At 45.9% G+C, this 72,089-nt stretch overlaps 3 protein-coding genes across 3 annotated transcripts in view; all 3 read left to right on the plus strand.

Annotated features, from left to right (window-relative positions):
• The first annotated feature begins 3,998 nt into the window (after window positions 1–3,998).
• Window positions 3,999–12,604, plus strand: LOC129380556 (uncharacterized). The gene is made up of 2 exons (XM_055061887.2): window positions 3,999–4,099; window positions 10,544–12,604. The coding sequence occupies exon 2, from the start codon at window positions 10,577–10,579 to the stop codon at window positions 12,578–12,580; it is 2,004 nt and encodes a 667-aa protein (XP_054917862.1). The 5' UTR covers window positions 3,999–4,099; window positions 10,544–10,576; the 3' UTR covers window positions 12,581–12,604.
• A 63-nt stretch (window positions 12,605–12,667) lies between these two features.
• On the plus strand, window positions 12,668–41,320 carry LOC126543306 (uncharacterized). The gene is made up of 20 exons (XM_055077922.1): window positions 12,668–12,749; window positions 13,028–13,161; window positions 13,352–13,451; window positions 13,921–14,022; window positions 14,440–14,649; window positions 16,005–16,092; window positions 16,451–16,656; window positions 16,738–16,822; window positions 17,164–17,364; window positions 27,414–27,567; window positions 29,378–29,464; window positions 29,634–29,712; window positions 30,271–30,407; window positions 30,548–30,647; window positions 31,230–31,331; window positions 32,746–32,961; window positions 37,051–37,141; window positions 37,254–37,456; window positions 38,639–38,723; window positions 39,709–41,320. Exons 1-20 carry the CDS (start codon window positions 12,744–12,746, stop codon window positions 39,906–39,908), a joined length of 2,586 nt encoding a protein of 861 aa, XP_054933897.1. The 5' UTR covers window positions 12,668–12,743; the 3' UTR covers window positions 39,909–41,320.
• A 12,723-nt stretch (window positions 41,321–54,043) lies between these two features.
• LOC126545598 (cysteine-rich secretory protein 2-like) overlaps window positions 54,044–72,089 on the plus strand; it is a 22,034-nt gene continuing 3,988 nt past the window's right edge. The window contains exons 1-4 of the mRNA XM_050193519.3: window positions 54,044–54,158; window positions 65,219–65,338; window positions 69,992–70,128; window positions 71,395–71,488. Of these exons, the coding sequence (XP_050049476.1) occupies window positions 65,254–65,338; window positions 69,992–70,128; window positions 71,395–71,488 (316 nt within the window). The 5' untranslated portion in view covers window positions 54,044–54,158; window positions 65,219–65,253. The remainder of the gene's footprint in view (window positions 54,159–65,218; window positions 65,339–69,991; window positions 70,129–71,394; window positions 71,489–72,089) is intronic.

The following is a 72,089-nucleotide window of genomic DNA, read 5'->3' on the forward strand; positions in this document are numbered from 1 at the left end:
CATTCGCGTCACGCGATGAAATCAGATAACGCAAGGTTCGGCGACAACAGACAGCTGATAGAAGCATCGATACTTTTCCAGAAACATCGGATACATGCAGGCGCGTCCCGCGCTGTGCGATAACATTTGTTAGGCGGTGAAACGTCGTCGCCCGATAAAGATAAGTACACGTGTCAATATATATATATATATATATATATATATATATATATATATATATATATATATACATGCGGTTCGGAAGGCGGGTCGGGAAAGCTGGACGGTATGGGTCAAGCGGACGGACAGAGCAACTGCTCCATGTTTCGAGCTTTCAACTGCTGTCGCTGGAAAACCTGGATGATGGCCAAAATTCCCTAATTTACGGGAAAAAAAGCAATAGCAACGAAGGAAATCCAAAGTAATAGCGACAGCTAATTAGACTAGGAGTATATAAACAAACAGGTTAACTGAATGAAGCACTTCGCAGTGAGGACTGAAAGTACACTTCTAGGTCAGTAATGAACCCTCGCTGCAAATGGATTGAACATACCTCCACATGTATGTCTTTTAAAACCTTTTAACTCTTTAAAAAAATGGTTGAAATTTTGTTTTCACTAAATTACACGTCAGGATGACAGTCATAGGTAACGGCAACGTTAGGGTTGTCGTAAGATGAATGTTTGCTTTGAGGGGGAAAAAAATACGGATTATTCGTACAGCAACCCCCCCCCCCCCCCCCCAATCCCCCAGAACTCCTTCTTTTTCTTTATTTTTTATGGATAGCTCGCAAACATCCTGACATCTCCAGAATGTGAGCTTAAGCTGTACATTTGAATTCTTGGCTCCGCACATGCCTAACCACGAAGTTGGCTTTTCATGACACTCTGTCATTTTCAATCCCAAGGTGCCACTTGAGAAGATTAAACATCTGAATAATGTACTACATAAGCCTGGTAATTTGAAAAGTATACAATATATAGGCTCGCAGCCGCCAGTCGATGGTAATTACGATGGTCATATTATTAGTGAAGGCGGCCGACCAATGGCAAGCAGGACTTACGAAGTAAGCCTTCGTGAATTCGGCCGCTAGCCCCGTATACTCACGAAAAGCTCTTACGCTAGAATTATCCTAATGTGATCCAATCCTGAAGTTGAACACGTTATTAGCGAAGGCAGCCGGCCAATGACAAATGGCTCTTACGAACGAAAAGCTTTGTGAATTTGTGTGCGCTGTGTTATCGCGCGCCTAGTTCGCGTTCAGGAGAGAGGTGGCACGAAGGGAAATTCGCTCGCCGCCGCTGCCGCTGTATGTACATCACGCCAGCGTTCTGGCAGCGAGTGTCCGTGGTCATCCAGTGAGATATTCGCTTGTTTGCCTGTGTATGCGTGAGAACACGCTTGTTAGTTTAGTTAGTAAGCGAATGTTTATAGCAGTGTATGCAGTTGATAAAACAAATAACCTACTTTGTAAGCTAATAATTTGCTATCGCAATCTATGCTTCGCCTGTCGGGCGAAACTGTGACTTTCTTTTCTATCTGAGTGTACTGCTTATGCCACTTAAACTAGTTCTTTATTCTATGGTCAGTTCGAGCAGCTAGTAGAGTCAGGACAAGAGTGTTTTGTGCACACAGCCAGCTGCGGCGGAATGGTCCCAGCGTGGTAGATGCGACGATGCCGCTTGGTTTCTTTACAGCCCTTTCAAACTCCGTGATTTTTTTCTTGTTTCTTAGGAGCGGAGAGGTGTAATTCACTGACGAGCAGGTTGAAAAACAGAGTTGTCAAGTGTCAAGTGTGAAAATATAAATATAGAAATAGCTGAAGGGAAAAAAATCAACACACAGCAATCCCAACAAATATGCGATTGAGTAAATCGTTGGTTCGGGCTATTTGGTAATCCATGCTTATTAATGTTTTAGCACAGGATCTACAAAAAGCACCCAGCCCGTTCGTGTCTCTGTGTGCTATTTGTAGATTCTGCGCCAAAACATTGATAAGTATGCGATCGTTTCCCCAAGAATGGGCACTTGTTCGAATCTGGGGATGCAAATTTTTAGGCGTGCAAATTACTGCGTTCACGGCTAATAATAACAGCGCACTGAAAACTGAAAGCGTATTGACGTAACATAAGCGTTACGCCTAGTTTTCTATCCTCTTCACTGCGTTCATCCATTAACGAGGGCAGCCGGTTAGCAACTTGGCCATGTGGCCATGTATATAAGTATGACGAACTTCTTGTTTTTGTCCTGTTGCGATATCACTTTGATAGTTTGCGTTCATTTCAAAACTGACCGAAATCTGCACATGTGAGGGAAACGGTTGTCCTGCCATGTGTAGCTGCAATTATACATGCTTCTTCCCTTCAGAACTTGCGTGTCAGGTGACTGCAATGACATGCTGACACTCATATATAACATGATTCAAGTATGCAGTGGAAAACGGAGAAGACATGCGGCTTGAGTGCAAACTAAGTTTGTTTCATTTGTGGGCTAACAACCAGGAGCGAATCATGTTTGCTGAAACTCTGCGAAGGGGTATATGAGAACTTGGCTGAAGCCTACATGACGCCGCCTATGAACACTTTCTGTGTATCTGCTGAAGAGCTACAATTATCCGAAAGAATTGAGCGCGCGTGGTAGCATAATGAGAAATTGCGTTGAATATAACACTACGTTAAACAAGACATTGCAGTAACGGAAGATGCACAAGAATGCTAAGAGTAAGACTTCGAAATGCAAGACTCCGTCGAAAACAAGCATCGCGGAAGAATGTGGTACACAAAACCTGCATTAATAAACAGCTGTCTATTTCCCGCCTCCAGCGCCTTCTGAAAGCTTTCCCGTTTTATAACGGGAGCAGCCTTAAAAAAAATAAGAAGAAGAAAAAGGTAGATTATTGCTGGTATTTTTATACTACTGGGCCCGAATTCACAATGCGTTCTTACGCTGAAAGCGTTCGTACCAGCGAATTCTGATGTAGGACATATTATTAGTGAAGGCGATCAGCCAATGAAAAACAGCGCTTACGAATGAAAACCTTTGTGAATTCGGCCCCTGGAGCGGTGACACTATCACCTTCACTGGAGACCAACACGGAAGACTTTGGCGTTTTTAAGGTGAAACGGAGAAGAAGGAAGGGGGCTTTCACCTTCTCCGTCCCGCTCCCAAGCTATACCTTCACCTACCAAGAGAGGACAGCGTCCGGTTTTCGCGCAGCAGACAATTTATGGTGGCGTGTATGCTGCGTGATTCACTGCGCACAACTCGGCAGAGGTGCACGCAGACTGGGGGCGATACTTCCGGTAGACAACGACAGACGTCGGTCGTCGCATTCGACCTATGCGTGGTCACGGCCAAGGTCAAATGGTGCGGGGTTCGAGGTGCTGCAGCCTCGAGAAAGCCCGGGCAGGCTCGATGTGCGTGTCTGGCGCAGAAAACGACCCCTTTCCCGCGGTGCCGACCCCACGGAGAAACGACGTCGCGTGAGCAGTCGGCTGAGCATATATTGCAAACCTGTCCCGGGGTTTGTTCACACCGGGTTGCGCTGCTTTTGCCATATATTGCATTCTGGGCGACACCGGACGCACGAGGAATACACGGCAGCAGACCAGTGTGATTCTTCACGCAGCATGACGTTGCGCCAGCCTGCAAACAGCCGCGCGGGTCCGCGACGTCCAAAAATCTCGCCGGACTTCCAAACCAGTTCTCTTGTACGCGGGCTGTTTAATTCCGCTCTTTTCTGCTTGTTTAGATCTCCGGCGCGCACTGGGCATAAGTGCGTGCCTGTGTTCGTGCGTTTACGCACTTAGTGTGTCCGCCCGGGCTACTCTATACAAAGACTCGTTTCTCCTCGAGCTTCGGTTACGAGAGTGATAAACTCTTTCCTAAGCCGCATCTCTCTTTCGTTTAATCCCTCGGAGTTTCTTCTTCTTCGCCTTTTTTTTTCGCCTTTCCACCTAGCTTGCTCCTCGGGCGAGGCAACAGAGCATTGACCCAGCATACCGGAACAGCACCACTAGGGCCACCTAGGACACCACCAGATAACAGAGGTGCTGACCAGGAGCAGCGTGGCTCAGAACGCTGGAAGAGCGTCGAGCGCACTGGACGTGTTTCCTGGCCGGTAAGGACTTGCTCGTTCCCGGGCTCCATGCCCACGTTGCCTCTGCGCATCGCGGTGAAAAGGCGTCAGTGTTGTCGTGCGTCAAGACACAGTGATAGTTACTAACACTCACGCAATCAGGTTAGCGCACTAATTGCGAAAAAAAATTATTGTGTTGGACAGTCATCGAACGCTTACTACTCCGTGGGCGTTGTCGAAGTGGTTCTCTTGAAGATAATCCGTCTTTGGCTCTCACTCGCTGCGTTGATCGTGCTGTGCTGGTCATAAGGCAGCTTGAATCAGTCGCTGGGGCGAATGAAAGTCAAAAAAACATGCACGGTTCGTGAAGAGAGCTACTTAAAAATCACCGATTGCTGTTGAACACACTGCGCTTACTGGTGCCCGCGAATGAGTTACCTTATTTGAGGAAGTCATGGCACGAAGTGGAACTGTCATCATGCTGTCGTACGATGCATTTGCAATTTGCATAGTTCATTGTTCTTTCGTGAATCCTACATAGTTCATTGCGGAATATATTAGGCTGGACAAGTAACATGTAGTGTCCTGTCTGCAGGCTTTTCTGACAGTTGGTGAGAAGGTGAGTGGAGGCCATTAGCCCGTACTTGGTTGTTCACTGAATGAACTGATGGTTTGAGCCTATGATCTCCTCATGTCTTTAAGATACGCTTGCCCGAAATGATAATGTGGCTAGCCTTAACCCAGCTTCGCTGACGGCTTAGTTGACTTCTTCGCTTCAGTCTCACTATGGTTTTGTGTACGCCACTACTAGCGCAGGTGGCATAGGTTAAGGTCGTGAGCTTACTGACCTATGATCTACAGGGTATGCTTAAGTGCACGGCTGTGTTGTGATGCTTCTTTGGCCATGGAGCTCAAAATAATGAGTGTGGTTCGCCCGTCAGTATAGAACTTCAGGGCGCTACAAAAGCTACGGGATTCCCACGGGAGCACACAGCCTGAAGGCAGCATCCGTCACACGGAAAGTGGCCCGCTTACCTTTCGTAAGAACGTACTGGTGAAAGGCTTCAGTTTAGAGATCCCAATAGATATGTTTCTTCTCTCATTCCTTTTTGTCGCGACGCCAACATCCATGCCCCACCCCAACTTTGCTGCTTCTATCTGAATGTAAGCTTCGAACGCATTTCCATGACAACCTTTTTCTTTTAGAAGTTTCGACGACGCAGAGAAGAGATTGATACTGCATGCGTTGGACTCTGAAGTGAAATTAAAATTTTCTGTTATTTTAGCGAGTAACTTGGAAACTTTGTTTCATCTATTACGGCTAGCTGCGACCTTCACCAACCATTTCCCACTTAAAATTGGGCACACTGAATCCTCATGTTGTGCTCGTGGTTAACGAGATGCTCACATGCGCTGTTAACTTGTAATTTTCGTGCCCAACAGAGGCGAGAACTCTGCGTCAAGCTTAGGGCTATGGGGACTCATGCGCTCTCCTTTTGAATTATTCTCGGACCGTGGCCTTCTCCGGACATTGTAAAGAGGGCATGGTGTTTTTTGCAGAATTATCTTGTTACGTGCGACCTGTATAGCCTCGAAGTACTGACAGCGTGTATGCGTTTCAAAACTTCTAATTCTTTTCTTTTTTTTAATCTCACGCTTAAGCGTCACATTCCTTTCTCCTTTATTTGTTTCTATTTCATTCCTTTCATGTTCATCAGTAGGATGTTTCTTTTATTTGAGATAAGTTTCATCCCTCATAATGCCTTAGACCCTATAGAAGTAAAAAAGAGCAGCAGGAAGGAAATGCTTCCAATCTTTCCACCCGATCTCGCAGACAAACCAGCCTGTCTGTTTTTTTAAACAAAATTTGGCATTTGTGTAAGAAAAAAGAATACATTTGAAAACAATATATATATATATATATATATATATATATATTCCTGGGAACATTGCATGAGAGACTAGCAGCATGCACAAATTGTTGTTACATGCATGAAGAACGGCTCTCCCGCACGCTCTTTCCATTCGGGCCCGTACCATTTCGCGGTGATCGAGCCTAGTTGTACTCGTGCGTAGAACTCGCTGCGAGCCACCAGTGACAAATATTGCTTCAGCTCGCTAAGCTGAATGACGAGTTCCCGTGCTCTTTTTGATTAAAATGTCCCGCACGTCACACGACATGGTACTGTCAGCCGAGGCTACGCTGCACAGTCCGCAGCTGCCAAAAGCCTCTAGTTTGACACAGTTCGATATTTTTTATTTGCTTTTTGCTTGCATACTACGTCACCTTCCGCACTTCGTAGGCAATTGAGCTCTCAGGCTGTATCGCCCATCGAAAACATTCACCGAGCTTGAGCTCGCGCCTACGCTAGCTGCTCCGCTTATCTCGCGAAATGTCCTTATCTTCAAATTTACGCTATAGTATATTTTCACGAACTTACCACAGCCACCTTTTATTTTTCTAGAGGGAGAAATTTAAAAAAAAAAAGGGGGGGGGGGTTTGCCCACGACAGAAATATGGCATCAATGGGGCCGAGATCTATACCTGATCACTCAAGTTTTCAATGGACAGAATCGACATACAAGACCAAATGAGGGGTGGTTAAACTGCGAAGTAGAGTTGAACAAAGGTTAATGCGCCCAAGAAAGTCAGGCGGACGTATTGACTGATTGATCGATCGATCGATTGAGTGGAACGTCCCAAGTCAACGTAGGGGCTATGAGAGACGCCGTATTGGAGGGCTCAGGGTTAAGTTTGGCCACCTGGGGATCTTTAAACACACAGCCAAAGTGCGCAACTGAAGAGTTTTAGCACTGTGCCATAGCCGGAAAGTGACTGCCACTGCTGAGAGTTGAGCCCGCGTTGTATCAGTGGGTGGATCTGCTCTCGCCAAGGAATTCCTGTAATCCGTATCTCGCTGGTTTCATATGGCACGTCGCTAACTTTTGGTGATGCCACTGGCGTTGTTGGCTGCGGCGGAGGTCTGTATGAGAAAAACCAAGACGCCTGTATAATCGTGTAAGTGTTTAATATGCGTACAAGTCGTAGCCACTGACGTCATCGCACTATATTACCTTAAGAAATGAACACCCCGTCGATGACAACGGCGCCTTCACAAGAGCAGGTTTGTCCGCCGGAACAGTGACCCGCCTTATACGTGTTAACCTAATTACGCTCCACTTCCAGCCTTCAAAGGATTACGCGGTAAGGAACAGCAATGTGATAGCTATTAGATTCGGCGCCATTCGACGCGCGGAACGCTTCCATACGAAGTCGCAGACGTGAAAATCCGCAAGTTGTTAAGATTAACGGGACGCCATACTGCATATAAATCAATGTGGTGTGTTTGGAGTACGGTTCTTTCATCGTGCCGTCATTGACGTGTTAAACGTGCAGCGAAGCCTGAACGCACAAGTCAGACTGCCGTCGCCGTAGTGACGGAGTCGGAACGCGGACCTTACGATAGTGCAGTCACCTCTGCGCCGTTTTTTTTTTTTTTTTTTGTGTGTGTGTGTGTGTGAACGCCCCTTTGTCGCCAGTGATAAGGGAGATCTCGCAATGTCGTAAAAGTGACTCTCCGGGAGGGTTCGGAGCTGCCAGCGGAACATGAGAGACTGCGTCAACAAGGCATGTTGTTGGGCGAATCGGTTCGTTAAACTAGTACGAAATTATAAAAGAGCGCCCATCAGCACGTGTAAGGGCTGCACTAGTGTTGTCCGTCTTGTCCGTTTTTTTTTCTCCGTTATGAAATTAAGAAATCACAGTTGTTGCTGGTAATGTTGAATGGCAAGTCTTACCTTAAAGCATACACATGAACACACGCACACGCACACACACACACACACACACACACACACACACACACACACACACACACACACACACACACACACACACACACACACACACACACACGCACGCACACACACACACACGCACGCACACACACACACACACACACACACGCACACACGCACACACAAGTAACTTCGATTAAAGAAATGGCGTCAAAGTAGGGCAGGTAGTCTGCAGTTTAAAGCAAAGCTCCTGGGTACTCAAGGTGGCATCGTATGTGCGCGAGAAAACATGTTTATACATACGGCGTATAGCGTAGCAACGCCTGAACATAAAAGAGAAAACAAGTAAGAAAGGCGAGAAGCGCAAAACAAGTAAATCAATGCTCTGTGGTGCACTTTATGAGAAAGCTTGTGCCGCAATGTTGACAGCCGTTTATAGGAAGTAAAATTATTCATTAACCGGGTAAGGAAACAAATAATCTTAGACTCACTCCGAAAGTCTTGTTGCATGCACTAAAGTACACAAGGAAGTTCCTAAATTATTTAGCATGAGTGGCTAATTTAGACGCCTGAACGTCATCAATCTATTGCTGATAGTATATTGAGCAGTGAGAAATAGGAAAAGTATGCAAAAAAATATACAGGGTGTCCCAACTAACTTTAGCCAGAGCTTTAAATTATGCAAATGCCACGTAGCTGGACACAACAAAGTTATAGTTGTTTGCAGTCGCTTGGAGATACTCAACCTATTTCTTTATTCACCTAATTTAATAAAAAGTCTTAATTAATTAATCAACTTCCCAAATATTATAATTAGATGAAAAGTGTCAATGAGAAAATTGTGCAGCGACATGAAAGACTCCCTATACAACTTTCTGCTGCTCAATACGTGCTACATAAAAACATTTTTGCGAGCATGAAAGCAGCCCGCAAATGTACACAAAATTGCCGCGCGAATGGCCGCTCGAGGCAATTTGCATGTATTCGCGGGCATCTTTCACACTCGGAAAAACACTTTTATGAAGCACGCATTGAGCAACAGAAAGCTGTATCGGGATTTTTTCATGTCGCCGCAGAATTTTCTCGTTGACACTTTTAATCTAACTATAAGATTTTAGAAGTTGATTAATCATTTTAGACTAGTTATCCAATTAGGCGGAATGAAAAAAAAAATAGTTTGGGTATCTCCAAGTGACTGCAAACACTACCACCTTTGTTCTGTCCAGCTACGTGGCATTTCCATATTTTTAATCTCTGGCTAAAGTCAGCTGGGACACCCTGTATATGCCAGAGAAAGAATGGTTTTGTGCACCTGTCTCATTTCGCTTTTAATTCGTCTCATTCATCTTTTAATTGAATAACTCGTGCCCATACTTAGCGACTCCCGTTGCCGTTGTTTTCCCGATCTCGCGCAGCCGCAGCTGGGCACGACTAACGGAAGTCTTGCGCAACTGCACGCCTCCTTCGACGCTTCTCGCGACATGTTTGCGGCGTTAACGGTATTTTGTCAAAAAAGTAGGGCTTCTATAGGCATCTCAGTTGGCATTAATATAATTAAATTCTGGGCCTTTTACCTGAAAAAAACCACAATATTATTATGAGGCACGCCGTATTTGGGGACTCCGGATTAATTTTGACCACCTGGGGTTCATTAACGTGCACCGAATGCACGATACACGGGCGTTTTCTTGCATTTCGCCCCCATGGAAATGCGGCCGCCGTTTCCGGGATTTGATCCCCCGGCCACGAGCTTGCCAGCGCAATGCCAAAGCCAGTACGCCGCCACGGCGGGTTTCGGAATTGTCCTCTCTACATTGAGTAAATAAAGCAGCAAATACGTTGTTATGTTTATGAAACGACACATTTCGTAGTAGTGTACTCGTATACCCAGATATTTGCACAGCGTCTCGTTACTCCTTCGTTAATCTGGTCTTAGTTACGGCACCTATAAAAACATTTGTGTGCACAAAGATGTAGTCTCTGTCTCCAGTATTCTTCTTAAATTAAATTATGGTCATGGCAGTTATGTCTGAACAGTGCAAGACTCAATATTTACCTCATCTCGGGCATTTAACGCGAGGCCTGTAATGCTCTTTAACGCGCACCCCGCGATTCATCCCGAATCGTGTGCGTCTGAGCGTTAAGAATGCTCCCGATGACTGACACAAGCATTGAGACGCATGTTGCATACCTTAATATTGGCACAACGTTTATTATATAAAACAGGCAAATAGCACTCGTGACTCCGCTAAACTGTGAAGAAATTGAGTGCCGATGAACGTGCGCACCGTAATAATACCTTGATCATGTCAAATCAAGTGTACAGTGAATGCTTGAACAACTGTTTGAACAATCACGCGAGACGAGAAGGAAGGCGCTTTCAAAAGACCCATGCAGGAGTCGTGGTCTCCATCTCAGACGGGCACCGGTTTTGCTGCAATTCATACCTCTACTGCGTACCACTCAGCACGTTTTACTATGCAGCGATGTTCATCTGAACATGTGCTTCGACTATGTACTTGGCACCCCAATAATTTCGCTCTAGACTGTGTTGTGGTTTACTGCACGATTATCAAAGAATGCTGAGAACATTAACAAGTGAACTGGCATTGTGGTCACGAATGAGCGAATATTTATGTGCCGGACATAAAATGAGAATAAACAACAGCGCTTCCTGGTCTCTTTAAGGTAAACCCGGTCCTGCGGTGCCAAGAAAAGAAGATGGGAACCTTTAAGATCCTCCTCACGCTGGCGATGGTGACAACGGCGCTCTCGCTGCCGACGCTGCCGACCCCACTGAAGCCGGAAGAAGCCCCGGACCGGCTGGCGCAGCCCGTCACCCACGCAAGTCCTGATGTCACTGTCTCTGTCGAACCCAAGTCTTCTGGTGAATCGAAACAGGGAGAACGACTAGAAGGCGTCCGGTCAGTGAGCAATGACCCATCTCTGACGACCAAGAAACAGAGTGCGAGCGACGGCTCTGCTGTTCAAGCCACTCAGCACGTCGACACTCATGACACAGCGGGCAAGGACTCCGTTGTTCAGCTTAAAAAGTCAGTAAAGCTGAATAATGATGAAAAGCCCGCGTTAGTCGAAGACGAGGCTAAAAGCGAGACGAAAGACGCTGTTTCCCAGGACAAGCCTCTCGAGAGCCCAAATGTTGAACTCGGCAACGACGCCACTACTGCCAGTCCTTCAGCTGTCACGCCACAAGAGCCTGCAAAGCCGTTGAAGGGAATAATAGAGGATGTGAAAGATTTTGGAACTCTGAATGACGCTGTTGAACTGCCCAAGGACGTCACCTTGTCTGATGACAACAGCAATACTCATGTAACCACTACTGACGATGGACACAAATCTACCGACAAGGTTGAATCGACGCCTGTGGTAGATGATGTATCAAACACTGAGCTTACGCCAGGGCACCTAGAATCTACGAACACCAACGCCGATGTTACAGGGCAAGGAGAATACGCCGTTACTGAAGATGGCAAAAAGTCGAGCGAGGCTTCTGCTGTGACCCTACATGAGGTCACTACAGTGATATCAGCAACAAATGAAAACCGTCCAGAAAATTACCACAAAATTAGCAAACGCGAGGACACTAAGCACGAGTATGAAAAAGACACTATAGCTCATGCTATGAGTAACACTGGCAGTCCTAAAACCAAGGCATCCAAGTCAGATGTATCAAAGCCCGCACACGTCAAGATGGACGCGCACAAGTCCACTAAAGCACACAGCAAAACTATACAGGAAACTGCTGACGAAATGAAGCCTACAGGCTTTAAGACCTCCAGGGAAATTGCCAGCCCAGATACACCTGAAATAAATGCTCAGGAATTAGACATTGCTGAGGCCAAACAGACACCCGACACTGTCGCGAGCGGTTCCAGCCAAGTGGACCCTTCGACACAAGTTTCACCTGTAGTTTCGCCAGCCTCCGCACCTCAAGCCGCCGTTCCAACATCTGACGCAGAAACACCGTCAACGTCGACCGATAACACCACCAAAAATCAAACGGCGACTGCAACTGAAAGTGGCGGCGGCTTTAATCCTTTTGGACCGATCAGAAGTGTCTTTCAGCCCATCATTGACGCTGCAGCTTCCGTGAGGGATCAGATACGACCAGTAATCGGAGCTGCACTCTCACCTGTTTTAGGTCCCCTCAGTCCGGGAAAAGGTGGAGCGACTCAAAATGTCTCCGCTACTACAGTGGCGCAACCGTCAACGTCGGAAGGTAGTGCGACGTCTCCGGCAAACCCCACAGGTGATGAAGAGCCACACAGGGAAACGCAAACTGTTGTCCCTGCTGAGACAGCTTCATCGACGACTGTTCAGGATAGCGTAGCTCCCGAGGTCAGAACACACGAGACTGGCGCTGAGACGGACGCCAAAACAGTGGCTCTCCCAGCCCTGGAAGCCAATCGCAACGAATCTCAGACCCCATTGAGCCCATTCCCGGTGCTTTTCGATCCGGTTACCGCGATCAACCGCTTCACCAAGCCAGCAGTGGACGCTGCTACCAACGTACGCGACCAAGTGCGACCCGCCTTCGAAGCCGCCGTGGCGCCCATCGTTGACGCGCTGAACCCGACCAAGGAAGCGGCAGACTCCAACACCACAGTCGTTTCTTCTGAGCCGCAGCTGCGGGCATCGGACGACATGCCCGAGATCGCGGCCGAAGAGCCGATGCAGCCGCACAAGCGTCGCTACACCAAGTAAGGAAAATAAAGCGGAAAAAAGGAAGATCACTTCTCTCTTGTGTGTTGATGAAACATTTCCAGACGCTAACAGTGACATTTCGTTTGACAGTTACAAGCTGTTTACCGTTTACATCGGTAATGACACTACAACCTTGGATGTCATCAGCGCACTCAGAGAAAATATGGAGGTAAGTCGTAACTGCTTGTGTCCGGGTGAAAACAAACAAACAAACATAAAAAGACACGCCGATTATGTCGATGGCTGCTAGAAATGCCGTATTATTAAACAAGTGGCCGCATGTGCCAGTTATGCCTGGCATCACAGTCGCTCCTTACACTCAGCTTTTTTTGACGCTTTATTATTACGCGCGTCTAAGGCGCGTGGATTGCTGCGAAAGGAAGCGTGCTCCTTCAAATATCAAACAACCAAAACTCATTCAGGGTCGACGCTCTGGCTTTTTCGCAGGTTGACTTTTGGAGTGCGCCCACACTGAATCGCAATGTGAGCATCCTGATTCCTCCGGGACTGATTGAAAAAGTACAAAATATACTCAAGAATGCTGGCATAGAGTACCACATCATCACGGACGACATACAACGGTACCACTTCTAGCATACTGATTGAAAACAAACAAAAAGACGTCTGCTAGTTGTTCTATTTCTTTGTTTCACGTAAGGTTCATACTAATCTACACATATACAACTCAATAACGCGAGCACAATTCTACTAAGCACAATCTATATACATCCATCCACCAGATACCAACTAAACCGGACTTTTCTCCCCTAGGTGGATAGACAGAGAAGAGGAAGAAAATCAACCTGGTGTTTTTTTAGAACAGAGAGATATAACACACTACGCTTTTGACAAATATCACCGTGTCGAAGAGGTATGTCCAACCTACGATTTACGATGTTTTCAACACAGTTGTTTTCGAAACAACGGATGAGCCAACATCTATAAGCATCCATTCATCTCGCAGCTCACGTTCGCGAATTCGACTGAGTGCCAAAAGGCACAAAGGGATATAACCACATATCGGTTACATAGTTCTGAGTGCTTTGAAGGGAAAAAAACTGCTAAAGCGGCAAAAAGGTGCTGGTCTTTAAGTGCCAGCTTCCGTCGCCCGTAGAACATCATGTTCGTTTGCGAAAATTAAGCTGTTTTTGTTAGTGTCACAACTGAATATAGTGCAATCAATTAATAAAATTAATAGCGTTAATCCAAAAAATATACCATTGCTTTCTCTAACTGACCCGTCGCAAAGAGCAAATGTGTCTACTAGTGAACATCCATGACAAATGGTTAAGTTTACGATAAAAAGAACACAAACATACACAATATATTTTTTACTTTAGATAACAGGGTACTTGGACCTCTTGGCACAAAAGCACAGCCACATTGCCACAGTGAGAAATATCGGAATGACCCAGGAAGGAAGGCCGATCAAAGGAGTGATTGTAAGAATACATTTTGTACTATCATTTATAGATCTGGTTTGGTAGAGTTTCACGGCACTCGTGAGACATATTATTATTCTAGATAACTGCAAGTTGAGTCACCGATCAAATAACAAAAGTACGTTTCCACAGTTCAGATAGCCTACGGGACCAGAGAGTTATTCTGAATGGACCTCCTTACCCCGATGTTCATTTTATTACCATCAGTAACCAATATCAGTTTATTTGACTTAGTTGTTGGGTTCCCATTGTTATTTTCAGGGTGTTAAGAGCAGTGAGTTTGTGTGGTGCTTCGTAAATAATTGATTACAAACTTATTAACGTGCCAAGTAACATATTACCTTCGCACTGTCAAGCATGTGCACATGTCACGCTTGGCGATGGCTGATTCACCGTTTCGGTGCCCTTCTCTGGCAGCTGAGCACCGGAAGTAACCGGCCGGTCCTTTGGTTCGACGGTGGAATCCACGCGCGCGAATGGGTATCACCGGCGTCGCTGCTTTACTTTCTGCACAAAATGACAACGGGCTATGGTTCAGACAGCACCATCACGACGATTTTGCAGACCTTCGACTTCTACATCTTCCCCGTCGTTAATCCCGACGGATATGCGTATACTTTCACGTCGGTAAGGCCTTGTCTCTTACTCAGTTATGTCGCTCCCTCTCCCGCATTCCTCTCACTTCCTCTCACCAAGCATTCCGCTCACGCGTAGTGATTGTGTATGTGCTGGAAATGATCCTCTAGAACACGCCTTTGGTTCCGGCTGCTGCAGCAGCACGTCTGCAACTGTTTCTATGACCTCAAAAATGTTAGATTTTGCCCACCCAAACGGCTTTGTGTACAAAAAGGAACATTTGCGTGCCCAAAGAGCCATGCCCTGTTTGCGTTCTTTTATACCCGTTTTACTTTCTTTTGCCTACCTATTTGCATTTTTTATTAACCAGAATATGTGCGTCCCCAAACTTTGGATGCGCAAAATCTAAAATTCCCTCTTATGCAACGCTCTGTAACGCGCTCTCCTGGGCCTGGTGTGTTTTACTTTTGTTGATATGACGTTAAGGTTTGTCTAGAAATTGGTATTTTAAAGATTTTAGGTGTAATTTATATTTGCAGTTTTGCCGCATTGTAAGGTCAATTTCTTTGACAGCTTCAAAATCAATCTGTTACATCTGTTACGATCTGTTACAACAAAATCGAAATTCTTAGTACAAGTTAGGGGTGTCGAAAAGATTTTCTATACCTAGGGCGGCAGCTTACAAGCTAGTTTTGTTATGAACCACCAAAAAAGGCAGTAGATTACAAGTTTCCCGCATTGTGAAACCAGCAAGTAGTCCTTGTAGAAGGCTTCGTCTACATCAATCTTGCCACATCGGAGGTCAGAGTGAGGAGCACAGTTTCTCTCAACCTCTGGGACTTTAGAAAAACGAAAGTTCTGCAGAGGAGAAAATGTGACTGCCGACATGTCTGGCCGCATCCACTGTGGCTTTGAAACTTCTGACAAGGACCATACGCCACCCACAGTACGACAGTGAAGGTGGGTTGTCACATGCTCCCTCGTGCTCCTTCGCACTGATGTGACCATAGATGTAGACGCCGTGCTCCAATCGTCCAAAGCTCTATAGGTTCGGAACTTAGAAAACACGAGTTTGAGAAATGCGAACGTTTTTAAAATGTTCGTGTATCCATCCAATAGTGAATACAACAGCAAATAGAACTACTGTATGAAAATAGCCAAAATGTAACTGACTTCCTAGAAAGAGGTTGCATTCTGTTTCTGGGGGGCCAACACAAGTGGATTCGTATTTTCCATGCAAAAAAGTATGCGCTTTGGTTTTGATTCACGGTGTTGCTTTCGCCTGCGCGCTTATAGGTTATTTGAAGTGTAGGCTTATTCGATCATATTCACCCTCGTACACATCGCTAATCGCTAGCACGCCATTTCTTGCTAGCATTCCAGTTTGCTGCGCTGTACGCTTTCAGGATCGCCTTTGGAGAAAAAACAGATCTGGTGGTAGGCGAGGATGCAGAGGTGTCGATCCGAACAGGAACTTTGCTTCAGCTTTCGGAGGTGAGTTGTAATAAGTAATGTGACTCATAAGTTTAATTAAAGCTCAACGCGGTTCCAATCGCATATCTCGGAAAAGATAGCACGTCTACTCCAATTCACCAGAGTGAAATCTTGATAAGCTCTGCCGGAAATTGCTTCGAGCAGATTGTAGATGTATGTGCGTTCCATCTCATATACGTGATGTGCACTTTCGCTGTGGTTCCTATCCGTAGGGTCTTTCTTTTTCGCCAGAGGAGCTATCCTTTGTTTCATGTTGTTTCTCGCAAAATATTTTTGCTGAAATTAAGAGTTTTTTATTTGCTTTCTCATTTATGCTATTCATATTTAGTCATACCAATTTTACCCCGGTTCGTTCTAGGGGCTGGAACAAGCGGTCATCCGTGCTCAGATATCTATCGAGGCGGGCAGGCATTTTCTGAGGCTGAAAGTCGTGCCATACGTGACGCCATTCTCGAGCTAGGATCTCGAATCAAAGGGTATGTCACAGTCCACTCGTACAGTCAACTCATCATGGTGCCGTATGGGCACGGCCGTGGCACCTATACCAGGGATTACGCCGACCAGGTACGTCCGCATGCAAACTACTCTTTTCACCTTCTGCCTGTTCCGAACATATAACAGAATGATGCAACATATTTCTTCTAGATGTCAGCAGCACGCGCTGTCTCCAGAGCTATACAGGTCCGTTCTGGTGTATATTACCAAGTGGGAACCATTTCAAGCCTTCTAGGTGAGAAGGAAATTGTAGCGCATTCTGAATAATGGGCTACGACAGGAGCGCGAGAAGGAATTTGAATGAAACCAGTATACCCGTTTACTTAAAGTCTGTGCTGAACGAAAGTGACTGTTCGCACGCCTCCGTGGTTCATGCTGACGAACAACTAGAACACGAAGAGTAATTGCAAAATTTTGCGACGTGTGAATGACAATGCATTTCCGGTGTTTGGTTCTATACTTCTAGTTCTTCCAAGCTTTCACGTTCCCGCCTTTGTTGTGTGTGCCATGGATTTTCATCTCACTTTTATTCGTGTGCGCCAATTACCATTCGGCCGTTTTTTTTTTCTTTTCCAGGCTCTGCAGCTGGGTCGTCTAGCGATTGGGTCTACGACGGCGCAAAAATCAAATACTCCATAGCTGTCGAATTGAGAGACAAGGGACGCTACGGCTTTTTATTGCCGAATTTCCTCATTGTGCCAACAGCAGACGAAGCATCGGAGGGCTTCAAAGCTTTCGCCAAGTTCATCGCAAGAAGGGAGCTCAACAAGTCCATTCATTAAGTCCAGCGGTCTCAATGCACCCCAGCCTTTTGCTGATACCCGAACTCTACGATGATCGCCGGTTTTTACATCAACAGATCAGGGAAAACGTCCTATCACTTGCGCGGCTGCCCACATTACCTTACAACTTTCATTGTTGCGGCTGTGATCGCATACTGTTGTAGTTTTTTACCAAACAATAACTTTTCTCCAGGGCTGGTCGATTAATCGAATAACCTTCAAACTGATCAATTAGCGTTTTAATGAAATTAGTTCTTTCTGTAACTTTCTTTTTGGCTAATAGGTTGAAGTAACTTAAATAATGCAAGAATGCCTTCTAAAAAGTATGTGTGCATTTGTGTTGTGATATCTTCAGATGTTAATGTAACCAGTTCTTCTTCGCTAACAGGAAGATTGGCGCAATGCACGCAGCTGACATTGTGCATGAAAACTGCAATCCTGACCTGCCAGGAGTGTAGACACTTGGGGGAGTTTCTAATCATGGAAAAATTATGCGCGTTGCGCTCAGCGTTACCTCACGCTCCTGGAAATGAAGCCACGCATGTTTAGTGCGTTTCCTTAAACGGCTGACAGGAAGAAAAACTGTCCCAGAGAAAATGTATTTTTTGTCATAATTCCATGTCACGTATTTAAACCGACACAACCGATCAGTCGCTCAATTAATCATTCAAGTGCCGCTGAATATATAAATGAAATATGCTCATCGACGCGATATTTTATAACATATCATATTTAAAGAGGATTTCCCGGGAATATGGCAAGGAATGAGAGAAATGACTAGACGTCGCCATTGTCATCACGCACCGTTCCCCTGCATATGGGCCTAGATGGGTTTTCTTACTGTTTTCCTACCACCCTGTACTTTCAGGTCTCTTTTCTACTGTGCGGATCATATGTTTTCACGACTCCTCAAGTTCGACTTATATATATATATATATATATATATATATATATATATATATATATATATATATATATATATATATATACATATATACATATAAACATATATATATATATATTTATATATATATATATAGGGAAGCATATGTATCATGCAAACATATGGAAACATATATATATCATGGAAACAAAAACTCTCGTGGTTATTGTTTCTTACTACGGTATCCCAAGCTGTTTGACAGCTCGAAAACATCGCTTCGCTGCAATAAATGTTGCATGTGCGCACGCCATGGTACTTATTTTGACGGTTTTCTTGTTTGTTTCTGCCTGTTGCGAAACAGGCCGTGCAGTTCTGTGCGGACACCATTGGACTTTACACTATCGCGTATTAACCGATACGAGCGGCCTCGTTTAAAAGGACACTACATAGAAGCTCGGAGATGGTTTAGAATAATTTATTAATACTTCTCAACTCTATTTAAGGCATCTTACGCAGGACGGTTGGCTATAGAAGAAGAAATGAAAGAAAACATATATTTTTAAACGCGATGTCCAAGCAATGGCGCGGATTACGCCACTGTGACGTCACGAAATGAGGCCTTCTTGACTTGCACAAGAAAATTTTAAAATTAAATTCTAGGTTTATACGTACCGAAAACCCAATCTGATTATGAGGCACGCCGTTGTGGGGATTAATTTTCGAATTAAGTTGGGCCACCTGGGGTTCTTTAACGTGCCCGTAAATTTAAGTACAGTAGTGTTTTTGCATTTGGCCCACACTGAAATACGGCCGCCGCGACCAGTATCGAAGCCGCGACTTCGAACTCAGCAGTACAACGTCATAACCGCAGGACTACCTCCACGGGTCACGATAAGTTAACAAAACTTGTTAGGCTGAGTCACTGCTTACTTTTAAGCGCACTGTCATCCTTTTTCTATTACTAACAGCTAGAGCCGCGAAAGCGCTGCCAAAATCGGTGACATCACGATGAATTGGCGCGGGAATGTCATGGTGGGGCATAGCCACCCGCATTTCGTTGATGCATCCGTTTTAAACCCTTTACCAAGTCTTTGCCCACAGTAAGACTGTCATCTTTGCAATTCCAGAAGTGTAGTCCACCAGTCTAGCTTAACCTAATATTTCTACTTAGTGCCCATTTAAAGAATATAGCTGTGCAGAGCAAACGCTGGTAGCTTTGGGAACACGAGAACACAGGCCATTGCACTTGCAAGACATTATGATTAGACTGCTTTAGCTCTGCCTGCAGAAGAAACGAAAACGTGCCTGAAGTGTGTTCGGGTTAGTCTAAGGGCGGATGTGTGGGCGGGGAGCCAGAAAATGTTGCTAATTAACGAGTCATATCCTTATTCTACATGAATTCAATAAACCGCAAGCAGTAACGTGCGTGAAAAAAATGTTGGATAGATGGTGTGTACAAAAAGCGCCGTGCGCGAAATTCGCTTCCGTTCATTCATTCATTCATTTTAATTCTGCGTTCCGCACAAAAGAAATGCAGGGGGCATAGACAAAAAGCTTGTCATACGGCAGTTTGACGGGCTCCATGTGCCCAGGCAGATGCTAGCAGACAGTTTTAAATAAATTTTGAATTTATGACATAAATGACAAAATATGATATGCGTAGATTGAGTAAAAACAGAGGTAACACAATGGATTGACAGTGATCACCACAGCTAGTTCCCAAAAATTCACTGAAAATAATAAATACTGCAACGAACAATAACACAAATTGAAACACCTTGTTAAAAAAAGAATTAAGAAAATACAGTTTTAAGATTTATTTTTGTAATACAAGATATCTCAGTTCCTCATGATATCGTCTTTTAATAGCCTTCTTATCCGATTTTCAATACTGTTGCATCAATAGTTTTTTGCTCTACAGAGGGGGACCAGCTACGTGGTCTTGCAGCGTGAACTACAACTGTATGAGCTTTCAGGTGCATTAATTAAGTTACAAAGGGACACAAATTCAGCGTTGTTGAACTGTAGACTAATTTCGTATTGAACTAGCAATCTTACTCGCAACCTTATCTATATTATGTTGGGATGTCGTACCCAGACTAAAGAGCAGTAGCTAACATTGTATGAAAACAGGGAGCTATATAATAATAACATAATATAATATCTATTTCCGGGGACGACGACGAAGTGATCCTATTGCTGAGTGTTTGTTCTCCGTCACCAGTATTTTGTGGTAATTCTCGCTTTCTTCCGGGGAACTGTTCCCTGCCCGACGGGAATGGAAGTGGAGCCACCCGCACTCCGACCTGATGTAGCGGCGCCCGCGTCGGCAGCCTCAAGGAAGCGGAACAGCCTCTCGAGCGACAGCGAGGCTACCCTGATAGACTCGACCGAGAGCGACGACAGCTCCGACGACGACTACGTGACTGTCCTGAGTAAGAAAGCAAAGCGGCGGATGCTTGGGGCCTCTGTGGACACATCTACTATGAGGACTCCGCAAAGTTCGCCAAAGTACACCATCCTTTTCTTACCTGTGCTACCCACCGACAACATGAGGTTCCTCAACAGGCAAGTTGCATCGGTTGAACTCGAGAGACTGTTGCCAAATGGCATTGAGGACGTACGAGTCAACCCTCGGAAGAATATTGTCGCGGTAGACGTCGCCCAAGCGTCGGCGTTAGATTCTCTGCGAGCTGTCACTGTTCTCGGTGGCATGAACGTCCGTACCATCATCCCGATGGGAAAAGAGACTACCACAGGCGTCATATATGACATTGATGCGGCCATTTCAGGCGAGGATTTACCACTTTTGATAAAGCCTGCCAATCATGGGACCCACATACTACAGGTGGCCCGTCTCGGAACTTCCAGATGCGTGAAAATTGTCTTTAAAGGTGACTGCCTTCCATCGCATGTGAAGGTAGGTCATTTTCGACATGCTGTCCGGCCCTTTGTTCCCAAGCCGCTTCAGTGCAGGAACTGTCAGAAATTCGGCCACGTGAGCGCCGTCTGTGGAAAGTCTGCTATATGTTCCCGCTGTGCAGCACAACACTCAGCAGGCAACTGCCAGGCAAAAACTTATAAGTGTCCGAACTGTCAAGGGCCCCACGATGCCTCATCAAAGGATTGTCCTAGAGTTAGGCGAGAACTCTCCATCTTGAAGAAAATGGTTAGGGACCGGTCGACCCATCGTGAAGCAGCTGCTGACGTCAGGCGACGTCGTTCTCGTCGCAGACGCTCATCAAGGAATTCTGCTCTCCGCACAAAGAATACGCGTGCCGCACAGCCTCTTGCTGTTGAATCTGCTCCAACCTCAGTGCAGAATGTTTCCAAACCGTGTATAGATAACGGAGCATCTGAAAAGACTGCCGTGAATGAGGAATGGCCACCACTGCCAAGGATAAGCCCTGTGGAAAAACCCCAACAAGGAAAGGCACCACAATGCTCCACCCCTCACCCAGATGAGCTGACAGAGCATGACCGCCGAATTGTAACAATGCTCAAGTCTTTGATAAATGCGATTCGCACGCTTGTGGGCAACTCGAATACGCCAACAGCTCGAAGCGCAGTTCAAGTGTTGGATGCCCTGAGCCCAGTGCTTGCAAATCTTGCATAAGCACAATGGCTCTTCCACTGCCTTCACTCCGTGATGAAGTGCGTAGCGCGACAATTTTCCAGTGGAATGCCAGAGGACTTAAATCACGGATTTCATGTTTCCGCCAATACGTTTTCACGAACCGATTTCCTGTAGTGGTAATATGTGAACCGAACGTGTCGAAAGCGCTAAGACTCTCTGGATACGAAGCCTTTATGGCGTCAACGTGCGGGCAACCCAGCAAAGTAATTGTTTACATCCGTACAGAACTTACTTACATTCCCCACTCAGTGCAGCCTCATGATGGAAACCAATACGTGTGTCTCCGCATTACAAAGAATAAAGTGGCCTTCACCCTTATCGGCGCCTACATATCCCCATATAGTCGGTTCGACGGCGACCGATTGCGAGACATCCTGACGGCAACTACTGGACCCTGGATTATCACAGGAGATTTTAATGCTCATCACTTGGCTTGGGGAAGCTCCAGAATAGATTCCAGGGGCCGGAAACTTGTGGAATTTGCTTCCGACCATGAACTTTGCATTATGAACGATGGCAGTCCGACGTACTTGCGTGGTGCGAACTATAGCAGTTGCCTAGACTTGACCTTGGTTTCACGGCAACTTGGTCAAAATGTTCGATGGTTCTCTGACATCGAGACTCATGGTAGTGACCATATTCCCACCTACTTAATTATCAATGGATTTGGAAGCTTCTCCTCTTGTACTTCCCGACAAGCATATATAAGGTGGTCAACGTATAAGACAAAGGTGGAAGAGGCATGCAAAGAAGGATTTACCGGCACCATTGAAAACCTTATTACAAGTGTACTGGAATCGTCTAAGTACACATTTACGTCTGCGAAAAAACGTACGGATTTTGACATGGAACTTGAGCGACTTCGAACGATTCGCAGAAGAGCCGAGAGGCGATACAGGCGCACGAAGTCAATTAATGACCTTAGAGTCGCTCGACGTATACAGAAGAAAATCCAACGTCGTATGGACAGGTTGGAGGAACAACGGTGGAAGACGTTCTGCGAATCACTTGACCCCCGCAAGCCTCTGTCTATCATATGGAGGACGGTGCGCGGCCTTGGCTCGTCTCCACAGCAACGACACCCATTCTCAGCCCTAGCCCTTCATCAAGGCCGCTCACAGGTCGATATAGCCGAAGATTTCTGTGTGAAGATTGCGGGCAGTGTGGTCACCATCAATAGTGAAATTCTGGGTGAAGTTCCTGCGACACGCTTCCCAGAATTGAATGTGTCCTTCTCACTTGAGGAATTGGACGCTGCTCTGGCCTCATGCAGGCGCTCATCGTCGCCAGGACCAAATGGCATCACCTACGCTGCTTTATGCCACCTAGGTGAAGATGGCCGAAGCAGACTGCTGGAATGTTATAACCAGTCATGGAATGATGGCGTCGTTCCTGAGCGGTGGAAGTCCAGCCGCTTGATACCACTCCTGAAGCCTGGAAAGTCGCCACTTGACCTAGCGTCCTACCGACCCATTGCGCTGTCCAGCTGTGTTGGGAAGGTCATGGAAAGAATGATTCTCACCCGCCTAGAATGGTATCTTGAGCGCCACAACGTATACCCCGATGCCATGGCTGGTTTTAGAAGAGGCCGTTCCTCTATTGACAACGTCATCGACCTAGTCTCGTCTGTACAACAGGAAAAACACCACAAGCGTATATCGGTTGCACTATTCCTCGACGTGAAAAGCGCCTATGATAATGTAACGCATGAAGCCATCCTTGATGCCCTGGAAAATAATGGAATAGGTGGACGCATGTTTCGGTGGATTCGGAGCTATCTATTCAAAAGATCCTTCTTTGTGCACAGTGCAGATGGCCGAACTGCTGACCATTACACTTACCGTGGCGTCCCTCAGGGTGGGGTTCTTAGCCCCACTTTGTTCAACCTTGCAATCCTTGGCCTTGCCGACGTTCTGCCACATACAGTAAACCTTTCTATATATGCTGACGACATATGCATATGGGCCTCGGCAGTTACACGTCTCCAGGTGCGTGCACGGCTCCAAAAAGCAGTGACCCTAACATCATCGTACCTGCGTGCGCAAGGCCTCAGCATTTCGACCGAGAAGTGCGCCTTAGTCGCCTTTACCCACAAGCCCATGACCTGGTACCCCATTTCTATTGACCACCAACCAATTTCCTACGCAAAAACTCACCGATTCCTAGGCGTTATTATAGACAGAGACCTTTCATGGAGCCCCCACATCACATATTTGAAGAAGAGGCTTACTTCTATCTGCCACATACTAAGGTTTCTCGCCGGTAAAACGTGGGGCACATCCGTGGCATCTATGCTTCAACTATACAGGACGCTCTTCCTGGGATACTTGCGATACAGCACACCAGTGCTGTCCAATACTAACAAAACTAACATCCATGTCCTACAGAGCATTCAAGGCCAAGCCCTTCGAACATGTCTGGGGCTACCTCGAAATGCTTCAACCGTGGCAACAATTGCCACCGCGAGAGACCACCCAATAAGGACCTATATAGATATCGACGCGCTCCGGGTGCATGTTCGCCATATATCCCGAGTCCCTGACCACCATCTCGCTCGATTGCCTGAGAAAAGACCCAGGGCAGCGTTCTCCAGATCAATTGCGGCTAACCGGCACTCTTTGTCTTTGAGGCACTCACCCGCAACAAGAACGCCATCCCCTATGTGGTGCTTGAAGAAGCCTCCTGTGTACCTTGCTGTTCCAGGAATAGTGAAGAAAGCTAGCCTGACCACCGCGGCTCTCAAGCAGATCACACTGGAACTTCTGCATTGTTCATACTCTAACCGAATTCATGTTTACACGGATGGTTCCGTCTCGGAAAATTCTACGGGCGCAGTTGTTCTACCATCTCAATCGGTCGTCATCAAGTTTACGACATCACACGTAACGACATCTACAGGCTCTGAACTGGCCGCTCTTCGCGCTGCTGTCGAATACATTGAAAAAGAACCGCCCAACAAATGGGCAATATTTTGTGACTCGAAAGCAGCCCTCCAGAGCTTGAGAAGTTTACGACGTGGCAATTATGAACAGCTGGTGTCACAAATCCACGAAACCTGCCATTGCGCTTCTGAAAGAGGACATAACATCATATTTCAGTGGCTGCCGGGACATTGTGGCATCGTTGGTAATCACCTCGCCGATGACGCTGCCCGACGTGTCCAGGCTGGCTCACCGACACTCCTTATACCTTTATCCAGAGTCGACGCTGCAAGAGAGCTTCGCAATCTCGCTCGTACAATCACGTTAGGTTGCTGGCATACACCTCAGAACTCTAAGTGTCGTTTACACAGCCTCGACCCATCACTGAAACTTACATTACCAGCGAACCTTCCACGACGTGACGCAACACTGCTGTGTCGGCTGTGGGTAGGAGTAGCATTCACCAACTCCTACAGCTATCGTATTGGAATGGCGGATTCACCAATGTGCGCGAAGTGCAAGTGTGAAGAGACCATCAGTCACCTTCTGTGCCACTGTTCTCGCTTCGATAATCAACGCGAGACTCTCCAGTGTGCCTTAAATAGACTGGATGACAGGCCATTTACGGAAGCGAAGATCTTGGGGGCCTGGCCTCATAGTTCAATGGCCCAGAAAGCAGTTCGAGCGCTTTTTCGCTACCTGAGGGAAACAGACTTGAGTGCCAGACTGTAGACATCCTATATCTAAGTTCTCTCTCTCCCTCTTTCACTCCCCATTCCCCTCCCCACGTGTAGGGTAGCAAACTGGACTCAGTCTAGTTAACCTCCCTGCCTTTCTGTCTTCCCTTCTCTCTCTCTCTCTCTCTCTCCCAATATCTATTTCCACCACGTGATACACGATTGTCGGGGCTCGGAGTCAAAGCTTCAGCTTTGTAATGAGTAACTGCAAAGCTGAAGCTTAAGGAATGTCTGCGATAAACACATGTTAAACATATGTCCGTCCGGTGGCTCTCATAAATTAAAGAAAAAAGAGATATAAAGCCAATAAGTACAGTCATAAGGTGTATACAGGTTGCATAAGACATGTTCCGGTGAATTTAATTCATTCTTAATGCGATAAGCATTGTGAATCACTAAGTGAAGATATCTATACCTATCCTTACTACAGGAGCCGCAGCAAAAACAGTAGTAGTAGTAGTAGTAGTAGTAGTAGTAGTAGTAGTAGTAGTAGTAGTAGTAGTAGTAGTAGTAGTAGTAGTAGTAGTAGTGGTAGTAGTAGTAGTAAGTAGAAAGTAGATAGTTGTAGTAGCAGCAGCAGCAGTAGCAGTAGCAGTAGTAATATAAGAAGAAGAAGAAGAAGAAAAAGAAAAGATAACGGCACCCCTCTTAATTGTCGTCCTTGCCATCTACTTCAGATGTCGGGTTCCGTGATTACTCGTTCTAAGATTATTGTCAAATCGCTACACCCCGCGATGTCTACGCCAGCTGTGCGTTTGTTATGCCAAACATGGATTAGGTGTTTATGAAAGTGTTAGGCTCAGTGTTGTCACAGCTACTGATTTATCAGTATAGGTATACTGATTTCTATTTTTTTTATTGATTCAGTGATAACGCTTCGGAATCTGCTGATTTTTGTCGCCTTTCAGAATAAAAGAGCAAAATCTACTACTTTCCCGAAATTTTCTACCTTATTTACTACTTTCTACGAAATCTACTACTTTTCAATACGTCACTGTTAAAGCGCGATCAACTTTTGCTGCCCACGTGCGACGAGTTACGTGTGCACTTTCTTTCGTATTGGCTTAAGCATAGTCTGAAACAGAATGAACACTTTAGCTTTCAGGAGCCAGATGTCATCTGCGGCCCTTTCAAAACGATTTGAGGGTTAGAAGAAGGCGTCTTTTTAACAGTTATCGTAATCGAAATTCGCTGTGCGCCGTGTAGTTTATCAAACCAGGCACCGCGCCATGAATTTTGGAGGTGATTGCATTATTGGAGGGGGGGGAGGGGGGGCAGGGTTGCTGCATTGCAGAATGACGAAAACTTCGTTGAAAATGTCCCTTTTGTCAGAATAAAAAATTGAATGATTTCTACTGATTTTTCAATCAAAAATTTACTAGACATCTTAGAGTTTTATGACCTGTGGCAACACTAACAGAAAAAAACAAGAATAATTTAGAAGAACATTGACCTGTGGCAACGCTAACAGAAAAAAAAAATATCTTAAAAACACTTTTATGTCCAACTTACGCCCCCATAAAAATATTCCTTTAAATATTTTACTGCTGGGTTTACGCCTCAAGAATAACTAAACATACTCAGTTCCTGTAGCGATATATACAGCAGCGTGCCACCTAGTGCTTGCAAAGGCCGCCAATGCGTGCGACCTCTGTGACCCTGCCCCCTCTCCGCCCGCTGGTGTTCCCCGTAAGGTAATCAGGGCCAGGTGATGCGCGGAAAGCACTGGCGGGTGGCATACGGAAGCCGGTTGACCCAAAATGAGCCAAAGGGCGGCCCCGCCCCACTGACTCACGCCGACCGCGAGCGCCATCCGAAGTCGACAAACCACTCCGGGCTGTCTCCGCGCTGTCTTTCCACGGTCAGGGCGAAAGAACCTGTCCGCGGGCGGAATCTTGACCGTGCCGCTCACTCTGCGGGACCTCCTCGTGCACCCAGACGTCTACGTCGGTGCATCGGTCGCCCACAGCAGCAGTCGGAGGAGCAGCGTAGTTCCAGTTCATCGCCGCCCGGAAGCCAGGTACGGAAGGCACGTGTGCCCGCTCTGCAAATAGGTTTCCGCTCGTGCTCTACGCGTCGCTCTTCTGGCTTCGCTCGTGTGCAAAAGAATTGTGGAGCCTGAGGTTGCAAACGACGTGTCATGGTCCTATCAATGAAAAAAGATGACTAATCGAGCAGCAGACGTGTGCGGCGGGCACAGAAGACGCTGCATACAGTATACTGAGCAGCAAGAATCAAGGGAATCGAGTGGCTCGATCTTTTGTTAGCAAATTCCGTATGAAACCAACAGACAATGAAGCCTAACTTCATTGTCTGTTGGCACCATACAAGTTCTCGTGTTTCGTCTCACGCACACTGCACAATCAAATCTCCCTCTTAGATGCCCACAACTGTTCAGCTTTATTGTGACTTTAATTTATGTGGTGGTAAAACGAGGGAGTATTATTCATGGCTGTGTCAAGATCACCCATGCTTCTCGGACGGCGAATAGCCTGCTCATTCTGCATTGCGAATATGTTTCCTTCTGAGATAACTGCCCATAAATGTCTAGGGATATTCTTTAAAAATAATCTTCCTGGGTGATTTCCAAAACAATTCTCCGAATTCTCTTTTGGAGATTCCTACTGGAGGAGAAAAGAAAGAGAAAAGGCAGTGATGTTAACCAGATTCCTACTGGAATTTCCAAAAGACCCGTGACAAAATTATCATTGCTCAATCCACCCTAGTCGTCTCTCCACCCCCCAAAGTATGTTTCATTTAGAGAGAAAGCTGAAGCAAAGGCACAGGGCGTGGATGCCTGCAGCGAGTTGCGTATCTGCGTTTACGATTTGCCGCATGGAAGCTGCATTGCCTCCACAGTCACGCTTACTGCACATAAATGTTGTTTAGTCTGCGCGACAGTGGAGCGCTTCTAGACACAAACTGAAGGTGCGAGGTGTGTGTGAATGGTCAGCAGTTTGCATGTCTTCGCGTCGCACGCTATAACAGGGCTTACTTCTGTACTCTATTTTCAATAACCACAGCTAAAGTTGTATCTTATCTCGCAAAGGTGCAGCCTGGTGGCCATTTAAAATTTCGTTAGCGGCTCAGCCGGCCAAGGCGATTCGCCTTCTGCAGCATCAGTTGCTACCCTAAGAGCGAAAACTTGTTCTGCCCTCTGCTGTCCGGGTTCGTCACTTTGGTGCCACGAGTGTGCGTGGCACATGCACATGGCAAACATGGAGCAGCTAAGAGGCTCACGGTGATTTCCATATGGTAGCTGCAGGCAGAAAGGAAGACTTGTCGATGTGGAACTTCGCAGGGACCAAGCATACCTAATAATACTCTCACTGTAAATACTAGTGAGAGCCCTAAAGTGCGCGCGATGAAATCTTGAGGACCACAAACATTAAAGTTGCAGAAAACTTTCGTAGAGCGGGCGCGCAGACAGTCTTCGCGCCGGCAGCGAAGGAAGAGGCGAGTGATTGCGACACCATTTTGGCAATCCAATAGCGCAGCGCGCTAGGCTGTTTTCTTCTTAACTATACATCATAGCGTGTTTAGCGCTAAGCTTGCTGACTTGGTTGCACAAATATTTAATTTTACCTATGCCTGTGAACTCTGATGCTGTCCGTTTTAGAAGAATGGCCCAATATCGTGTAAAATCCTCGACAAAAATGTAGATGAGCCCTCCTCGACACCAACGCATACATACAAAAACTACTTTGTTTATGTAAGTTCTTTGTACCACTTGGGGGGGGGGGGGTAGTGTTGTTATTGTTGCTGATATATATTACGCATGACTTTGAAGCTGTATTTCCGGTCCAGGCTTACTTTCAGGAAGTGTGAAGGATGTACCGTGGTAGCACTTGCGGTCTGCTGTCGTGGACACTGTTTGCCATCTTCAGCGCCTGCAATGCGAGAGTCAGCTTCCAAGGGTATGCAGATGATTCCTTGCTAATTAACTCAAAGAGGTGCGCATTAGGAATACTTACAAGCTAACAGAGGTGTCATGCCTGCAGAAACAATGACTATTTGAACAAGTATCACCACAGTTTTGCGGGACAGTAATGAGACACTTTTTTGTTTTTCTTATTCCAACCACAGGCACAAGCTCGTAAGAGCCTATCTAAACTCAATGTCCTCCGTCGAGTTGCTTCGAGACCTGCAGACGAACAACACTCATGTAAGTATCCACAACGCCCACTGAAGGTCTCGGCAAAGCAGCCGCAAGGCGCATATATCGGATCGAACCCAGCATCTTTTTCTAATCCACTATTTATGAACAAATGATGCCTGCTTCTATCACTCGCAATGGTCATTTGGAGCCATCAGGGGCCGTAACCCCGCAACAAGTTTACAGTGTCTAGCTACAGGCTATTTTTTAAGGTGTGGTCATATATGGCATGTCCAAAATGCAAAACCTGAGCGTACCGACTCGATGGATGTATGGTTTTTATACAGAATCTCATTATCTCTAAAAAATCTCTTTGGTTACTGTCGAACTACCACTGCACTCTGAAAACAATCGAGTGCTTGCAACTCATTTTTCTGGAAGTAACTGATTAGCACAAATTTCATTTTCAAAAATTTCCCATTCTTTAGAGTTCACGTCCAGCCATCCCTTGAAGCCAGTACTTTACGCCTCTGCTGGCGTTGTTAACCTACTCTTATTGCACGTATATATCTCATGCTCTTTTACTTAGTCATTGCCCTTTCGATTACTTCGTTCCAATATACGCAGCTGGACTTCTGGGACGAGCCTGTCTCACCCGATCAGAACGTCACCATACGCTTGCCTCCATCGGAAGCTTTTACGTTCGAAAAACGTCTCGAACTTTGCGGAATACAGTACACTGTTCTCACTGAGAATTTGCAAGAGTAAGTCTTACGTCGTTCAAGTGACTCCGCGTCGCTTATTTATTTATTTATTTACTTATTTATTTATTTATTTATTTATTTATTTATTTATTTATTTATTTATTTATTTATTTATTTATTTATTGCCATTTCACTTTTAGGTGGATTGATCGGGAAAGAAATGATAATCAAAGAGATGGAGATCTTTACCCTAGGGACGCTGATAGCTTCCGTATTGACATGTACCATACTCTAGACGAGGTAAGTGGCCATCTCTCAGCCAGCGGCAAATAGCGAAAACGTTTGGGTGCAAGTTTTTAGGGCGCACCGAGGGGCCGGAGTAAAATGTGAGCGCCTCATATGAAACATAATAGGCCATTGCTCGAGTTTCCGCGCTCACCCGGACATGATTATATTGGCGTGATTCATTTTTTGACATGGAAGGTCTTGCTTACAGCCAATTCAGGGGCAATTTACATGTCGGTGCTACGTCGTGGAGACGAATAATGAGGCAGGTGCTTCATTCCATCAACTCTCATTTAATTCCGACGCAGTATTACAATTACCGACCATGTGCGCTTATGTGCATGCCCTGGAACAGCTTTTCTTAGTGTTTGATGTTTGTGACCTGAATTCGTGTGATGCTACCAACTAATTTCACGCTCAGTACGATCAGATACTTTCGTCAATGAGATGGGCTCGTCAAACTGGTCTTGTTGCTTCTTTCCTAGGAACTGCCTAAGTGAAACTGCGAAAGAAACTAAAGTGAAGTAAATTTAGTATTATCTTATAATGCCACCTGATGTATTTTATTGTTTCCTCGTATTAAATATTGCTACCCAGATATACGGATTCCTGGATTCATCTGCCCAAAAGTTTCCCAACCTCGTCAGCCGTGTCACTATCGGGAAAACAGAAGATGGAGCTGCGATTCGTGGAGTTAAGGTTTGGACTCAAAAATATCTTCTGCGACTTGGTGAAAAATAGCCCTGGGGAGCTCCAAGGAAATCCTAGCAAATTTTTTCAAGTTTTAGTAAGGATTTACTAAAGGCAACTCAGCTCTTAAGTGGCACTCCCCCCAACTCCCTGTAATCTGCCACTCCAGTTGTTGCCGAATAGTAAAGTACGGTGGGTTTGCTCTGCCGCAGCCTTTTTGGCACGCCACTCCTCCGGCGTGACTTTCCTCGTCGGAGTTATCGAGGAGAAATATATCTCGCCAAAAGCGCGACTATTTTATACCCCAGCCTGACGCCAGACATCACGTCACCACCCGAAAATCCAAATGCTCCGACATGAGGTCAGACGGCCCTCAAACTGCTCCTCAGGGCCGCCGTGGACTCCGGCACACTGATCAATACTTAAAACCGTCATTAATGCATCCCTAAGTGTATTGGCGACGTCTTGAAACAAACGTGAGCATCTATAGCGACTACCCGAACTCTGTGCAGTTTCAGCCCGCTAGTTGTTCTGGTGTTTGTTCTTTTTTGTTTGTTTGTTATTTTGTATCACCAACAAATTTTGTAACAACTCCGGCGCTTCGTTAACTATTAAACTTCCTTTCAGTTCTATTGTACGATGGATTGACTGAGCAGCTATGGATGATAATGATCGAACTTTATGTATATCATACGAAGTTTGGTCGCCTTCCTTGCGGGTGGCCTTCTCAGTCCAGGGGGCCATGTGACCTGGCCGCCTGCCTTGCCCTGTTCACTAGCTGGTACTGGTCATCAGGGTTGAGGCTGGTGAGCTAGGTCTTCCCCTGCGCCAGTGTGGGGTTGGGGAATAGCGGGGGGGGGGGGGGGGGGGGGGATATTGGTGCCTCGGTCCCATTCCCAAACTATGCGGTACAGGGTGTTTGGCGTGTGGCAGAACTTGCAGTCGTATTCGTAAAGTGAGAGCCTGAGGGTAAATGAGATGGTGTTTCTTGCCATTTGGAAAAGTGTTGGTTTGTAGTTGTGGGCAAGTTATCGCGTCGTCTTTCCAGATCTTCGTGTGCGGCGGGGCATATATCCTTCTACCCAGTCTGTGGTGTGCGAGTATGCCCGTGTATCTGCGCGGTACAGCAGCTATGGAGAAAAAAAGCAGCTATAGAACAAAGCAAAAACTGAAAAGAAATGCGGTAGGGGCCACACCGTCCTGTGTTATGCTCCCTCCCCCACCCTCTTTTTTAAATGTATGTAAATACAAATAATTATCGAATTGAAAATTCAAGTATGCCTCTCTGCTGTCATCGCTTCACGTAAATTTTAAAGGCAAAGTACCTATCCTGCAGCTGGAGCTTCATTTAATTAAACCATCGGGATGATGCCTTGGGATTAGTGCACAGTGCCGCATGCTTAGTGTCCGATCTCCCGTACAGATCAGCTCCGGGGGCAACTCCAGCCGGCCAGCCATATGGATCGACAGCGGTATCCACGCCCGCGAATGGATCTCCACAGCCTCAGCGCTGTACATCATTGACCGCTTGCTGAAGAACTACAATGACAGCGACGACGTTACAAAATTGGTTGACACCTTCGATTGGTACATATTTCCTGTCATTAATGCGGACGGATACAAGTACACCTGGACCACTGTAAGTGCACAGGGTGGTATCTAAAAGAAGTCGAGCACTGCTTTTATCTTTCAGTGACCGACGAAGGACGAAATTCAGCTGAACGCCAAGCCTAATGAAAGCGCTTATATCTCCGTACCTAATCTGAAAATGTAATACGTTAGGGCCATTACGTCGATCCTTCAGGTTCACACTCCATATGCAGCCGCATAATAATGAAGGCAATTCAGAAAAATGTCAGCCACAGCAACATTTCGTGAACGTGGCGAATGTGAGCAGTCATGATTTATTCAGAACAGAGCGACTCTCTCAACTACTGTTGATGTCGCAGTTGCCGGGGTTCTTGTTCGAGCCACTCGCGATTTGCCAGAGGAAACACAATGCCTCCCGTATTCTCACGTCCGTCGCGCAGTGGCTGAATTTACGATCACGATATTCTATACCGGGTGTTTCTACGAAGATTTTATGTAATATTTAAATATAGGCGTTTTGAAATAAAAGAACCGTTCCTTCGGAGACATTCCGTCAGTGGTGGCGCCCACGGGGTTACAGGTGACACGTGGCAATTACTCGATAATTAACAAAAATGCGTTACTCAAATTTTAAACATTTACTCTCAGCGTACTCATCGAGCTTGCTTCAATTTCCCAATTACGATGAGCACACTGAAACTAAATGTTTAAAAGTTCATTAATGCATTTTTCCTAATTATCGAGTTATTGCCACGTGTCACCTGTCACCCCGCGGTCTCCACCACTAAAGGCATGTTGCCGAAAGAATCGTCAGTTTGATTCAAAACGGCTTATTTTGATTATTAATTACAGTCCTCGTAGAAACACTCGGTATAATGCGCGCCATTTCAGGGTGCGCTATTGTCGCTTCAGGATGCTAGAAGTATACGGTGTTTTCGCTATAATTTCTGCCACGCCTTGAATAAATGACGTGCACGCTACGCCAGCGAAACTGCTACGCCAGTGAAGCTAACCCATTCACTGTTCTCTTGAGCAAATAAGAGTATGTTTAAACATGTTTAATGAACTAATTAACAACAATTAATTGTCATCTAAAATGTGAAATATTGATTTAAACAGAAAACCTTTAATGAATAAGTTGCACGGTGCACAGAGAAATATCCAATCGGTTTATTTCCATGAACACGTTGCGGGATCCATTTTTACGGGCTCTAAAAGAAGACGCACGTCCAGGAGTTCGGGACATGCGTTCGTCGCGCCATCTTTCGACGGCAGCCGCGCGCCCCGCCGTAACTGCAATAGGAAAAAAAAGACGAACAATAAAAGGAATTTACTTACTTAACACGACTCGCGGTTACGGCATTCAATTACAGTGTAGGGCGCGCAGCCGCCCTCGAAAGATGGGCCGACATGTACGTGTCCCGAAATCCTGGGGATGCGCCACATCTGAAGAAGCACCAATTTTCTGTACGCTCGCCAGCAGCAACCTCTGTGCCTTCAAGCAAGTGTCGAATTTTATGTATTTATTCATTTATTTGCGATACTGCCAGTCTCAGTGAGAACAAAGCAGGTGGGCATTGTATTAGACAGTTTTACAAAAAAAATGAACAACGAGCTGAAAACAAATGAGCAATGCGCTTTACAAGTGAACAGTGTGCTGCACGCAAACCGAACGTGTGAATTGGCAGTAAGCGAGAATGGTGGTTCCAAGGCAACCATCCGGAAAAGGCATCGTCATTTAAGCGAATCTTTCAAGTGTTATTCGATGTGTCCTCGAACCTTTGTATCGAAGATTTTGCGCCTAACTCGACACCTTAGGAATTGTATAATTGAAGATGGTTACTTAGTCGATTAGGGTCATATGAAAAATAAGTTGCTTAATATATACCAGTAAACAGTACTGCGTGGGTTGCGGTCGCGTAGCGAGCACCTGCTTTTTTATTATGGTTTGTCACAATGTAGCTGGAACACTCTGTATTGTTGTTTAAACTGAATGACAGACCATCCATATTTTACTGAATTTGCTCTAGTCGGGTGCAATGTGCTGCGCGAAAGGAGCGAATTGGGCGGTTGAAGCAATGCAAATATTTTTATGCGAGCTTTCGTATCCTCCATAAGCGTATCACGTAACCTCGGCCTGTATTAGTGCAAAAAATGCGCACCCTGTGGAATAATGGCAGCACGCAAATTTTCCAAATTATTAACACCATCAAGGCATTAATACGAAACAAAACAGTGACTCATGTACACATTTTTATTTTCCGTCCTTTGTTTCTTTGTCAATACGGTTTAGATCGATTACGTTACCGATAGCGACAGGGATATTCTAGGAGTACTAGCCTGTGTAGCTTGGAGAAACAATATACGCGGAACGTCTAAGACATTACAAATGAAAAAAGAGTGTTATTTACCTTGCGTAGAGCGCTGGGACAGTATAGAGTTCACGTAAGGAAGAGATTTTACAACGGCTCTGACGTTTTGTTTTCTTGACAAGGTTTCACAGTGTCTTGTCGAATAGCTTCGTGTGCGCGTAAATGCTAAAGGATTTGTCCAACTTTAGCTATTAAAACGAAGCCTTCTTTGCCTCTTACTTCAACTTTCCCACTACTGCTGCTGCTGTTGCTGCTGTCCGGCACACAGCGCCGGGGGGTGGTTCAGAGCGGGCATATGCGTCGTAGGAGCGCGGCAGATATGTAAAGCGAAGTCAACTCATTTGGGGTCTTCAGACCTTCCCGACGCGTTGCCACAATGGCCTCTCGAGCTTCCTGGGCGTCGCCACAATAACCTCTGGACCACGGTGATTATGCATGACCCTCCGCAAAAGCATGGTAGAAGGTGCCACGCTTACCTTTGTACTCACGCGCTGCGATCATGAAGGGAGGTAGATCGAATTGTAGAGAGAAGCGAAAGATAGGAAGCTGAGAATGCACAGAGCAAACACAGTCACGAAATCAGTCTTCCCACTCTTCACTTGTGGCAGCTCGCATAAATGGGGGGCGGTGGAGGGGAAAGCCGACGTTATAAAGGGCGCCTCGTTTGGAGTCTCTTCCATAAAGGAAGCGCTACTACAAGACAGTGTAACAATTGCGGACAAACTGAATAAATGCAAATTCAATAAGTGGTACGACGCAGTAAGGCACGTGTCTGCTAATTCTGAAAGGTAAACATCGATCAAATTGTTCAGGGGACAAGTGACGTAGGGCGCTCAGACACAAATACGCATTAAAGTACCGCAGCGTCAGGACAACACTATACGCAAGCGGCCGCACCGCAAGTCAACACTTCTGTGCCCGCAGCGATTGCATAGTGGTTATGGCGTTGCTCAAGGTCGCGGTTTCGCTCCCGACAAGCGGCAGCCGCATTTCGACGGGGACGAAACCACCACGACCTCCAGCAATGCAAAAGCGCTCGTGTACTTAGATATAGGAACACGTCAAAGAATCCCAGGTGGTCAAAATTAATCCGGAGTCACCCACTAAGAGGTGCCTCATAATCCGATTGTGGTTTTCACTCGTAAAGCCCCATAATTCAATTAAAGCTCAACGCTTCTGCCACGATGCGATGTGCCGTTTGAGGCAATGACAACGCTAACGTCGGAGGCTGTAAACAATAGCGCGCACCAACGCCTCAAGAAAACACGTCTCGCTGCGAGTTCTGAGCGCTGAAGAAATGAAACATTCGCCATCACTCTCACCACCAATTATTGTCAATCAAACAGCGCAGAAAGCATCGCTTACATCAATTTCCACAGTTCGTGGGATCCGCGTTATTTCTGTTTATGTTTACTTTTCAGTGTCTTCTTTACTTATTACTCAAGCATTCGAAATTTTCTACTGTATGGCGTTCATTCGCTACACCTTGAGCATTTGGTCTTTCCGCCAGAAAACGCTACGTATCGCCCAAAATCCGTAATGCGAACACTAAAAACATTCTAGTTCTGGTACAAATCTAGAGTAAGTGTTTATGTCCAGCGCATAAAGTGTCTCCTTTTGTTTTTACGCACATGTTTCGTCTGCATGCAGTGAAAACATATATAATAGATATCACAGAACAAGAGAATGCTCTACTTTATTATTCTGACTTGGACAGTTTACTTACTTGAATCTGTCTCTCTTCGATTGCTCACTTTTCTGCGCAGCATCGGCTGTGGCGAAAGAACAGGGTGAGAAACGTGGGAAGCCTCTGCCGTGGAGTGGACCCGAATCGAAATTTTGACGTGCGCTTTGGCCGTAAGTCTGAAACATCTAGTACGCCTTTTGGCGCAAAGTAGAGCTTGCTCAAGCAGTCGCGAAATCGAGACGAAAATCTAAAATGAATATTTCACAATCGCGCTTCACGCAGTAGCAGGTTCGAGCGCCAACCCCTGCGCGGAAAACTTCGCCGGCACGTATCCGTTTTCGGAGCCCGAGAGTCGTGCCATCAGAGACGGCATCAACAACCTCAAGGACAGGCTCAAGGCGTATATCAACCTGCACTCGTACAGCCAAATGGTTATGATACCATACGGCTACTCCAAAGGATACACCAGCGACTACAAGTCCCAGGTTTGTCGTCACACCTTCGGTTAAAAATCAGTCATCATTTCATTAGAGCAGTGTGTGTACATGCACCCTGGCTTTCCGTTTTGTATTGGCATTACCGTCCCTGCCGAGCGCGAATTGCCTTGCAACTCGTACAACTCTTGCGTATCATCTCGTTGTATTCCTGTCAATTACGGCGATCGCGAAAGCGTCAGTGCGTGTAGACGTGAAGCCATAAATCATAGTGAGTCGATTTGCCAAATTATCCGCCTTTTTTGTTCTAGAATACAGTATATATATATAAGCAAATTTTATACATCTAGCGGGAGCGGTAACGGTACAGCGAACTGTTTAATTAGAAAACTTCAGCCCAGCGTTGTGACCGTTCGGCATTAGAGCCCCAATCACCTGTCGACCTGCGCACACTAGCTATTCCGTGCCAGCTACATGCTCATTAGCTATGGCGCGAGCAAAGCTGCCAGATGGCCGAACAGACCGTGGTAATGGAAACTTGCAGTCGTGGGCTGAATCAAACATGTATGACATACATATCCAGGTGTATAGCTATATTAACAAATATATGCCAGTCACCTGCATCGTTCCTAATTGCGCATAGGTCTCATTCCGCAAACACATTTTGCAGGTATGTGCACATAGGCCTCTCATATATACGCTGTCAGTCATGCTGATCTCAGACAGAATGTTTTGCCATGAGTATGCATGCAGTACTGATATTCAGCATTATGTCTGCAGTAGAGAGTAATCAGACGAGCACTGTCAATCGCGATTGAGCCCGACAGAGATGAAGTTTAATTTTTCGACGTCAAGAGGGCACCTTTGCGCAAGCTTGCGAAAGGGAGCCACCGGGCCTTAACTTTGAAGGCTTTTTGAAAGCGTCCGTGCAACCGGGAGATAAGAAACGATTTAACGTCGTTTGCATACACGTAGCCATAGACTCACGGAAGGCACTTCAGCAAAAAAAAAATCTCCGCCAGTAAAATATAGCCGACGACCATTTCATAAGTGAAGGAGAAATGCGGGGAGCCTGGAAATTTGGAGAGCGCAGTTCCTGCACTTGAGTGCACGCGTCGTATCATAGGATGTGCCTCCATCTTCCGGAGTAAGCGATGTCGACAGTCCACAGTCGTCGCCATAAGATTAAGCTGTCCCCGGCTGCCTTATTCTGCGTTTGTTCCTCTTTTTCAGTACGAGGCTTTGGAGAAGTTGGTGACTGCCATCAGAAAGCGGAACAGCGCCTTTTATCGCCACGGCACAGCAGGACAGACGTTGTGTATGTACATCCCATGGCTTTATGAAAACAGTGATTGTAGTCGTACGCCACACCGTACTGGGTTTGTTGGACGCCGACGCTAGTTCGTCAATTTCTTCAATTTGTCAGTAAAGTATCGAAGTAGGAAATTTGGGCGCCTTGCGCTGTTCCTTATCAGCTCTTCGTTTGTGCTATTTTCATTTTTTTTCGTATCACAACCAAATCGCCCAACAACACGTCTTGTTAAGCTTTAATTAATTCAGTATAAAACCAACTTGCGCATGCAATGTTTTGAGTGTATTTGTTATAATATACCACGACAAACAGTATTACATGGAGTGCTCCGAAGAAATACTGGCTGGGCCACAGAAGTGAGATTTTATTGGTACACATTTGGACAGCAACAAACAAATCGCACGATCTGGCGTCTTGTGCATTATTCGGTATTTTATTAAAGCTGCTACTTTTATATCTATTGGTACGCTTGAAGTTTCAGACACACTTGATCAGAGCAAACCATCTTAGAATGCCGACCTCATAAGCCATCGCAGCTGAGGGCTACGAAGGCACTTTTGCAGTTCTTTAAAAGAATAATAGAGCTACACAAGCGGTTGTAGCCTGAATTGGTGTTCGTTGTCCTGCACGTGATCCTGTGCTGTGATAGTGGCCGGCTTTTAGTAATGTGTCTGTGCTCTCCCTCTCTCTCTCTCTGTTTCCTTCTTATTTTTCTACTTCCATGTTCTCCCGTGTAGGGCAGCAAACCAACGTTTCTGTACTGGTTAACCTCACTACTTTTCCTCTTTCCTCTCTCTCTCTTTAGTGTTCGCATCTATTCATGTTTGTCTATTATGTTATATTTAGTTATTAATTAGGTGACACAGCAGTTTTTAGTGCTGAGTCACCTAAATAATAGCTGGAGTTACATTTATTTACAACATGCAAGAAAAAAAGAAAAAGAAAAGGGGGGCAAACGTTTTTTTTTTTTTTTCCTTTCCCACTGCTGCAGACATCACGTCGGGTGCAGCGCTGGACTGGGTATATGACAAGGCTAAGGTGAAGCACACGTTCGTCGTCGAGTTGCGCGACCGTGGCCTGTTCGGCTTCATCCTGCCGCGCGAGTTCATCACGCCGACGGGAGACGAGCTTTTCAGTGGTGTGAAGGCCCTCGCCTTCCACATCATCAAGGCCGAACTGAAATCCCGATGAAAGCACGCTCCCGATACTGTCACAGGTGTCGGTCTGCAGGCAGACCGCCCTACTGCCCGCGCTTTTTGCGCCTCCAGTTCTCAACTATTGCAGAAAAATTCAAACTATGCAGAAACTGTACGATGACGCTGTCGAAAATTTAGAGCGCACCTGCGCATGCGCAGTTCAGACAGCAAGTTGCGAAGGAAACCTTAAGCCTATCACATCGACGAGCAGTTGGCCGTTCAATTAAAAGGGAGAAACAAAAAGAGAGTGAAGATATGTTCTGAAAGGCAGCGAGGTCGGCCTGAACTAGCTTGCCCTGTCTTGTGGCTCTGCACTGGGGCATGGGGACGGGAAAGGAAAGCAGTTGTCACGATAGAGAGAGGGAAGTGCGCACATATAACTCCGCCATAGGCGGCATTTTCCTGAGCCCAGTCCAATGTCGACAATGTGTGGTAATAATTTTGCAGGAAGCTTGGTTAACTGCCTTACTTCGAGTGTTTTTAGGAAAGAAGTGCGGAGCGTGAAACATTAAAATCGTTGACCTATAAGAATATCGACGGTTGGGAAAAACTTCTCACACGTAATAACTGCACGACGCAGCGGCGATGGACGAGACATAGGCAGTTCGACTTTGTTGGTGATGGACAGACAGCTGTAAAATTAATCGCATACTCGGTGTCATACACTGCTTTTGTTTTGTTATGTTTCGGTTGCAGCAAATAGCAGCTGGCAGCTGCGCCTGGCAGGTATGCCTGAGATGCGGGGAAGGCGTTGGTCTGCCCATTCTGTGTGGTATAGCTGATATTCCTGCATCCCGTGCCTTCATTTCAATGTAACGTGTACAATTACATTCGCGTGAACGTAAATTGAGCACTGTCCGTCTGGCATAATCCGGACTGCGAACAATTGTTCAACATTGCAATTTCTTGGTTTGATCCAGCAACCTAAAACGAAATTCGTCCCGCCAGAACACGTTCTCTGAGTGTCCAGAATATACCCATAATATCAAGTGTGGCACTGCATTTTTTAAAATTTCGATCCATAGCAAATGGTGTACTTCTATTTTTGTCGATGACATCACTATGACCTACGCAGTAAGACAACATTGGCAACATTAAGCATAAGTGCACAGTGATGTTGTTTGAACTTATTGTTTCATTTTTAAATAGATCTCGCCACAAAGAAATGTAATGCAGCAGCTGTTTGTACTATTCAGTGGCCTCCCGACCTCTTTAAGTTGACAGTCATGATTCATTTAAATTATTCAGATCTCAACTGATCACTGAATGTGCTATTCCTATATCACGTTTGAATGTCGGCATGAATTTGTAGCAGCTGTTTCAAAGGTGGATTTTCCATCCATTTTGCTTCCTATTTTGCCCGACATTTCTACACATTATAAAGAAGATAAAGAATATTGAGTGTCACTTGTTCCTTTTCTGGTGTTTGCTGTTTTTGTCTTCGAACATGGTAAACGCTGCCACTGTGTTAGCCCCATGTTCTATGCTTCAAGAAAACAGAAGTACATTAGAACATAACGAACCATTCTTTGTAAAGAAAGCACCGCAATAAGCGGTGCTTGCAGCTGGACCAACGTCTGGAATATCGGGTCAAGCTATTCGTCTCCTGCAGTGCTATCATCAATATAAATCTTGACCGTGTGAGAATGTCGCCTTTTTTCAGAGCGCAGCTCTTAGGCGCCCGTTCCTGCGTGGAGCATCGGCGTGCCTCGTCCTCCCTCGGCGTAACCGAGCGAACGAGCACAGGGAGCGATGAACGAGCGAACGCGGAGCGCAGCGGCGGATGAAAGACGGCGAGAGCGAAGAGAGCGCGAGGAGGAAAACGGCAAAGGAGTGTGCAGCGGAAGCATGAGGAGAAAAGCGGAGGAAGCCTCCTTGAAGCACCACCAGCTGGCGCTCACGTACGCGCATACGTCTAGGCAAGACAGTCTAGGTTTAAGTTTTAGCGCAGCTAAATCCGGTGGGATGTTTTTCAACGATACAACTGATCAGGAGCTTACAATACTAGGCCATGCAATACCTAGAGTGGCCGAATACAAATGTCTCAGGGTATGGATAAACAAAGGGCAGATGTACACGGAAAAGCACGAACAGTCTCTCATAGCAAAAGGGCGAAGAGATTCCGGGATAATGAAACATGGGGCATTGCGGGGGTACAACAGGTATGAAGTACTGAGAGGTATTTGGAAAGGAATATTGGTGCCGAGGCTTACTTTTGGGAATGCAGTCCTGTGCTTAAGGGAAGAAGTTCAGTCGAGACTGGAAGTAAATCAGAGAGCTGTTGGAAGATTAGCACTAGGTGCCCACGGGAAAACCACAAATGAGGCAGTACAGGGGAATATGGGCTGGGCATCGTTCGAAGCACGGGAAGCTCAGAGTAAAATCCTATATGAAAAACGCCTGAGGAAATTGTACGATAACAGGTGGGCAGCTAAGGTATTTAAATACCTATACAGAAAGAGCATTGACTCACAATGGCTGAAGAGAACCAGAAAGCTAACCATGTATGCCGGACACGAGGATGGAGAAAGACAGAGCATTAAACGACAGGTTGAAAACGCGGAAGGTTAAAATTGGATAAATTCAATAGAAAAGAAGCATAGTGTTGAACTATATCGATACTGGAAACAGCAGATCAGGAAGGAAACGTTTTATGATAACTCAAGAGGCAGTGCCCTACTCTTTGAAGCTAGGTCAGGTTGTCTTATAACGCGCAGCTATAAAAAGAAATTTAACGAAGAAGAAGACACATGTACTGTGTGTGGTAAATCTGTAGAAGCAATAGAACACCTCATACTAAAATGTGATGGTATCCATCCCGGTGTCGATACGGGCACAGTCACGCTTCCGGAGGCCCTAGGGTTTAGAGATAGCAATAGTCATGTAAATAAACATGGGGTGGAAATTAGGAAAAAGCGATTGGAAGATTGGTGGCTCGAAAGCAGAGAGGTGACATAAGGTTAAAAGTGTATGAAGAAATATTTAAAGAAAATGGCGTATTTTAATAACTTACAACACAGTTAAGCAAAAACAAAAAGCTGAGCATGGTGGCAACTGCCATCAGCCCGTTCCAAAGGGGACGCTCCTAACTTCCATTTTTCCATCCAACGTACCCGATTCTTTCAACAGAGCCGACCACCATGCGCTCTTTCGAGGAATCGTCGTGTGGTTGTAGTAAGCGTTCCTCTAGAAAAAGATGAAACTTCTTTATCCAGTTTCTCAGCAGTATCCTCAGGTCTTTAGCAGTATCCTCAAAGTAGGTTCTTTGTCAGCATTGCCATTTGTTGGGCGTGTTGGTAAACTGACTTGGAAAGCATATTTAGCGCCAGCAAACAAGTACAGAAGGGAGACGACACCACAATACGCTATCTTCAACCTTTTTGTCCTTGTTTGCTGGTGCTAAATATGCTTTCCAAGTAGGTTCTTTGCTCTGACGAGCGTATAATCTGTTTTCTTGGAGGCTTTGTGCCACGAGGGGGAACACGCAGGCTTGCAACTGTATCAGGATACGAGGTCGAGGCCGTCAAACTCACGAGCCGGTGAACCTCTTTCTAGGAGACAGCCAGATAAAGGAGGTCCAGAAAATGCGAGTCCTCGGACTGTGGCTGCAAAGCAACAAACGAGTAGACCACACCATTAAAACCCTTAGGACTACGGTGAAACAGAACTCCCGTATGATCCGTAGAGTAACTTATCACCGAAAAGGTTTCAAGGAAACAGAGACGATCCGGCTCGTTCAGGCTTTTGTGCTAAGTCGTCTCACATATAGCCTCCCTTTCCAGGACCCCACGAAAACAGAACTAAAGGCCCTAGATGCGTTGATTAGAACGTCGTACAAAGCGGCTCTCGGCCTACCACAGGGAACCTCTACTGAACGCCTGCTGGCCCTCGGGATTCACAATAACTACGAGGAGCTACGGGCAGCGACGCTCATATCTCAACGGGAGCGGCTTAGCTTGACCTCCTCTGGCAGTAAATTACTTTGCCGCGTGGGTTACCCTACTCGTCCACAGTATGCGGGAGAAGAACTCGAATCTCTGCCCAGAGTCCTTCGTGAAAGGATAATAGTAGCCCCAATCCCTAAGAACATGAGTCCAAAATACCACCGGGGACGTAGAAGTGCTCGAGTTCGAAAGTTAATGCAGCAATTCGGTAGAAACCCGGATACAGTCTACACAGATGTCGCCCGATTTGGTGCTTACAAATACGCCCTCGCAGTGGTAGGAGCGGCCGCAAATCAAGGGCTTGTGACTTGCGCCACGGCTAGAGTTGCATCTGCGAATACCGCAGAAGCTTCAGCCATCGCGCTAGCTATTAAAACTAAGGACGCTCTGGGACAATCGTCGATAACTCTTACAGATTCCCAAGTCGCATGTAGACTATTCCTCACCGGGAGGCTACCACACAGCACCACTCACCTATTAGGATCTAACCTAACGCAGAAACACATGATCATCTGGTGCCCGGGTCACGCAGGACTCGAGGGCAATGAGAGAGCGGACGGCGCAGCTCGTGCTTTTGTCAACCGAGCGGTCGACCACTCTGACGAAAACCCCTTTTTACCACGAGACATCCTTGAGCACCAGCGGCGCGAGCGAAGAAAGTACAGTCCACCACACCCTGACCTATCCAGGCAGGACTCTTATGACTGGCGCCGAATACAGACGCACACATTTCCAAACCTTTATTTGAAAAATGCCATTCACCCAACGCTGTACAGCGCTCGCTGTCCTTGGTGCGGAGGCCGGCCAACTCTCGCCCACATTACGTGGGACTGCCAGAACAGGCCACCCAAAATTAATACACCGAAAATAGCCGGCAAACTTTCCGGAAGGGAGCAGTGGGAGACTTGGCTCGCCAGCGAGGATCGGGAGATGCAACTGGCGCTCCTCGACCAGGCACGGCGGACCGCTCAAGCCAGTGGGGCCCTGGACTAGGGGCTCCACCCACTCGCTTTTTGCATTTTTTTTTCTTTTAAATAAACGTTTTGATATATATATATATATATATGTCTACCGATAAAAAGACAAAACACAGACAAGAAGAAAAATGATAACACCGCTCGTGTAGTCGTTTTTCTTGCTGTCTGTATTCAGTACTCTTAGCGGTAGACAAGCCTTTTACTAAACACCAACTATAGGTCAATAACAAGTTATTCCGAGACTACGCTTTTGGTAATTCTACAGTTTCCTCTTCTCTGCTAAGGCCTATGGCGTCTAGAATGATTACTAAATGTTGCTTAAGCTTTCGCGCATTGGGGAAATTTGCCAGCCACATGTACAATAGATACGTCGTTGCTTCGCCACACTAGCGAATGCGCAGCCCAGAGGAAACTCGAAACCGTCAGACCACCTGCTGTGCACTTCGGTGACATAACGTGCTCTCGATGAAGTTACACCCAACTACGCAAGGACGATACAAATAAATAACGAGAAATGAAGAAAGAATGGGAAAGGAAAAGCAGAGGACGTGCGATGCGGCATCGCCACCTCGGTCATAGCACCAAGCATCATCTGGAAAACGTTTTTTTTTCAGGGCCAAGAGCCTCAAGTCTCGCTTTTGTGCCAGACAGCGTGACGTCGCCATAAAAAAAAATACATAGTGTCCGCACCCGAGCAGTGACACACGTGGCAGAGGATCATCTGCTGACTGTTTGCGAGAATGAGTCCCCGAAAGGGTGCTTTCGTCACTTGGCTCCGCGGCAGATGCAACCGGCGATGGACCGACGGCGGACCGAGTTCTCGGGTGCGCGGAACATCTGTACATTGAAGCCGTGCGGCGTAGACAGATTGTGCCGCTTCCGCCTGGAGCGCAGTTCCCCGCTCTAGAACTTTGCTCACGATATAAAACTGAGCCCCTGAGTCACAGCCAGCGTAATTGACGCGCACCCTAAAGCCGAAATCGACCTGCGCGCTACCTAGACGAACACCTACATGCTCCGTGGTATCACACAGCATACACTCTTAAAGAAACGTTGTGTCAGTTACAAACTAAAATGCATTAACGGCTAGTCACAAAGTTTACTAAGGTTCCAGTAACCATAGGTAGTAACGGCACAGGTTGTGCCGCATCTGCTACCCAAACTGGTTCACACGACTAGCACAGGTAGTAAGTTTACAAACCATACACAGCGGTATAGTTGCATTTGCTACCATTTGCTACCCAATCAAGTTAGTGGGGCCTGTCTTGTTTATAAGCAGCATTCCAATCGCAAAGGAATAATGAGGTCGTTTCTGTTCTGAAAGTGTATCATAAACACGTTCGCGAGATTTAAAATAAAGGATGACCGTATTGCCTCACAGTTTAGTTTTATTTAATAACAATCAAATGATGGCCCCTAAGGGTTATGCGTGGCAGAATTATTAAGTTGCGTGTATAATCTTCGGTATTGTACAGAAGGGAACCAACGACAAAGGGGAACAACGCAGAGCACAATACAATGATCGGGACACTACGCGACATGATTCTGAGAATGACTTGATGAGTATATACGGTGTAATCATTTCTAATTTTTCCGGAATTTGTAGAAATCGCCTGTTGCAGATAGCGCATTTCTAGTCCTTGAGCTGGATTTTTCAGAGAGGCGCACATTACTTGCACGACAAATCGAAATACAGATTAAACCAATTAAGAATTAACCAATTAACTTCTTAGTTAATTACGTAACGGTGCATAATGCAATTTACGAATTTTAGCTAGGTGAGTTTGCAAGGCACATCCACTTGGAATGAATGTCCAGAATGACACCAGTATGTAGAAATGCGCCATCAAAAACGCCGTAAGAGTTCGGTGTTGTTTTTTTGCCCGCAGTACAGTCCACAGAGGGCATGCCTTAGCCACGAACTTGACCGACTGGACGACCAACCGCTATCCGAAAAAAGAATTCTAAAACATCGAAAGGACCTACCTTCACAGAAGAAGGCCGTTGAAGCGCTTTTGCGCTTCTTGCGATCTACCGGCCTGTGTGAACGACTTTAACTGGAACGCCTTTTGTGTGTGTGTCTCCATGTGTGCGCGTTCCCTTTTTCTTTTTTTTTTATTCTTTCTTTTTTTCGTTTTCCTCTCTGTCATCTTTCTAACCCCTATCCCCCATCCCCAGTGTAGGGTAGCAAACCGGAGACTCATATCTGGTTAACCTCCCTGCCTTTCCTGTTCATTCTCTCTCTCTCACTTACTTTTTTAACAAAACGCTCTTCTTCAAAACAAACATTTTCTCGCTAGCACAGATTGACACGAATTTAAGTTAACGCGGCAATAAAACAAACTGCAAACATTTTAATGTCTAAAGGGACGCTAAAGAAAAACTATACTGGCAGTACGAGCCTTGGGTTGATGTAACTGTAAGCGATAACTTGAGTACTACAAGAGATGTGCTGCAGATGTTATCGACGAAGGCGTCCCTCAGCCACCACAGTGGACCTTGCACACAAAGCGGAGCCTTCATTTAGCATTAAAACGTGTTGAATAAGAAAGAATACACGACGTGCTCGACCTTGCTGCTGATGATGATGGTTTATTGGCATCTGCTCTGAAACGGGGCGCTGACAAATAGTCACCTAGCCTGCTTGATGAGCAAAACTTGAACAACGTGAACAAGGTGGCTCCTGCTTTCACCTTGTTCACGATTTGCTCATCGTCTTGAATTTCCATCTCCCGCATTCCCCGTTTTTTCCCTAGCCTGCTTGAGTTACTCAGGTACGCAATACATGCTTTTCATTCTAGCATTTTTGTATACATCTCTTTAATCGGTTTTCTCTTCCTCAAAACTTCTCTATCTACCTTGTACCGCTACCTATGCCCGTAATGGATCCCGTCGTATCAATCTCTTCTCTGCTTTCTTTTTTCCACTAATACTCTAAACGACTTTTGCTTATCTTGACTGCTGACCGGTTGATGCTTCAGTCCACTTTAAATCCAAGCGCTTCTGGAACGTGTACGTTACCAACGGGTCTCAATGAATGAATCCCTTCGCATTCCATTAGGATGTGCTGAGTGGTCTCCGGATTTTTGCTGCAGCATGCACATGCCTCATCTAGTTGGGAATACTTGCTCCGGTATGTTTTTGTGCTTAGGCAACCAACTCGAGCCTCAACTAGCAACTCACTGCCCTTTGCGTTATCGTACATATTTTCCCTTCTAATTTCTTTCTTATCATTCTTGTAAATCTCCGTTGACCTTTTTGTTTCCATTCTTTGCATCCAATTTACCGTCTATGTTTCTCTCACTTTCTTTCTGATGACTCCTGTTTGTCTACTTACACTTTCAATTACCCTGTATTTGTTTGCCAACTTTCTTGACCTCTTCCTCCATTCTTTGCCACGCTTTTCATGTACATATTGTTGCGAACTTTAGCCGGCCATTTATTTTAAGCCGTGTTCCTGGGTCTTTCTTCAAATATAATCTTGCTCTGCGTTTCTCCGACTTCAAAAGAGGCCCAACCCATGTCACCCTGCGTTGCCTCATTTGTGGTTTTGCCGTGGGCTTTCAAAGCCAATCGGCCTACCAATCTTTCGTTAACTTCCAGTCCTGACAAGACATCCGATTTTATGCACAGAATGGCATTTGCGAACGCTGGCGCTGGCACCATTGCTCCTTTCCAGATTCCACGCACCACCTCGTATTTATTGTGGCCCCAAAGGGTTCTATATGCATGTTTATTTCTGCGTTCTGCTTCCCCTTTATATTGAGATTATCTTGGTGAGTGCTTGAGTAAGACTTTCGTTAGTTAATGTATATACGCCGAGGTATTTAATCGCTTTTCTATGGGTATGAATTGCTGTCGTATTGATACCACGTAATTACTTGTCTCTCCATTGAAGATCATAATTCCCGATTTCTCAGTGCTAAACTTAAGACTTATAGATTTGTCGCTGCGTTTCCACACATATTCGCAAGTCCCTGTAAATGTCTTGTATTGTCTGCTAGTAGCATTACGTCGTGCACATACATCAGTACGGGCACCTTCAATTGCACCATTTGTCCATTACGCATGTATGATAAATCAAACCCTAATTCACTGTTTTCCAGTCGTCTTTCTACGTCCTTAACACGAAGCGTGAACCACAACGGAGACAGATGGCATCCTTGTTTCAGTCATTGTTGAATTTCCACCGCTGCATTGCATTTTCGGCCTTTCCATACTATTCGTACGCGGTTGTCTCTACATATCTCTCTCTGCAGCTCCACGAAATCGTCATCTACGCCTTCATGCTTGAGAATATCCCATAACAATACCCTGTCTACGTTGCCGTAAGCTCCCTTAATATATAGAGATACTGACCATAAAGGTCTAGTCTGCGCTACTTAAAGTTCTATGCACTGAGTCAGTACAAACATATCCTCTAAGCGTCTGCTTGGTGTGAACCAATTCTGTAGTTCCCCCAGTACATCATTTTCCCCCACCTACTCCAACAGTTCTAATTTTATGGCTTGCATTACCATTCTATATATCACCGACGTTACCGTAACTGGCACGTACGAACTCGTCTTAGCCTTATCACCTCAGCCTTTGTAGATGAGGTTCATCTTCCTTTCACTTCATCCAACCGGAATTTTCTTCGTTTTAATAACTTGCTCTATGGCATTAGTAAGCACTGCCTTGCTCTTTGGACCGAGGAGTTTGATTAGCTGTATCGGGATTTCATCGGGTCCTGCGGTGGTGTTATTAAGGAAATTTTCTTCTCCTTTTTTCCAGTAAAAGTTTTGTAAGCTAAATTTTTATCTCTCAGGTTTCTCTGTTGCTGGAACTGTTTGGGTGTGAGCTACGCTTTCTTTTGTGCCGCAGTTATCCCTAATAACGTCTCTGATGTACCGCAGCGCATCTTCTCATCGTCTTCATCCCTTGTATAGCCGTTAGCGAATGGAAGGTCGCAACATTGGTGGACAAGAAAGTCACGGCAATATGTCACAAATCCATAGATGGAACGGACATTCCGCATATAATAACAGAAATCACATATAATGGCACCAGACGAAAGAGTGCCTCCATAATTAATGTCTACAGCCCGCCGAGTCAGAAAAGAGCAACGTTCAACAAACTATTTCAAGAGACAGCAAAAATGGCGAAGGGGAGACCTTACGAAGGGGAGGCGTTACGCAGGCTCCAAACGGACACATATACAAACCCCCATAAATTGCACATGTACTATCCAACAGCATACAAGGACATATGCCCGTGGTGTGGGAGCACACCGACACTCTACCACATCACATGGGAGTGCACAGCTCACACCGAAGAACAAGAAGATAACAACACGAGAGTGAGGTGGGAGGCATTGCTATCTAGCTCCGCCCTCGGGGATCAGCTCAGGCTGGTCCGGAGAGCAGAAAGGATGGCGAGGGCCAGCGGTGCCTTGGAATAGGGGCCCGACCATACGGCGTTACCCCGTTTTAGGGGCAACGAAGTCCTTTCTACGAATAAAGTTTTGTTCTTCTTCTCCGAGTGCTCTTACATGGTTACAGAATCTTTTTGGTGCACCTTTGTCTCTTTCTCGAAAGTTATGAATCCAACGTTCCCTTGCGCCTTTAATTTTCTTTTGCACGAGCTCACTCGCATCTCTTTTCTTTTCTCCGTATTTGTTCCATCTAAGGATCACCTCTTCTTCGTGTAATTCCAACTTTTTGCTTCTCGATGATCCCTAGACGCCTGCTTATACTCTTATATAGCTTGCTTCATTTTCTCAATCGCTCCACCACTTACGTGGTTTCCGCTTCAGAATCTTTTTTTTTTTTTTTTTTTTGCCGTCTGTATTTTCTCCTCCTGCATAACGTCTACCAGTTCCTTATATTCCCAGGAGCGCCTCCATTATCTTCTTTGTTTTTTTGCGATCCATGTTATTTGCTTCTCATTCATTGTTATAAATTTTGATGTTATTGGTTCGTGTTGTGCGTTAGAAACCCTCCCAAATTTTAAGGTTAAATGTTTATGATCGCTACCCAGGCTACCTTTTACATGTTCATCTATGATCATTTGGTCTAGTCGTTCCTAGACCGTTTCTGAGACTAAGGCGTAATCGATACATGACTGCGTATTTCCGCATTGCAACGTTACCTGTCCATGACACTTATTCTCCCTATTAACTACTATAAGGTTCTGTTCATCGTACAGATCCAGCACTAGAGGACCGTTGTAATCAGTATATCCGTCTAAATACTCCATTTGCGTATTCATATTTTCCACTAATATTACCTGGCCCGATTTCTTGAATGCATTAATATTGCTTCTAGCGCAGTCAATCAATGCTTTATTTTTATCTCTGCTATCACTACCTGTCCATAGGTAAGCTACTCCAAGCCACGTCTTTTTGCCTTCTCATGTGCCGTTAACCCATAAATGGCCCTTACATGTCCATTTTAGCCTTCGCCACTTCATGCGTACGCCTCTGCGCTTCGTTGACCCGGTCATTTTGATGAACCCCATCGAATCCCGGCCACGGCGGCTGCATTTCGATGGGGGCCAAATGCAAAAACACCCGTGGTACCTAGATTTAGGTGCGTGTTAAAGAACCGCAGGTGGTCCGAATTATGCCGGAGTCCATCACTATGGCCTGCCTCATAACCAGATCGTGGTTTTGGCACGTAAAACCCCATAATCTAAATCTGTTGCACCTCTCCCATACAAGATTGTCAATAACAGGCGGCTTCCCCAAATCTCGTAGAGGCGTTTTGGTCAAGGCGTAGACGCTAATAGCTTTGTCATTCAGCTGCGTTTGAATTTCCAGCCGTTTTTCCTGCTTGCGACCACCTCGCATGTTTATGTAACAAATTTTACCGTCTCTATTCTTATCCTTTGTGGGTCTTTTCTTAACTCTTTGTGGTCGAATTGGCGTGTTGCTGCATTGGTGTGTCAGCGGCTGGTGTGTCACTACATTCAATACTTAATCTTCCTTCCTGATTGCCAGGGGCCCACCTAAAAAAGCTACTGCCCGTGCCGCCAATAGACGCCCAATCGGTGTTGCGACATTATCGCGAAAATGTATCCCGTGTTGTGCCTGACGATCCCTCAGAATAAAGGATGCTTCACCGGTAGACATGCGGCTATCACGGGTGCTCATCACTCCTCATCGTCACTCAAGGCAGCTCACTCAGCGTTACCCGAGTCTTACGAACAGGCGGTCATGTTCCAGATCTTCGGCTTTTCGAGCGCCCATAAATGACAGCTCGCTTCAAGACAACAACGTCGCCCACTCCTGACCGTCACGAAGAGGCCACTGATTGATGATAGGGTCATTGTCGAGAGCTTCCGGGGGAATGCGTCGACGGCTGGTTCACAGTTTGCCACGTGGTCGCCTCGTATTGTGCGACGTTGGAGACAGGAGAGCCACCAAAAGGGTGGGACGTTGGGGGCGGGAGGGGCTGAACGGTTCGGCGTTTGTGATTGGCCAATGAATTCCCTCGACAAGTGAAAAATAGAAGTAAACGACATAAAAAGCGGATCTGGACGGCTCGGACATGGAAAGACTAGCATGTAGTGTGCTCCGAGAGTTCGAGCCGTGTTTGTAAAGCTGAATCATGTACCTTTTGCATATATATATATATATATAAGTTTTTTCTGTTCTCTTAAACGTCGCTCGGGACCTTTCTTTCCCCCGGCACCATTCATGGAACCTTCGTGGCCGCACGGACTCCCGACTTCAAAACACCCGTCACGCACAAAGCGCCTCCGCGGCCTGCTCGGTGCACTTCTCCGTTGACGTCAATGACCGTAAAATTCACTGCCTTAGTTAGCGTCCAAATTTACCTGTTTACTGCAAGCGCTGCCCTTTCAATTGCATACCCCTGCCTTTCAACCTCTGGCACCGTGCACGCTGCGAGTTAATTGTACTTTCTTTGAAACATTCCGCAGGTCGGTAACCCCTTTGGCTATTTCCTTATATATCAACGTGTCAAAATCACATAAACGGCCAGAAACATACAAGTAGGTGAAGAGCTAAGGAGAGAAAACATATTTGAGCCGCATGAGTAAATTACTGTTCTACAATGCCAATAAAAGCAACTCTACCTCTTGCTCGTGCTCGCACGCTAGCGTGCGAGCAAGCTCGAAGCTAGAAAAGCCGCAAGAACGAAAGACGGGTGGCAACACCACCCTTAAATTTTCGCAGCATCTCGGTGTGACGTCACGGATTCTGACGGCGTGTGATCGGGATCAGCTAACTTTTTTATCGGTAAAGATGGAATGATTTGTATTCCAAAGGAACCAAAGACTAGAAAGTTTCAAGAACCGTTACTGAGTCGAACACAACGGCCTAAATACGAAAAAAAAAAAAATGAAATGAGTGACGTCATACTGACGTACCTGCGCTGGGGTTTCAAGCGAAGTTCCTAAAACTGAAACTTTAACCTTGATTTCTGGCAATCAACCTATATTACCGCGAAATTAATGAAAAAAAAATGACTCGCCATTCCGCTATGCGAAAGCGGATGGCCAGCGTAGCTGTGGAAAACCACCACTACAACTGCTGAGGGGGGTATGCAATGCTTTATTGCTCAATTCTTCCTCCGGCACACTACTCAGCCGCGGGAAAATGAGGACGTGCGGACTACCCCTGTGCTAGAATTGCACAGCAATACGACCAGCGGCAGCGCACGCCGCCACTGGTCACATCGCCTTTCATTAGGCGTCCCCATGCTGGCTTTGCTCGGCTCTCTACCGGTTCGATCATACCTTGTGCAAAACATGCACACGACACTTCGTCGTATTACAAGACACCTCCCTTTGTGGGCGATTCGAGAATGTGCACCACGTGCCCACTGCGTAGTTTTGCTGCGTTCGCATCCTTATTTGAATGTTTGTAAGCGTAAAACTCGAAAGTGTGCCGACGGCGGAGTGCAAGCGTGTCTATACGTGTACGATCCATCGCCTTTGCCCGAGCCACTGCAAGAGCGTGCTTTGTTTCCCCCCCGGTCGGCAGCTCCCGAGTCAGTACTCAATGTTTACCTTCCAGGCTGTCTTGCAAACGCGGCCTTCTTTGAAAGTGCCCGTCGGCGCGCCGCACGCGACCCTCGTCTGGCGACGAGGTGGCTGGCTCCGGCCCTGTAGTGAGAAGACGACGCGCGAAACCCGCGTCCTCTCCTCCACCTCCTCGCTATTTGCCTTTCTCTGGCGGCTAACCGCTCGCCGACCGCGGGCGTTATTTGCCTCGCCGAGCGCCCGAAGAGCACTCCTTGAGCGCATTAAGGCCTTGGTCCCGGGGCAGCAGCGGACCGGCGCCCAGCGCATCCGTACGGCGGTATTTCATTCAAACACGTAAGTGCCGCATGCTCAGAGTTAGCGAAACCCTTTTGGTTGGGCTTTCGGGCGGCTTGAAATGCGCACACTGTGTGTACCAGCGTGGTTTACCGTGACTTGTTTCCGTAAGCGAAACCCATTGTATCCCGACCACGCGTCATTGAGCTTACACGCGTGTCGTCGACGCTCTCGGCAAAGTCAGCGCTGCCGGTAGCGTTGAAATAACGAAGCACGCTGGAATCACTGCGATGTTGAGCCCTCTCCTAACCACAGGCGTACCCTATAGTTCCTTCTCACCCTCTTTTCTCGCATGCATATTATTGTTAGGTTGCATGAAACGAGAATGCTTATATAATCAGATAGTCAACAATGCGAGGGATAAGGGAGATAATTTTCCTAACACTCTGGAGAACTGTGCAGCAATCCGGGAAAGGGAGTGGCAGTGACGACAGGCAGAGTTGAAGTAACTGGCTCCCACACAAGCACAAAAATTTAAAAGTAATATCAGACTTCAACCCTCGGTAAGGGCACTCTTTATGTTAATCAGCTTCTCTAACTATACTATCCAGAATTGAGCAAACACAAGACCCCGACGACAATACAAGAATTACCCCCGGGCGCGCGATCGACGAATTCAGCGTTACGTTGCTATGTCAGCACTTATTAGAACAGCACAATCAATGTCATTCATTGGCATTTTATTTAGCGAAAATTATAGTACCACCGCACACAAAAAAGTAAACAATCAATAGTGTCAATTTTAAATACACGACTTTTGGCAGAAATGATATCCAACACTCTCCTCTTGAATAAGGAAGTAAATATTTAGTTATACTATCTTTACACTGGCACCACCAGGGCTGTCACACAGTGCCAATCACAAGAATTGTCCCGCTGTCATACATCGAATTAAGGGAACAGTAGGAATTTTCCATTCATATTGTACTCACAGTGGTCAGTAATTGGGAACGTCTCCATTTGACATCGTATCATCTGCTGTTTGACTCAGCCAGTGGAAGCTTCATTGTGCATATATACCATAATCCCTCGCTCTTATAATATTTAATTCCTATCATTCTTTCTCATTCGCAAATGTATTCTGTAGAGCAGAACCTTCAACACGACCTGTACAAGGGTAGCAACAACTACAATAGGCGTATGAACAGAATGTGCGTTTTCGCCCGCAACAAACATGCTGTCAAGGAAAAATTACTAACCATCGCATACTGCGGCTATGCGGAAAATGGTGAATGGAGGGGTTTGTCTGTCTCCTACTAAAGCAGGAGACTGAAAAAAAGAACTTAGAACGTTCAATCAAAATATATGGTTACGTCACCACTGGAGCAAGGAGGCCGGACCAGTTAACTCTCGTGCATTCACACTGTACCTTTCACCTGGTGCTTAGAGCTTTACGTTTAAAATGGTGTAATAAGTCTCTTCGCGATAGAGTTGTCATTGATAAAATGGAAAAATTTCCGATGACAGTTATTGCCAACCGCATCGCTCTAGGAATAGAAAGAGCGCAAGCGGATCACTATATGAAGTTACAAATAAGAAGAATGGGTAAAGAAAGAAAGGAAAAAGAGAAGAATAAAGGAGACGTTCATTTGGGTTGCGCACGAGCGAATCAAGAAGTCGGTACATGTTCACTGAACGCTGCATTGCATTTAGGAGTCGCGGTGTACACAGGCAGTAGCCCTCATTGCGCTTGTTCGTGATGAGGCTCAGCCCGTAACGAACAATTACAGCGCTGGATAACATATCCAACAAGACAAAGAAATGTATAGTACTTGCAGCCCAATTGCGGAATATGACGTCGATACAAGTAGGGCAGCGATGAACGCCGCCATGGGTGACAGTTTCGAGAACGCTCGCTCTCAACGCAACAGTTAAGTGCGGCGACATCAGGCACGAACACTTCAAGCAATGAAACACGAATACGGATAGGCAAAACAAAAGGTTGTGCACTCGCAAGCGTAAATTTCAAGCCATTTTGGGCAAGGACACAACCGCTAACACTAAATTGAATATTTAATGCACCGTAAAATCGTTCTGCACTTTTTCATGTCGAAATTGCGCACATTACCCCTTAGCAATTTTATTCGACATCCAGCGTCTCTTTGCGCTTACTTCAATTTATTCGACGTATAAAGCTCAGAACCCGCACTAACAAAAGTTCGTGCACGGGAGTGGTTCGTATGAAAAAATACTGGCCGATTACGATATATATATATATATATATATATATATATATATATATATATATATATATATATATATATATATATATATATATATATATATATATAAACGGAAATCTTCGTGAATACGGACCCAGATGTTTTCAACGAATGTTCCGCAAACATTTGTGCAATCGAATCCCCGAGACTGCCGAATGCGAGTCAAAGAACTTCCTTCTTTGATTCGTATTCGAGCCAAGGTTTCGCATTCGATACTACATTTTATAGCGAATTTGTGCTGGAATATTCTAAAGACGTACCGATTCATGACAGAGTACTCAGAAAGTTTCAAACTACATCACCGAGCGTAGACCATGAACGGTCAAAGTTCTAGAAGTTTAATCGCGTATGATATTACACAATGCGCCTATATTTTGCGTGTAGCGGGGCAGCAGGATCTATGTTGGTGCATACTGCAACACCAATTACATTCCAAAGTCCTCCGCTCTCCCATCTGAACCAGAAAACGTTCGCCCGCACCACGCCTTGCGACATGCACTTCGATATTTTGAACATTTGACCAAATTAAAGAAGGGACCCCAGCCACCCACGCAAATCCACCAGAGGTACGCCAAGCGAATGCCCAGGCAACCAACGTACTCCATGAAGTAGCTCTCGATTATCAGGTACGGCAGATAGCCTACGTAGAAAGTACACACAAGCGACAGCACAAAGAGCAATGAAGATAAGTCCCTTTCAAGCTTTTGACTGCTGTCTCTTGAGCTCGTAACCTGAATGAAGCGTGGCATACTCGTGTCCGGCAAAGGCTGAGAAGACTTCTTTTTCGCTGACAACACGTAAAACATGAGCACCATGTAAATAACGGTGGTGACACCTACGGGCACTAACACTGTGGCGATTCCGTTCACGACGCGAGTCGACCAAGGGCCCTGCAGCATGCAGTGACTAGTGAACCTGTTTGGTCGAAAGCATCCCCAGTATTCTACCGAGCGCGGAATGGTCAGCGCCCAGGAGACCAACCAGGGCACGACGCTGAAGACATGCTTCATCCACTGGCGATGCGGGGAGCCGTAGTGCATAACAAGCATGTAATCGTCCACATTCAGACACACGATGCAGAAGGCCATTGTCTGCACCGAGGATAGGTACAGGGACCCCGTTACTACGCACGCGACGCGGCCGGGTACTTTGCCGCTGAGTTGAAACGCCGGAGTCGCGAGCGAAGCAACGCACAGAGTCACCGCCGCGACGCAAGTGCTCGCAAGCAGTCGAGCAGACAAACAGTCTACCGGCATTGGCGACCGGAGAATAAGGGCCACAGCCATAACAGCACTGACCACAGCACCCACGGACGCGACGCCCACGACCACGGCTTGAAACGACAGGTCGAACCAATAGCCGTAACACACATCGTATTCCAACGGCGTGGGTGGTGTGCCGAGCGATGGTGATCCCGCAGTTGTCGAATTCATGGTGAAGCGGCTACGGTGTTCGCCGGCTCTTCATTGAAACAGCAGGTACGAGGCGGCGCACTGATCGCTCAACTCACGGCCGACCACGCGCCGCACTCTCTGACGGGATCATTTTTTCGGTCCGATCGCAGCACTCGGTCTGGGCGCGGTACCGAAGAAAGTTTTCGAAGCGCATTCACAACTCAGCGCAGGCAGCCGCCGCTAGCGCGGATAGGACTGAACGCTGCGCCCTCGCCCAAGCGCGCACATGAGGGCGGCTGCGCGCGACGAGGAACTGCCGCTGAATCAGAAGGATCCATATCTTCTTCCGGCGGAGTTTTCTTGACTCAGAGTGCGGAGGGGGACGTTGTGTCACCTGGTGCAAAAATGCTCGCGATTCCAAGTAGGCGGCTCACGCGCTCGCGCCGGGAGATCGGCTCCGTGTTTTCGTAGTACGGGTTCCGCGTTCGTCAAATATTATTTACGCGTCGCCGGAACGCCGTGACTCAACATCGCTCAGCGCGCGCGCTCGAGCGCGCTCCGTGGTGCGTGAAATGAGTGCTATCAGTGGACGCTATAGGACAGTGAAAAAATTCCTGCCGTCGCTATGCGAGGCCATCCCGTTGCGCACCCGCTCTTCCATTCGAACCGCTGCGCGCCCGTCGAATCAACTTCGCACGGTACTTGAACATTGCGAAGCTGGGCGTTCGCTCTCGCGGCACGCGGCTCGCAGATTGAAATGATTGCATTCCACGCGAAGAATGTTGATGAACCCGTCATTTCCAACAGAAATTAAAACGGGCCTCCAGAGTTGTACAATGTCCAACACAAAACGATGATAGAAATTTGTTTCAGTTTCACTAGACACATCTGTCCCGCTTCTCTCCCCTTTTTAATGGTGCAATGCCCTCTGCCTATGAGAGGGCAGAACTTTTCTAGTCGCACGGCTTGATTGATCTACGCTGTACAAGCTGACAGCTCATGAATAGTGAAATGATGCGCGGCTCATCTCGATATCAACTGATACTCAAATTGCCTGCGGGACGTGGACAGTCCGCATTCGTTATACGGCCCATGCCCTCGTGCCATTCGCGACAGCTTCTACGTCACAGACACAGTTTATCTAGTTTTATACGTCTTGATCACCGTGGCTTTGATTCATGACTAGCCACTCGGCAGAGCGGTCGGATCGAGCAAGCGGCGACACAGATTGAGTTCCATCAGCTCAAACGGCTCAATGGCCACGGTGAAGCGCGAATTCTCAGACCCTCCAAATGCTCCTTGACATCTTTCTCTCACTGTATCGCTTTTGCAAAAAGAAATAAGAAGGGCAGGGTCTTCGAGTTCATGGCCGACGTCGCCGACGTAGGCCAATTTTTCTCCAATGACGTCAGCACCAGGAGTTCCTTCGCAAAAAGAAAAAGAAAAGCTCAAGTATGATTAAGTGCGCACAAACAACCCTTATGAAATGCAGGAAGGACTTCAAGGGAAGTATCAGTATGCGATTCTGGATAAAAAGAAAAAAAGCGACAAATGAAGCAGCTGCATGTAAAAACTGCAGGTCACGGAATATAGTAAACTGTAGCCGAATTTCGTAACGAAATATTTCCCTTTTTTCTTATCATCCCTGGCGCTGACAGTCCGCACCCGCCGATAGCGACTGCACTCCTGCGTACCTGCGTACGAGTCAATGACGATGGACGAAAAGAATGAAAAATGAAATCGTTACAGTATACGTCCCATAGTGAGGCACCTATAGTGTCGAGACCGTAACCGACAGTATTATCGCGTCAATAATTCGCGTGGCTAATGTCTGAGGCTTTGTTTCAAAGAAACTTCTTCGCATATCGAATCCCCCACGCAGCAAATGGTGACATAGTCCGCCTTGACGCTTTCTTAATTTCATTCGGTGTGAGACGGGCAATTCAAGACGCGCTACTTTCTGAGATAGTACGACGTGCGGAGCTAAATCGTTTCCAGTATCGTTGCAGAGATTCGGGTAGGTTTTCGCTACCGCTAATTGTCAAGGTGTGCGATAGCATGCTTACAGGTTTGAGAGGGATATATTTTTTGTATAGGTGCAATGACGTACGCGCGGTACGTACTTGCGTCACAGGAGACGTTTATATGCCTCGTATCTCTTACAAACTTGCAATTTGGTGCACACTTGACGAGCTCGCGTCAGCTCCGAGGTGGTAAAGTCAACCTATAATGCTTATAAGGAAATTCCATCTGGATGCCCGACCAGTTCCAATCCCCTTATCAAGAACCGACGCTGCAAGAAAGCTTCACATTGTGGTTAAAGCAATGGCACACAAATACTGGTCTTTTCCCAACCTCCTGAAGTGTCATCTTCATAGGCTGGATCCATCCTTAAAGCTACAAGTGCCATCAAAAATTTCCCGCTCTGAGGCGACAGTATTGGGCAGCCTCTGGCTCGGATTGGCATTTGCGATGACCTACTTGTTCCGCATTGGAATGGGGGATACGCCCATGTGCGACTCTTGCGGAACCACGGAAACGATTGAACACATCCTATATATCTGTCCCCAATACGACGTCAAGCGCGATTTCTCCGGACAGTCCTGAACCAGCTGGACTCTAGACCATTTTCCGTAATGAAGATCCTTGGACCCTGGCCGTACGCATCAATGGCACAGAAAGTCACGAAAGCGCTCTTGAAATACCTGATATCCACAGGTCTTGGGAACCGTGTGTAGACGTCGGGCGAACCTTCCACTGTGCGCGAAACTGTGCTCTCTCTCTCTCTTCATCCCCATACCCCTTCCTCCAGCGCAGGGTAGCAAACCTGAATCTGGTTAACCTTGCTGCCTTTCCTATCTTCTATTTCTCTTTCTCTCTCTCCTGACCGATGAAGGAATCGAGCCTCTGTCTTCCAGCACAGCAGCCGAATGCTCTAATCACTAGACCACGATAGCACGCAGGCTCCTCGCATGCCAAAGTTGCTCTTTGAAACGTCTGGCACGTGCGTCACGTGCCAATTCCCCGCATTCTTCCCTCGTGAGAGCTAGCGCTTTGAGACGCTGTGCTAGGCTTCATTGCGTTCGGGATCGGCCTACATTTCTCATCGGACGGATACGTATACATAGTGGGCGAAGTCTGCATATAATGCTATCGCATTAATAAATGCGTTGTCATACCAAAGCAGAGACACATTTAAGATATATTTTAAATACATATCCTAAAATATTTAGAATAATGAACGAAAGGAGCGTAGCGCCGCTCATTAAGGGCGTCTGGTCAATGCTCACTGCTTCCGCAATTCTTCAGAGCTTTGGCATGCATGCTTATACGACTTCCGACACAATGAGAGGGCTCTTTGCAAGGAGCACTTGAAGTATGTCATTACCAATAGTTTCTTTATGTGTTGAATTTTACCGGTCTCTGTCACTTAACAATCGACACGCTTACAGAGGTCAACGAAATCCTCAATGTCGTTTGTAAGCGTTCTGCCAGGTTGTGCCCAACTACGCGAACAAATTTCGAACGGAAAAGCGACCGATAACCTCCAAGAAAGACATTTGGAAAGCAGACCTCTTCTGAAAGTTCACTACGTAGCTTTTATACCATGGGTTTACCACGACCGAAAGCTAAAGGATGACGCTGCTCAACTTCGGGCTGTCACCCTATCGGTTGTGCATGCTCGCCCTCTGGTACGACATCGTGGTTGTCTGTGCCTGGAGTTTCTGGAGATCCGTAGCGTAGAGCACTACTCAAGGTCAAACATCATTCATTCATTCATTCATTCATTCATTCATTCATTCATTCAGAAAAAGACCTTACAGGATCTGCATTGGGCATTGAGTAATAGCGCTGACACAATATATGTAACAAAAATTGAACAATGGAAAAAAAAAGCCCAGAACGAGAAAATCAGTGCAACGTAAGTTCGTCAATTATTTTTTTTTTTAAGTAAACGAAATAACATCAAAGTGCGTGTGTGGGCGTGGATATGCTTGGATATTCACCACAAATGAGGAATTGCAGCGAAACCTTCCCAAACCAGAAAGAAATGGACACGAATATCAGCAGACAATAAACGCACAGGGCATATTAGGTGAAAAGCACGCGCAGGTTTTCACGATCTGTTGCAAAAAACGATTTCATCGGGAAGATATATCATATGATTTGGGAGTGGAATGGTGTCACGGAGGTGCCAGCAAACATAGTGCCATCTAAAGAGCAGTGGGAGGAGCTGATGACCAGTGCTGACCCGGTGGACCAGATACGACTGGTGAACAGAGTACCGCGGACAGCCGAGGGCCATGGCATCCTGGACTAAGGAAGCCACCCACCTGAGGGTGACATGCACAAGATCGCCGGCTCTATTTTTTTGTAATAAAATTTATTTCATCATTATTATCAACGGAAAGACCATTCCATTAAGATATGTCATGAGGTAGAGCAAATAAATTCAAGGCGCCTCTCTTTCCAAAAATGTGTTTGAAGCTAAGATGATTATGCAATCGTGATAGGCGTGGGGGTTTTCGAGCGGTAGCTGGCATGGCCTATCGGCATGAACGCATTCGTGAAGTAGACAGAGCAGAGTGCTTGTGCAATGAGTTTCCAAATACTACAATGACATGTCAAGCTTAATTCGTGCTATGCTATGGCTATGGTCATAGTTTCGGGCAATATATACCAGGTAGCTCTGTTCTGTATACATTCGTGCATGATAGCTAAGTAATCCTAAGACGCCCTCCTGGAGTACCTCAAATGTGACGGCAGTAATAGAAGAGGGACAGTTGTTAACAACACTAAAATGACGGCGAAGTGATAAATACTGAAGCAATGAAAGTGTTAGTCAGTAAATAGCTACAGGGCGGGTAATTTAGAAATAAGACAGCAATAAGGAACACGAAAAGAATCGAGAAAGACGGAATCTGTTTGCTGGCTCTTATTCATATTAAAACATAAATAAGTTAGGGACTGCAGTAATTGGGTTTCGTAAGAGAGGCCTTTCCTAAAAATATTTCCTTTAACAAAAAGAAGAACTTATTCATTTCAAGGTGGAAATATGCGGCACAGTTATCTGCCCGAGTAATCTGCATGAAAGATATATAAAAAATATTGGGTAGTAGTTTTCAGGTGCATGTTTATTTCCGTTTTTTTTTTTATGTAAGCAACCTTCATAACGGGGAAACGGCGCGAAATAAGCTAGATAAGACGGACAGGCGCTGTCTTGTCTCTATTTTTTTCTTTCTTTACGCGCTGTTTCCCCGTAATGAAGCCATACCGACAAGCTCAAGTTCAGACCATTTTGAAGCAAACAAACCTTCGCAATCTTCCAGTCAACCGGTAATACACCTCACAATAGAGGCTCCTTCCAGATGTAGTAAAAATGATACTCGAAGTAGACACCATTTTTTAAGAGCTTTGTGTTAATTTCATCAATAAGGATAATATTTTAAAGGTATTAATGAGGAAGGATATACCTTCAGTTGTGGCATCGAGGAGTGCCATAAATATATATTCACGTGCCAGAACGACTGTAACATTGGAATAGTCTTTCCTGGTGAACACGCATTTAAAAAAAATGTATTAGATGCCGAAGAGCATTCCTCGTCTGAAAGATGCAGTTGGTTATCGCTTAGCAATAAAATGTCGTCACCGTGATTGGGTGCTACCGCTTATTTATTTATTTATTTATTTATTTGTTTGTTTGTTTGTTTGTTTGTTTGTTTGTTTGTTTGTTTGTTTGTTTGTTTGTTTGTTTGTTTGTTTGTTTGTTTGTTTGTTTGTTTGTTTGTTTGTTTGTTTGTTACCGTCCTGTAGATTGCGGCACTGAAATGCTCTGAAATAGAGAGAGAGAAAGCTCCTTGTCGAAAGAGAAATAGAAGAGAAATATTAAAAACTAAAATTTGGGGCGTTGAACATCGTATTTCAGATAATGCTAGAAAAAAATTAACAATTTTGGCAGTTTATAAAGGTCCTATATAGTCACGATCTCTGTGTAGAGTTAGACAGCCTTCTATTCATCCATTCCAGAATGTTTTTATCGCCAAGACGTCTGATATCGTGGTGATGGGATGCACAGGTGAGGAGGGCGAAATTCGAGTATAGCGCTCGCAGTTACTTTGAGCAACAGGGTTCCAATAAAGTGCAGTTCTCCACTGACTGCTTCGTTATGTGTGAGTCCTTACGATTGAATTTCTTGTTCTTATTCCTTGAGAAGGTGTACATAATACTTTATGCACTGAATAGTCACGTTGTAACAGTATGACAGCAGGGCTTGCCGGTACATAAGCAAGTAGAAATCATGGAAATACACTGTACTGCCTTCAACTACTGACCCAGTAATCATGGCGCGCATAACGTGCTCATAAATAAAGCGAAGAAATAAGGTACACCAGAGCACAAGAAATGTGTTGCTATTCACAGCTATATCTACACACACGCATATGTAAGACGAGACCCATGAATAACCTATATAAACCATATAACTGTGTAAACTATAGGCGTTCAATTGGACGGCACGCACGCGCACACACACAAACACACGCACGCATGCACGCACGCGCGATCAGATCCGAACAATGCCTTTCACACCATCAAAGACGAAATCACAATGCCTCCTAAAAATGTGTTTCATAGTTACACAGAAACGTTCGGCAGCATGTTACACTCCTGTAACACGTGAAGACGAAAGCCTGCTGGCTGCACACTTGGTAATGCGTCGTCTCGCATCGTCGCATTGCTGCATTCGCAGTTCGGCTTCGCTTCGTTTTCGACGCTTAGCTACGGCTTCGCGCGCTTTTATAGCGGCGTCAGACTCGCACCAACGACGATTCTTTTCGACTTTACGTTGCATTCTCTCAGCAGTTGATTGAAATGTGCGCTGTTCCGTGTATTGTATGGGTGACTTCAATGAATGTATGCACTGTTCGCTTCACTTTGCTGAGCGCTTATAGCCTCAGCCTTACCGGGGTATAAGTCACTGCCTTTTTTGCTTGCTTACGGGGGTATGAGCCATTAAAAAGGCCACGTGGTTGCTGTTTTTTTTTTTTTTTTTGTACCACTCAACTAGACTCCACGTTTCTGTACGTTGTACGAGTGATCCCAATGAATGTACACACTATACGCTTCACTTTGCTGAGTGCTTAAGTTGTAGCCTCTGCATTACGAGAGCGATGAGCCATTGCATTGTTTGCTTGCTTAGGGGGGTAAGAGCCATTGCTGATAATGATAGTTTTTGTACCATTGGACCGGACGACGCGTTTGTTTGTTTGTTTGTTTGTTTGTTTGTTTGTTTGTTTGTTTGTTTGTCAAGGCTACCGGCGTATGAGCCACTTAAGGCTTTCGCCTTAATAAAGTGTACGTGCACGAGCAAATTCATTACCCGCTTCGAGATTCTGCATTTTGACCCGTGCAAGTCTAATAATTTTTTTTGTTCTTGTTTCCGCAGAGTTTGAAGCACTCAGCCGAAAGTACTATCTTGAAATGCAAAACATGTTAAACGAATTGACATCTCTATGGCTGCTTTCAGTAGGATTTTGCTGCGGAGGAAATATTCCTACATTGCCAAGTAAGTCGATACAATGACCACATTTCTATATATGCCAGGTTAATTAAGGTTCATGAATAGGTTGAAGCATCTCTTTGTGTCCTAGTACAAGGAAATGAAAAATGAAAGGGAGCGAATTGACTTGCTCACACTTACTTTATTGTCTTTTGTGCAAACGCGAACTACCTTCTGCAGCATACATTGGAACAAAAGAAACAAATATAACAGACGCACACTGAGAACGCAAGACCTGAAGCCATCATTCTCAGTAAGTTACCGTGAAAAGAGAAAAAAAAAAGATGTGACGCGTTATGCAAAGTCTTCTAATATGGAGCATTATACGTTGGTTGCATTTTCCCGCTGAATATGTTGCATTGAAGCACTATAATCAGCCGGTCCGTGAATTGTTCGTCTCTTTCACTATACACATTTTCCGTTTACGGCGTTGGCCGTATATTTTGAGCGATATGTAGGGACCGCGTGTGTTCGTTTAGCCCGTTACTAGAACACGAATCGTTTGAGAAACTTGTCTACCGCACTTGGCATGCGCTAAGGCCGCTTTTATCATTATAATGATATATGATATTATTATATTATGTACATTTCTTCGGGGAAGCAAGATATGATGGTGATGATACAGCTTTATTAAAAGAGGGATGGTTCATCAGCCAGTTAAGGGTAATGTAGTTGGGGAATTGGGAGATGAAGACAGGGCCAGCCAACGGGGAATGCTTCCCGCGCGGTCACACTATGCGGAGAATGCCTGATTCCGCAGTAAACGCGAACAGCGCTCGCAGTACGCTGTCGGCCTCCGCTGAGGAATGGATCCCCTCCTCGAAGCTGGCCACTTGGCCCCGCGGTACTTTCGTCAAGGGGCTGCGTAATTTGGGCACTCCCGCAGCAAGTGGCGCAGTTGCCGTTTTGCACGATGGACGACCTGTTTGTATGGGTGGTAGCGCTTCCGCCATGTCAGGAAGACGTCTTGTTTCCTTGTGTGCAGGCCAGCGTGCAATAACATCCAGCGTAAGTGCAGTACCGGTGCGAGCCTTGTGCATGAGTGCGTGATATGCGTGCGACAAGCTTGCAGGCAGTGTATCTTCCTTCAGCGAATGTTGTTGTCTGCGTTCATGGAGCTGTCGTCATTACAATGATATATAATATTATTATATTATGCATACTTCTTCGCACAAACAAGATACAAGTGCTCAGGTTTTGTCTAAGCCACAAATAACGTCAAAACACTTCGTAGAGGAGTATATATACTCGAGAAGAGACGAAGAACTTCAACGACAACCGCTCACAGCGCGCCCTGAAGAGTTTACGTCTATACGCTCGCCAAAAGACGAATGTCGTGATTGCTGCGCCGAAGCCATCTAATGCTGCTGACAGTGGGCCGGTGGGCCAAAGATCACAAACGAAGGCGGCAGAAGCACGACAAAGCATACCATGACAAAAATGCAAGGATAGCGAAGCGTGGCTTTCGAGTTATTGACAGTGGTCTGTAGTGATCGCCGCCGCGGGCCTCCCGCGGCTGGTGCCGATAACAAAATGAGCGCATTGCCAGTTGCGCTTGCGAAACGTGTGCCGTCCTCGCGAGCGTTGCCCGTCGAGCTCTGCACTAAGATCACCGGTGGTTCGGGCCCGGGAGCTGAGAACCTTTCACCGGACCAGAAGGAAACTGCAGCAGAGCAGCAACGGCCGCTGCTGACGCATTTTAAGGCGAAGCTTTCTTTGCGAAGCCCCCCGGACTTTCCTGGCTGTGGCTGCTGGATGCAGCTGCTGTCTTGCCCCTCAGCTCACACTTAAAAAAAAAATTACGCGCCCAACGCGGGAATCTAACCTCGGTTCCCCAGCACAGCATCCCGATGCTCTAACCATTCGGCCACATTCGCACGTACTTCTGCCGTGCCGACGCCAAATAGCTCTCCGAGATGATCGCCGCCGGTGTCGCATTGTGTAGCACAGGTGCGCGAGAGCGAATGCGCGCGCGCCATTTTTCCTTTACACCAAAGACACAGGAATGAAATCGGTAAATTTATAACATTGAATTAACCGCTTCACGAAAGCTTCGCTTCCCATAAATTCCAAGATGGGCGTTTGATCTGCATAATTATTTCCCGCACAATGTTACGAAAGATCTTCGCATTTTTTTTTCATCAAATTACGCTTGCGTTCCGAGGATTTTTATAGATCTACCTCTTAAGACGACTCGCGCTTAGAATTAATCAAGATTGGCTATGCACGCGAAATCTGCACGCAACTCTACACCGAGCTAAGTACCCTGATGCAGCTTAAGGATTTGTAGATTAACAAAGAAAACGTCTTTGGAGGCTATAGCACAATGCCGCTATTTCACTTGGTCATTTTGAAGGTTCGGACATAATTTTGCGAGTCAAATAAGAGTCACCTAAATTAAATGATACCATAGTTAACATTTATTTGACTACTCTGCAGAGCATACGTTGGAATTGAAGTCAGGCACGGCCAATGTCAGGATCATTATATGTGGGAAATGAATTTTTAATTTATGCGATACATTTTTACAGCGTAGCTGTTAGAACCTCGGTGGGTTTCTCTTGACGTCTTAAGCTTCGCCGAGCTGGGGGAGGAGGAGCTGAGAAAGAGAGGGAAAGCAGAATATAAAAATATCATCGCGCAGCATAGCGACGCGGCGAGGGTGGGTGGAGCCTAGTGGGGGGGTGGGGGGAGAAGGAGCGGCGCGGCGGGGACACGGAAGGTGTGACGTCATTGCTCTCCGAGAAAAACCCGCGCGTTCGCTTCGGCGGTTCTCTAACTCGCAGTGGAAAAAAAATTATGCCTGGCACTGCTATCGAGACCACCAGAGCTGGGGGAAGCCCAGCAAAAGTTAGACTGTGTGTGCGGTTTGGCACTACTTTACGGGCCTTCCCCCAGCTCCGCTGGTGTCTGGTGTTCGCGATAGCGGAGCCACGCTTTTAGAAAATTTTTGAAAATGCAAAGCTTAAGAAGCAACAACTCAAGTATCATTTCTACAGCTTTATTAACTAAGAAATAAGAAGCGATACCAAAACTATACCTTAGAGTACATCTAGAGCGAACAAAATTGATGAGTTAGACACTGTTCTGCAATATATTACTAATTTGTTGATAGAACTTTTCAAAAACCTCCTAAATATTGTAATAGTTCTACTTAAGCCATAAATTCATTAATCACATTTGTCCGCTTGAGATATACCATGACCGCTGCAGTTTATAGAACCGCGCCTAGCCAAATGTCTAACCAATTGGCAATTTTTGTTAAAAGAATCTGAAGTCTTAAATATGAATTGTGCTTCGAGGAGTTGCTATCGTTTAACTTTCTCTCTAAAATGCAACAAACTTTATTCAAATAGCTCCACTCGTTATTTCGTAAAAACATTTCTGAATTTTACATGCATTTCACTTAGGATATCGAAGTTGACCACGAGCTAAAGCTCCCTCTCATGGACCCGGCGACATAACTATGCGTGCTTTAATGTATTTCGGGGAAGATTTCGGTTATAATAGTATTTCGAAGCTAGTGGCAGATTAAGGGTTCCTACAGGCGTGAATGCCTTCAGTACAGCTGGAGTGCAGTCGCAAAATCGCAAACCTGTCATCAAGTGGTTTTAACGTTAATTATTCAACCTTAATGATTCAATCATTTATTTTGTAGTTTGTCGCGTAAGTAACGCATGCCTCATCAAGTAGATTATACTGCATAGGTGAATTCAGGCTATATGCGACGGCGATTTCTTTTTATTTAAATAGCCTAAAGAATAGGCGAATCCCACGCATTCGTGGGAATCGATGATAAGCGTAGCTTGGTTTAATGTTTACTCAAATGTCTTCACTTCTTCTGCCCTTCTGTGTAGCTCAGCGCTCCTCGCTCAATGCCCGCTCTGGTCTAATTTTGTTCGCCTTACCTATTTCTCCACACTCTGCTTGTGTTGCCGACTTCAAATCTTGCTTCTTTTTCTACTTGTCTATTCGAAGACACGCCCAGTTGCACATACCTGGTGGCCCAAGTTCGCACAACACAGATACACAGCAGCCGTCAATACCTGCAAAGTGGGAAGGAGAGGCAAAATTAAGAAAGCTTCGCTTTAAAAATATGCCCGGCATTTGACTACAGTAGGAAATCGCTTTTTTCTTCTTGACAGCAAACAAGCACTCGCCAAAGTTTGCAAAAAAAAAGAAAAAAAAACCGAGTCATCAGGTTTCTTTTTTTTTTTTTCCAAACTTTGGCCAGTGTTTGTTTGCTGTCAAGAAGAAAATGTACACCCCTCGCAAGACGGCGTTCCGTCGAACCCAGGACTAAGTAGGGAATCACATACGAGGCCTCTGGCGTTAACATGCTCACTGGATGATAACGCACTTGTACTGTAGGGAATTTAGTTGCAATTATGGCACGGCAATTGCAATCATGGCAATCATGACGCCCTTACTTACCTTTGAGTATCAAGAGCCGTATGTTGAAGCGATCTATTTCATTCGCCATTTTTCTTTTCGTATCATCTGTCGCATCGAGTGGCCGACCCCAACGACGGCATCCCATTTACTGACGAAAACCGAAAAGAGTGGAAAATGGAAGTGGATCGCTACAAAATGTGGCTTCAAGTTCGCGTAGCATGCTAAGCCAGTAATTTTCTTTATGTACTCATTGATTATATAAAGGGCCCAAGGTGTATGGACACATGTTGCCAAAACAGAGCTTGGATACACGGTACAGGCCAGTGATGAAGAGAATCGTCTTGTACCACAACTTTTTTCGCACCAGAGTTGATCCACCAGCCAGCGATATGCTCGAAATGGTATGCCACCTTTATTTTGACATTTTTCTGCTGCCTTTCATTTTGCAAACCCAGTCGTACAGGTGCCGACCGCTTCTTTGCCGTAACGCTTTCATTTCAATAAAGAACTATGCCGCAGGGTCAGCTTCAAAAAAAAAAAAAATTGTATCAACCACCCTAAGAGAAATTCCTTGTGTTTAGTCGCAGAATAATTAGCCGATATGCTGAAAAAGCGATTCTGGTATGAAGAATAATTCGGCGCTCTAACAAAGTACTTCCCTCGGCCCAGCATCTCGTCCACCTACGCTCATGGTCTCAATGTAATGTCCTTACATGGCTTGCAAAATTTACAAAAGGAAACCAAGGATGTAACTTGCGTCGCAAAGGCCAAGAATCACGACAAGAAAGCTTATTTGTACTGACTCTCACCGTGTCTGGCAAAACTTTGCGTGCGAAGCTGCAGGTGACGCGCAAAGAAATGTGTATTTCACCACCGGAAAACAAAACATGCATATATATATATGTATATATATATATATTTGTGATGACGCGGTCTTGAAGCCTACCTCTACTCCTCCCAAGATCAGTAAAGCAATCTCAACACTCTAAGTACAAATAGAGTGCTCACAATTTGCACGAGCATCAGCGACGGTTTGCAGCATGTTTAACTCCAGTTTTGAGCTATCGCTTACTCTGCAATAGAGTATGTCAATTTCTCGCGTGCACACAGCAGTTACTCCCGCAAAAGAGGCCACCAACACTCCATTTGTTCATAGATCGCATACTACATCTGCCAGCAGAGCTCGCTTTTCCCGCCAAATACTCGCAAATTGCGTGTCGAAGTCGAACTGGAGCCGAATATTCACACCGACATATAACGATACACCAGCATCTTGTGACCACATAACTTGGCTGTCGAAGCTGAGCCATTACAGCCACAAAAATTCAGACACTGCTCACGCAGAGCGAGAGCTCGCGTGAGCAGTTTGATAGCAAACATGATAGCGAACAAATTGCCTGCGCGCTTTGTCGGTGACGTCAGTTATAGGCTGACGCTCTCACTGAAAACCATGCTTCAGAAACAAAGACGACCGCCCCAAACGTCGTCTGGCCTGCCTGTGTGATGTCAGGGCTCCAAGCTCGCAGGCATTGAAGGTGTCTGACTATTGAATCCGTACCTTACCGATGCGCTCAAATATGCGTCAAAGCATACCCATAGAGAAAGCATGCCTCTGGCGTTTATTTCGCCGAGTATACCAGCCACACACCCAATGCTGTCCTTTTCAGACATGGCACAAAGGAGCCGCTAAGGATGCGCAGCGCTGGGCGGAAAGTTGCCAACTTCTTGTCCATGACAACAGCTCGGGACGCTGGGTTGAAGGTACGCCGCTTTCTGTTCTTTGCATCCTAGAAAGTGACAGCGCCTGCGCGTATCTTGCACCCGCTGAAAAAAAATTCCCTTTTTCTTTCTATATGAAACCAACAGGCAGTGAAGCCACGGAAAGCATAAGTGAAATAAGGGTGGCATTTGACTGAAGTGTAGAAATAACAACGGAAATAAAAGTCGATGAAAAAATAATTTGTCGCAGGTGGGCGCCGAACCCACATCTTTCGCATTACGCGTGCGATGCTCGACCACTTGAGCTGAGGCAGCGGCCATCCTCCCGTCCACTATCTTGAGTATTGCGCACGCGTACGGAAACTGTGGGTTCGGCGCCCACCGGCGGCAAGTTATGTTTTCGTCCATTTTAATTTACCTTTTCCTAATTATTTCTGCACTTCAATAAGAAAAGCACCGTTATTTCCCTCGTTCTTTTCTTGATTTCGTTGCATGTTGGCTTCATATGGTCATGACCAAAAAAAAAAAAAAAGAAAGCGAGACCCTCGGTTTATTTTCTTCTTCTTTTCCTTTCTTTTGTGCTTGGATGCATAAAGCGATGTTTTTTTAAATAAAGTAACTGGAACGTCAATGCATTTCTCCG

The sequence above is a fragment of the Dermacentor andersoni genome, chromosome 1 (genome assembly GCF_023375885.2).
Source record: "Dermacentor andersoni chromosome 1, qqDerAnde1_hic_scaffold, whole genome shotgun sequence".
Classification (NCBI taxonomy): Eukaryota; Metazoa; Arthropoda; class Arachnida; order Ixodida; family Ixodidae; genus Dermacentor; species Dermacentor andersoni.

Bases quoted from the DNA above. Each gene is read 5' to 3' on its own strand.
- LOC129380556 (XM_055061887.2), top strand. From the start codon at position 10,577: ATGGGAACCTTTAAGATCCTCCTCACGCTGGCGATGGTGACAACGGCG.
- LOC126543306 (XM_055077922.1), top strand. The intron at 17,365-27,413 runs ATTAAGTCCAGC...TTCCACGGTCAG, and splicing joins GGAGCTCAACAAGTCCATTC to GGCGAAAGAACCTGTCCGCG. The intron at 32,962-37,050 runs GTAAGTGCACAG...TTTTCTGCGCAG, and splicing joins ACAAGTACACCTGGACCACT to CATCGGCTGTGGCGAAAGAA.